This window comes from Ranitomeya variabilis, chromosome 1 (genome assembly GCF_051348905.1).
Source record: "Ranitomeya variabilis isolate aRanVar5 chromosome 1, aRanVar5.hap1, whole genome shotgun sequence".
NCBI classification, from domain to species: domain Eukaryota; kingdom Metazoa; phylum Chordata; class Amphibia; order Anura; family Dendrobatidae; genus Ranitomeya; species Ranitomeya variabilis.
In genome coordinates, this window is record NC_135232.1 from 873,631,402 (window position 1) to 873,701,793 (window position 70,392).

Sequence of the window (70,392 nt, forward strand, 5' to 3'; positions counted from 1 at the left end):
CCTCAGCGCAAGGGAGCGGTCCCCATTGACGAGGCATCCGAAGCACCTGCAGATGACTTGTCTGCGCAAGAGGATGGGGAAGACAGTGATTCTGAGCTCGAAGATGACACCACTCAGGCAGAGTCCAAAGATATTGGAGATGAGAATGACAGCTGACATCTTATGAATTTGTACTTTTCTGCAATATTGTATATATTTATTATTTCAAGAAAAAAAATCAAAAACTGTTTAAAATACTTTTACAAAAAATTTTTTTAAATCTTTTTTCCAGGTTCTTTTGGAAAATGTTCTGAAAAGTTGCTTTTTTTTATTTAAGACTTAGATCGTTAATAAAAAGCATTCAGTTAACAGTGTTTAATTATTAGACACAATACTACAGTTACTTCAGTCATTTTATTAGAATCCTAATGGGAGAGGGAATATATTCAATAAGAATTTATGCAAAATGCTAAAACTTTGATTTTTGTATTTTTTTTTTTTCAAATATTTTTTGTTCCTATTGTTCCAACATATTGCACAGCACTTTACAATTTGAATAAAATTTTACTGATGACACACAAACTATGGGTAACCATGGAAGAGGAGAAACTAGGAAGACATTTTCTCTCTCTGGTTATCTGTTAACCCTTTTACGAGAGTGTTAATTTCTATTTTTGTGTATTTTTTTTTTCTCCTTCCCAGAGCCATAATTTTTATATTTTTCTGGCCATAGACTTGAGGACTTGTGTTTTGTGGAATAAGTTGTACTTCCAAATGACACCATTCATTTTTCCATGTAGTGTACAAGAAAATGGGAGAAAAATTCCAAGTGGGGAGAAATTGTGAAAAAACAAAACAAAAAAAAAACCCCTGCAATTCTGACATTCAAGGAAAAGAAAAGTTGTTGTTGGTAAAATAGTTCTTTCTGAAAAAACCTATAGATGTATGCCTCCCTAGATGCGGAGGTTGGCACCCTGAAAGAAAAAACGAGAATGGCGCCCCCGCTCGTGCGATGGCTGTCCCTAATCTCCTATCTCCTCTCTATAAGAAATATAGTCAGAAATAAGAAGGCCAGGTGGCTTGTAATATCATATGATCATATGTGATGTTATATGAACAAAGTATAAGGCCCCCCCTTATTTTTCAATGTGATGTGAGAAAAGGGGATAGAAATAATAAATCATAACCTTATGCATCAATAAGAACATATAGCAAATGTCCACGCTCACTGCAGCATAATGGTACCCTCAACAAGTACAGTACCAGGACGCAAATAATAGTCATTCTGTACTGGCTGATACCACTAAATCCAAATATGTTTGACCATGACATCTACAAAAATAAGCGCCACAAAGCATCTCTGAATGTGTCACTATACACATCCACTGAACGCAGCCAACCAATAAGTGCAAATAATGCAATCAAAGAGAAGATATAATCATACTCATCTGCTGTATTCATGATATACGAGTGGTTATGGGTCCAGATAGAGTGACTCCTTAGATAGCTGAAGACCAAAACTCTCGACGCGTTTCCCCCAAAATGGGTTCATCAGGAGAGACTAAATGATAGCGTGGCAGTGTGGAGTTGTCCAAAAATAAGGCTGCAACTAATTACCTGCGGGTCCTTCTTAAATACCTAAGCAAACTGTTTAACGGACGCATATGCAAATGATAAACTACCGATGACCAAATACTACCGCGTCATTAAAAGTTCTGACCGGCGCCAAAAGCCTCCAGCTGTCTACGCGCATAGTCTCATGCAGTAGGGGACGCTAGGTAGGTATTTAATAATTTTTTGGGGTATATTTTCTTTTGTTTGTTCACTAGGAGGCTGACACTAAGTGATAAGAAAGTGATCTCCTCCCCTGCAGTATACACCCTCCTGCCGACTCTCAGCTAACCAGTTCTTGCTTAGTGTCTGCAGGAGGCACTTGGGTCTGGTTCAGACCCCAACGTTTTTATTTTATTTTTTACTTTTCTGTAAATTTTTATTTTTTAATTAACGGAGTGAAGGGGGCGACGGATCCTTTCAAGGTTCCGATCTCCTCCGAATCATCAACAGGCGAGCACGGAGAGTATACCTCCCCGTACCCTCTCCTGCAATGTGGGAAACCATGCCTGAACTCACTTCAGGGGCGACGGTTCCTTCAGGTCCCGATCTCCCCACACCAGCAGCGGGCGACCACATGGAGTGTCGCCTCTATGTATCCTCTCCTGGAGCCAGGCCTAATGCCGGACAACTAGCCCTGTCCACCCAGGGGCTGAACTCCGTGGATGTACAGAGGCCCCTCTCTATGGCGTCCGAGCAGCCCCCTAAGGCATAAGGAGGCGGACGGTTCCTCTCCACCTCCCTAACAAAGGGATGATGGATTGAGGTTTATCTGTTGAGGAGAGCCATAAGATCAAATACTTAATTAACCTCAAGACATAAGAGATTGAGAGAAGCAACCCATAACATGTATTGTTTAACCTTACATAAGTTTTCCTCAGATCAAAGTGAGACACTAAAGATGGCTACCATCTCCTGTATCAGATCCATGTGCTCTGGTATCCAAGATGAACAATGAAGACACTAAAGATGGCCGCCATTTCCTGTATCATCAGACCATGTGTTGGTGTCCAAGATGACGCCCACCCTGATGACCTCATGGATCCACCCACAGTGACGCCCACCCTGATGACCTCATGGACCAACCCACCCTGATGACCTCACGGATCCGCCCATGGACTTGCTCATTGCCCAAACCACTAACCAATGGAATACATCCGATCACTCCCATTTTAGAGCTAACCGAGCCCCCTTACAGAAAATATATAAGATGTGTTTTAAGCCAAATAAAGCCCTTCTTGGAGCTGAGCCACACATTGATCAAGGAGAGTTACAGCTGACTGTGTCTGGTGTATTTCTTTAGTGCACATGATCAATATCCATTAGGCCAGGAGTAGGCAGCTAGAGAATTGAACATTTTATTAATTGTTCAACCCTAATATATCCCTGCACCGTCCACGCTGCAATGCCTGACCTGCAGCAGAACAATAGAGTGCGCGCGCTTCCTCGGCGCTGAAGCCCAGTCATCACGGCGGCTCCATGCCGGGACGCGCACCAATGGTGAGTGGATCAGCGATGGGCCTCTGCAGTGGGATATTCATACGCTGACAGGCAGCCTCAGCTTCCCTGTGGCCCACCTATCTGAGGTAACGCTTCGGCCGGCTACAAAAATTTAGCCCCTGCCTTCGGCCGATGTGTAGGCCGCATCCCGGAAGCCGCGCCCGCACTAAGGCGACTCCGCCCACCTTTTCTGGCACTTCTTCCCTGGAACGGGAGCGATCGCTTCCCTCAGCAACGCTGGTATTGCTCACGCCGGCTGCAGAAATGTAGGCCCCGGCTTGGGCCTATTCATTGAAGTCACGAGGCTCAGCCCACATCACGTCTGTGGCCCCGCCCCCCAAATTGGCGCCTCTCGCTCTCTGCGAGACTTTACCACCTCTGCAACTTCGGTGGCCATCTTGGTCCACTCTGCCAGCACACACACACACACACACACACAGGGGCTATGGTTTTCTATTAAAGGGGCACATGACCAGAATTACCTGGTCTTAAAGGAACATGACCAGTATTCCCTGGTCTTATAGGTACATGACCAGTATTCCCTGGTCTTAAAGGCACATGACCAGCATTCCCTGGTCTTAAAGGCACATGACCAGCATTCCCTGGTCTTAAAAGCACATGACCAGCATTCTCTGGTCTTAAAGGCGCATGACCAGTTTTACCCGGTCTTAAAGGCGCATGACCAGTATTCCTGGTCTTAAAAGCACATGACCAGTATTCCCTGGTCTTAATGGCACATGACCAGCATTCCCTGGTCTTAAAGGCACATGACCAGTATTACCCGGTCTTAAAGGCGCATGACCAGTGTTCCTGGTCTTAAAGCCATCGGCTAGCAGGGGCTGCAAGTATTCTAGAAATATACAGGCGTCTAGAAACGTACACGCGCCTAGAAGACGGAAGTTTCATTTCCTGATCCCTCACCAATGATTTGCTGAGAACAAGTCTCTGAATATGGCTCGGATATTGCCTTGTTTCTGGACTCACCAGAACTTCAGAAAAGGATGGATTCGCCTATTGATATCATCAACCAATCTCTGTAGATTGACGAGAACTTCGGTTCCACTCTAGATTACGCAGTGTCCCTCATGAGGAAACTAAACTCCCTCGCAGAGCATCTGCCATTCACCCAGACAGGGAGCATCCGGATAAGCGATCCACTGGACAGAAACACCTGCAAGCTCGGTATCCTTTTTCAGCCAATATGCAAACACGCGGGGTGCTCCCTCCCTAAGACATGAGATGCCATGCCTGGTCTGATTCTTTAGGGCGACGGGTCCTTTTAAAGGACACCGATCTCCCCATACCAGCAATAGACGAGCAGATGGAGTGTCGCCTCCATGTATCCTCTTCTACAGCCAGCCCTGTCCACCCAGGGACCTTAACTATGTGGATGTATAGAGGCTCCTTTTTTTTTTTTTTTTTTTTCCTTTGGCGTCCGAACACCCCCTCTGCATCTCCACTATTTAGCAGATGATGCAAGAAGGCGGACGATCCTTTTCCACTTCCCTGTTAAGTTGATGGTGGATCGAGGGGTCATCATTTTAACTCCGCACAGTCAAAAGAGAGTGGCGATAGTAAGAGATGGTTTTTCCTGACCACCTGCATGCAGCCGCGCATCCTACCACTTGGCATATATCCGGGTAGAATCTCCTGTGGCATACCTACCAGTATCCCTACCCGATGGATCATCAATTAAAAATACAACCGACTGTCACATAGCAAATCTAGTTTGTTCCGTCTTGCGGCCTCCAGTTCAGCGCTCTACCCTCCCTTAGCCGCCGCATGTGTTGCTAGAGCAATGGTCTCTTGGTCAGAGACCTTAACTATTTTGATTTCCTATAGACCCAACCAGCAGTGGATCAGTTGTCCAGGACGGTCTAGATATAAGGGATCTTGGTTCCAAAATGGGGACCGAAAAGTAAGACCGATCCTGAACCTCAAACTTCTACCAAGCTTGACAAGGTCCCCTTTCTCCGGATGGAGTTCCCCCGCTCAGCCATTACTTCAACAGAAAAAGGGGGAGTTTCTGGCTTCCACCGACATTCGGGAAGCTTACCCTCACATTCCTGTTTTTCCCTCTTTAAAATTCCTTCAATTTCCCTTTCGCGAACAGCATTTTCAAATCACGACCTTGTCCTTCAGCCTTGCTACCGCACCCAGAGTGTTCGCAAGGGTTATAGGGCTGTCATGTTCCTCTTGCCTAGAGGCATGGTCATCCTGCCCTACCTGGTCGACTTTCTATATGCTCCTTCAGCCCGGCGCTTAGTCGTCTATATCTCTTGTCCTGGGGATCCAAACGGTACAGCTAGATCTACAGCAGGTCCACTGCCTTCTGGCGGGTCACCCCATCCGATTCAATCGGACAATCCCACGTCTGTGCCATAAGTCAATCATCTAGCAGGTACCCACGGTCAGGCGTCATGGCCGAGGTACCTCATATTCTCTGTTGGACCACGATCTATCATCTGGTGATCTCGGCACTACACATCTCAGGTGTAGAACTCTGGGCAGCAGACGCCTTCAGGGTCCCGCTTCATGTGAGTGGGAACTTCACCCGGAAGTCTTCCATCAGATCCGTCTTCTCTGGAGCACTCCAGATGTAGGTCATATGGCATCCAGACTGAATGCCAATGTATTCTAAGTTCATGGTTCGGCCTACAGGTCCAAAAGCCATCGCAGTGCATGCTCTGGTTCTTCCGTGGTACCATTTTCCTTCACCCCTCTTCCACTACTTCCGTGATCTTTTCGGAAGCAGGAAGGGCCCCAGTGATCCTAGGAGATCCGCACTGACCATGTCAGGTTTTTTCTCGTTTGCTGAACTAGTATTTTTCCGTCTTAGTGCAACAAAACTGCAAATATGGACTTCCTCGCAGGGAGTCTTCACATGTGGTTCTTCCCTATCGCATACCATTAGGTCTTTGGGACCTTAATGATCCTGGGAGTCTTACAGTAGACTCCTTTTGATCCAGACAGACTTTACTATCAGGGAACATCGCCCTTTTTTCTCTGCGATCTCCTCATCCTGACGTGTCTTTGGAGCTAGCCGCTCTGTTCTTTCAGACCTTTTCCCTTATTACCATCAAGGCAAGGTTGTCTACAGGCAATCCCCATCCCTTGTTACCAAGGTGGTATTGTATTCCCACAGTTATAAGGGCATCGTTCTTCCCTCATCTCTTTCGGCACCAGTCCACATAACGGAATGGGTTCCCCATATTCTGGATGTGGTGAGTGCTCTGATTAGGTACGTCTTGAGGACGGCGTCCTTCCGAAGGTTGGACACTTTATTTGGGCTACCTCACTGTAAGAGGACTGCTTCCTGATGGTTACAGGAAGGGTTTAGCCTTTTCATCTGCCATGTTAGCTTGGTTGATTTTTACACCATCCAGGAGTCCTTCCGTGTTAAATGTCAGCCTATCTCCCTGTCTATCGAGGTTTTTTGGATTCTAGGCACCAGGCGTCGGCACAGCACGGCTGCATGCTTGCGGGTTCATCTAGTTTTCATGCATTCTTGAAGCACTATATTTCCCAGACTTTCACAGATGTGAGTCTGGACAGACGGACTCTGCAGGTCGCGGTATTGCACTTGTAAGTAGCTGTTACACAGGGCCTGATCTGATGTTGTCCCCACCCAGGGACTGCTTTGGGACATCCCACAGTCTGTGTCCCCCAGTGAGGCGTAGGAGAAATAGGGATTTTTGTGTACTCACCGTAAAATCCTTTTCTCCGAGCCAATCATTGGGGGACACAGCTCCCACCCTATTATTAGCTTGCGCTTGTTTTATAATTTGACATGCTATACTCTCATATATATATATATATATAATGTGACATGCTATACGCTCATATGTTGTTATTGATCTCCTGCTTTTGCACCGAACTGGTTAGCTGAGAGCCAGCAGGAGGGTGTATACTGCAGAGGAGGAGCTAACTTTCTTTGTATCATTTAGTGTCAGCCTCCTAGTGGCAGCAGCATACACCACGGTCTGAGTCCCACCATTGATTGGCTCGGAGAAAAGGCTTTTACGGTGAGTACACAAAAATCCCTATATTGTTACGCTCCAGGAAAACATCCAGGCCTCTCTTGAACCCCTCGACTGAGTTCGCCATCACCACTTCCTCAGGCAAAGAATTCCAGATTCTCACTGCCCTAACAGCAAAGAAACCTCTTTTATGTTGGTAGAAAAACCTTCTTTTCTCCAGATGCAGAGAATGCCCCCTTGTGACCGTCACCTTCCTTGGTATATTAACAGATTCTCGGAGAGATATTTGTATTGTTCCCTTATGTACTTATCCATGGTTTTAATATACGCATACATATTAGTCCTCAAAACAACCTACAAAAACTTAGGTCACAACTAGTGTTGAGCGATACCGTCCGATACTTGAAAGTATCGGTATCGGAAAGTATCGGCCGATACCGGCAAAATATCGGATCCAATCCGATACCGATACCCGATACCAATACAAGTCAATGGGACTCAGGTATCGGACGGTATTCCTGATGGTTCCCAGGGTCTGAAGGAGAGGAAACTCTCCTTCAGGCCCTGGGAACCATATAAATGTGTAAAATAAAGAATTAAAATAAAAAATATCGCTATACTCACCTGTCCGACGCAGCCGGGACCTCGGCGATTGTAAGCGGCAGCGTTGTTTCTTTAAAATTCGCGCTTTTACTTGCTTACGTGAATTCCCGGCTTCTGATTGGTCAGGGCGGCCATGTTGCCGGGACTCGGACCAATCACAGCAAGCCGTGACGAAATTACGTCACGGCTTGCTGTGATTGGTCCGCGTCCCGGCAATATGGCGCCGTGACCAATCACAAGCCGTGACGTCACGGGAGGCTGGACACGCGCGCTTTTCAAAATAAGCGCGTGTCCAGCCTCCCGTGACGTCACGGCTTGTGATTGGTTAATGGCGGCCATGTTCCTGGGACGCGGACCAATCACAGCAAGCCGTGACGTAATTTCGTCACGGCTTGCTGTGATTGGTCCGCATCCCGGCAATATGGCGCCGTGACCAATCACAAGCCGTGACGTCACGGGAGGCTGGACACGCGCGCTTTTCAAAATAAGCGCGTGTCCAGCCTCCCGTGACGTCACGGCTTGTGATTGGTTAATGGCGGCCATGTTGCCGGGACGCGGACCAATCACAGCAAGCCGTGACGTAATTTCGTCACGGCTTGCTGTGATTGGTCCGAGTCCCGGCAACATGGCCGCCCTGACCAATCAGAAGCCGGGAATTCACGTAAGCAAGTAAAAGCGCGAATTTTAAAGAAACAACGCTGCCGCTTACAATCGCCGAGGTCCCGGCTGCGTCGGACAGGTGAGTATAGCGATTTTTTTTATTTTAATTCTTTCTTTTACACCTTTTTACATTAATGTTGTTTCGATACCGATATCCGATATTACAAAAATATCGGATCTCGGTATCGGAAATTCCGATACAGCAAGTATCGGCCGATACCCGATACTTGCAGCATCGGAATGCTCAACACTAGTCACAACCCATTTATAACTAATTTACTCAGAAACAATTAAGGCATATGGAGTGCATAGCAAAAAAATCAATGAAGTTTATTCGCATAAATATGCATAAAATCTTGTCAAAGTATATAATGGATGCCTCAAAGTCACACTAGAAGACGAACAGCAGCATGGTACACCAAATCACATAGAATATATTAATTTAACACTAAATGGTAAAGCCATAAAATTACTGCAATAAACAACCATGAATCAAGGATATACCTACACTCACTAGCCTAAGCCATAGTGCCATTTATCAAAGAAAAACAGTTGCAATGCTGTAAATTCTATTTCCCTTAATCACATATAAGGGCACAATCGAGTAAAGTGTCTATGTGCATAGTGCTATTATTTACCATAAAGTAAAGTGCATAAAAATCTCATTGTACCTACAGTTGTGGCCAAATGTATTGACACCCCTGCAATTATGTCAGATAATGCTCAGTTTCTTCCTGAAAATGATTGCAAACACAAATTCTTTGTTATTATTATCTTCATTTAATTTGTCTTAAATGAAAAAACACAAAAAGAATTGTCCTAACGCCAAATTGGATATAATTCCACACCAAACATAAAAAAGGGGGTGGACAAAAGTATTGGCACTGTTCGAAAAATCATGTGATGCTTCTCTAATTTGTGTAATTAACAGCACCTGTAACTTACCTGTGGCACCTAACAGGTGTTGGCAATAACTAAATCACACTTGCAGCCAGTTGACATGGATTAAAGTTGACTCAACCTCTGTCCTGTGTCCTTGTGTGTACCACATTGAGCATAGAGAAAAGAAAGAAGACCAAAGAACTGTCTGAGGACTTGAGACACCAAATTGTGAGGAAGCATGAGCAATCTCAAGGCTACAAGTCCATCTCCAAAGACCTGAATGTTCCTGTGTCTACTGTGCGCAGTGTCATCAAGAAGTTTAAAGCCCATGGCACTGTGGCTAACCTCCCTAGATGTGGACGGAAAAGAAAAATTGACAAAGAGATTTCAACGCAAGATTGTGCGGATGTTGGATAAAGAACCTCGACTAACATCCAAACAAGTTCAAGCTGCCCTGCAGTCTGAGGGTACAACAGTGTCAACCCGTACTATCCGTCGGCATCTGAATGAAAAGGGACTGTATGATACGAGACCCAGGAAGACCCCACTTCTTACCCTGAGACATAAAAAAGCCAGGCTGGAGTTTGCCAAAACTTACCTGAAAAAGCCTAAAACGTTTTGGAAGAATGTTCTCTGGTCAGATGAGACAAAAGTAGAGCTTTTTGGGCAAAGGCATCAACATAGAGTTTACAGGAGAAAAAAAGAGGCATTCAAAGAAAAGAACACGGTCCCTACAGTTAAACATGGCGGAGGTTCCCTGATGTTTTGGGGTTGCTTTGCTGCCTCTGGCACTGGACTGCTTGACTGTGTGCATGGCATTATGAAGTCTGAAGACTACCAACAAATTTTGCAGCATAATGTAGGGCCCAGTGTGAGAAAGCTGGGTCTCCCTCAGAGGTCATGGGTCTTCCAGCAGGACAATGACCCAAAACACACTTCAAAAAGCACTAGAAAATGGTTTGAGAGAAAGCACTGGAGACTTCTAAGGTGGCCAGCAATGAGTCCAGACCTGAACCCAGACACGCATTTCGCCTATTCTTCCGGGGGCCATAGACATGGTGACGTCACAGGGGAACAGATGGAATCGACTGAGGATGAGAGGATGCAGCACTTAGTGCTGGAAGTAAGGAAGATGAGTAACAGGAAGATATTCTTGAAAACATGATATGCGAGCACTATCTATGTATTTGTTTTTGTTTTTTTTTCAGGGACATCACTGCTGTTAATCTACAGTGGAGCAAGTGATTTTTTTAATTTTTTTTTACTAAAGTGGAGTCTACTTACACTAGGCTCCTCTTCAAGGTTGTCTGTCAGAAAGAACCAGGAAAGTGCATCAGCTTTGATCTTCTTCTCTGCAGGACGGAAATGGAGAAATAAATTGAATAGAGCAAAGAATAAGGACCAACGAGCCTGGCGAGGGTTGAATCTTTGAGCAGACTAAAGATAAGACAGATTCTTATTATCAGTGTAAATGATGACCGGATGAACTGCGCCTTTAAGCACATATCGCCATTCCTCTAAGGCTAGCTTAATTGCCAGTAACTCTGTATCCCCAACTGAGTAGTTTCGTTTGCAGGATGTGAATGCCTTGGAGAAGAAACCACAGGTCACCATTTTAGCAGTTGACAGTTTTTGTGTGAGGACTGCTCCGGCTCCGGATGATGAAGCGTCCACTTCAAGGAAAAACTTCTTGTTGGTCTGTGAAGAGCCACAGTGGTTGAGAAGGCTTATTTGAGGGAGGCGAAGACTGACTCGGACTCAGAAGTCCAATCCTTTGGTTTGGAACCTTTACAAGTCAGAGCGGTGAGTGGTCTTACCAGAGAGGAAAAATGGGGAATGAATTGCCGATAGTAGTTGGCGAATCCCAGGAACCGCTGAATGGCCTTAATTCCCTCAGGTCTGGGCCATTTAAGTACGGTGGAGACCTGCTACGGGCATCACACCTATCGAACAGCCAGGGAGACGTTGACGTAGAAATAAAGTTGGCACCTGCACATTTCATAACTTTGCTATGAGTGTATAAAGGGGTTGTAGAAACCCAGTTTACATGCTTTAAGAAGTGATGAGCATGGTTTATAAGGTATGAAACTAGTGACAGGTTGCCAATTACCAGTCTTTTTTTTTCCCAGATACTCAATGAGACACTCAGTAGTTAGCTATATAGGCTGGCAATTTATTTGGATAAGAAATTAGAATTGTTCCTTTGCTCTGTGTAGGTTCCACTCCTGCTTTCGGTTTACAGATACTGATGCAAAATGCTGATCAAATATGTATTTTGACTGACTGTACACTCACCTGGCTGATTTTTTTTGGTGGAAAACTCCAATATAGTGCTATCCTTGCAGTGAAATAAATGGCAGGAATTTCGTTGCTGAACCTTGGGTCTAAGGGGTAATATCTCTACTTGTGGAGAGTGACATGCATATCATGCCAGTGTAAGGAGACTTATAGGCCATGCAATGCTCCTCTGTGAAACTAAATATGAAAAATTGCCTATTTAGAGAGGAAGAGGACTTCAACTCTAGTGCTACCTATTGGAAGTAGTAATTCTGAAATAAAATATTGACCATTTAACGAGCCTTGCATATGACAGGATAAAATCCAGAATCACAATTTGAGGAGTTTTGGGGTGTTGCACCTTCTCAGTGCAAAAGATGAGACCTGATTTGGCTGTATAAGAGGTCTAAGGGGTAACATTTCTCCTTGTGGAGAGGACATGGTTGACATGTCAGTGAAAAGATGCTGAACCTTTATGCTGCCATGGATTTGCAGTTAACACTGTAGCGGGTCAGTATTCAAAGGGGCTAATCTGCACATGGCTATATCAGCTTACACATAGAAATTGCATGACCAGAAAACTTGACTTCTCTTTTAAAGGGAACCTATCACCCCGTTTTTTAAAGATTAGATAAAAATAGTGTGAAATAGGGGCAGAGCTGGGCTTTACATTAGTGCCTTTTTGGTGCCTTTACACCCCCGTTAGGCTGCCGAAATACCTTTGTGAAGTGGCCGTTTTGTCCTGTCACTCAAGTTGGTCAGGTCGGATGGGCGTGGTCACAGCGCTGTTTCTCCCCCAGATCAGGCTCATCATTACGTTGGTGGCGTAGTGGTGTGCGCATGTCCAAGGTCCCGAATCCTGCACAGGGGTGTGAAAATAGCAGCGATGTCCGTTATTTCATTGGTGGTCGGTGGGCGCGGCCATCTTGCTTTGGCCGCGCGTGCGCAGAAGCGGCGCTCTGCTGGCCGCGGCTTCAGGAAAATGGCCGCGGGCATCCGCGCGTGCGCAGATGGCTATTGCGGCGGCCATTTTCGTGAAGCAGAGTTCGCATCTCGGCTTCACGAAAATGGCCACCGCGATAGCCATCTGCGCACGCGCGGATGCCCGCGGCCATTTTCCTGAAGCCGCGGCCAGCAGAGCGCCGCTTCTGCGCACGCGCGGCCAAAGCAAGATGGCCGCGCCCACCGACCACCAATGAAATAACGGACATCGCTGCTATTTTCACACCCCTGTGCAGGATTCGGGACCTTGGACATGCGCACACCACTACGCCACCAACGTAATGATGAGCCTGATCTGGGGGAGAAACAGCGCTGTGACCACGCCCATCCGACCTGACCAACTTGAGTGACAGGACAAAACGGCCACTTCACAAAGGTATTTCGGCAGCCTAACGGGGATGTAAAGGCACCAAAAAGGCACTAATGTAAAGCCCAGCTCTGCCCCTATTTCACACTATTTTTATCTAATCTTTAAAAAACGGGGTGATAGGTTCCCTTTAAATGGGAAGCAACTCGGTGACATCCATATTGATTTTTGCACGGAATATATGATGAGTCATAAAAAAAACTACATGTGAAATTTCAGTTTATGTTCACCCTGAGTTTTTTTTAGAGGAAAATCTGATATGGTTTTCAAAATGAACCTTTTATGTTCATTGTTTCACTCAATGGGAGTTGGCCAAAATACGTGCCCATGCTGTAGAAACAACTTATTTAGATGAAATGCATTGAATGGATTTACTTTTGCACAAACATCTGCAATAAATTTACCAAATGTGAACATATCCTTAAGATCTGATTCATTAAGACTGCCATTTCATATGCCAGTCTTATTTAGGGGCGTTCAATTGCACCAAATTTGTTAAGAAGTGCTTGCCACTTAATGAATTCAATGTATCTTATTAGTGATGAGCGCCTCGCCAGAAATATTTACTTCAGTCAGCAACTGGCCTAACACTTGTGTCATAATCTGTTACCACTTTTAATAAATTTGTTGGGCAGGTGTTACCACATCCAATCCATTCCCAGCTTCGCCCAATTTGGTGTGGTTGGCCAAAAATGGATTGAAATTGCCAATTTTTTTAATGCAATTTCAAGTTGTGGAAAAAAATAGTGAATTTTTAAAGTGATTAACGCTACAATTCTGGGGCCTTAAAACTTGGTGTACTCAAGTAGACAGTGACAGGCACCTCTGTGAGGAGTTAATGAATAATTGCGTCTATTACCCCTATGTAAGATACTTTATCTTTTACTGTGACTGTACTATACTATATTGGACCGTATCCTTGACTCTGTTCATGACTTTTGAAGGTTGAGACATTGCAATTTCTATTGATAATATTATACTATAGATAAGGTATGTTATGCTGACTTGTAACCTATGGCCATAGCATATCTTGTGCAACTTAGATACACTTTCTACGTGTATAAACAATTCCATAAAGACAACTGAACAATTGTTATATATTTTGAGCCCAGAGGGACAATCTGACAAGAATAAATTTAACCCCTTAAGGCCCGAGGGTGGTTTGCACATTAATGACCGGGCCAATTTTTATAATTCTGACCACTGTCCCTTTATGAGGTTATAACTCTGGAACGCTTCAATGGATCTTGGCGATTCTGACATTTATTTTCTTGTGACATATTGTACTTCATTATAGTGGTAAAATTTATTTGATATAACTTGCGTTTATTTGTGAAAAAAATAGAAATTTGGCAAAAATTTTGAAAATTTCGCAATTTTCCAACTTCGAATTTTTATGCCCTTAAATCACAGAGATATGTCACGCAAAATACTTAATAAGTAACATTTCCCACATGTCTACTTTACATCAGCACAATTTTGGAACCAAATTTTTTTTCTGTTAGGGAGTTATAAGGGTTAAAAGTTGACCAGCAATTTCTCATTTTTACAACACCATTTTTTTTTAGGGACCACATCTCATTTGAAGTCATTTTGAGGGGTCTATATGATAGAAAATACCCAAGTGTGACACCATTCTAAAAACTGCACCCCTCAAGGTACTCAAAACCACATTCAAGAAGTTTATTAACCCTTCAGATGTTTCACAGGAATTTTTGGAATGTTTAAATAAAAATGAACATTTAACTTTTTTTCACACAAAATTTATTTCAGCTCCAATTTGTCTTATTTTACCAAGGGTAACAGGAGAGAATGGACCCAAAAAGTTGTTGTACAATTTGTCCTGAGTACGACGATACCCCATATGTGGGGGTAAACCACTGTTTGGGCGCATAGCAGAGCTCGGAAGGGAAGGAGCGCCATTTTACTTTTCAATGCAAAATTGCCTGGAATTAAGATGGGACACCATGTTGCGTTTGGAGAGCCCCTGATGTGCCTAAACATTGAAACCCCCCACAAGTGACACCATTTTGGAAAGTAGACCCCTTAAGGAACTTATCTAGATGTGTGGTGAGCACTTTGACCCAACAAGTGCTTCACAGAAGTTTATAATGCAGAGCCGTAAAAATAAAAAATCATATTTTTTCACAAAAATGATCTTTTCGCCCCCAATTTTTTGTTTTCCCAAAGGTAAGAGAAGAAATTGGACCCCAAAAGTTGTTGTGCCATTTGTCAGAGTATGCTGATACCCCATATGTGGGGGTAAATGACTGTTTGGGCGCATGGCAGAGCTCGGAAGGGAAGGAGCGCCGTTTGACTTTTCAATGCAAAATTTACTGGAATTGAGATGGGACACCATGTCGCGTTTGGAGAGCCCCTGATGTGCCTAAACATTAAACCCCCCACAAGTAACACCATTTTGGAAAGTAGACCCCCTAAGGAACTTATCTAGATGTGTTTTGAGAGCTTTGAATCCCCAAGTGTTTCACTACAGTTTATAACGCAGAGCCGTGAAAATAAAAATTCTTTTTTTTTCACAAAAATGATTTATTAGTCCCAGTTTTGTATTTTCCCAAGGGTAACAGGAGAAATTGGACCCCAAATGTTGTTGTCCAATTTGTCCTGAGTACGCTGATACCCCGTATGTGGGGGGAACCACTGTTTGGGTGCATGGCAGAGCTCGGAAGGGAAGGAGCGCCAATTGGAATGCAGACTTAGATGGATTGGTCTGCAGGCGTCACGTTGCATTTGCAGAGCCCCTGATGTACCCAAAGAGTAGAAACCCCCAAGAAGTGACCCCATATTGGAAACTAGACCTCCCAAGGAACTTATCTAGATGTGTTGTGAGAACTTTAAACCCCCAAGTGTTTCACTACAGTTTATAACGCAGAGCCGGGAAAATAAAAAATATTTTTTTTCCCACAAAAATGATTTTTAGCCCCCCAAATTTTTATTTTCCCAAGGATAACAAGATAACTTGGACCCCAAAAGTTGTTGTCCAATTTGTCCCGAGTACGCTGATACCCCATATGTTGGGGTAAACCCCTGTTTGGGCGCATGGGAGAGCTCGGAAGGGAAGGAGCACTGTTTTACTTTTTCAACGCAGAATTGGCTGGAATTGAGATCGGACGCCATGTCGCGTTTGGAGAGCCCCTGATGTGCCTGAACAGTGGAAACTCCCCAATTCTACCTGAAACCCTAATCCAAACACACCCCTAACCCTAATCCCAATGGTAACCCTAACCACACCCCTAACCCTGACACACCCCTAATCCCAACCGTAAATGTAATCCAAACCCTAACTTTAGCCCCAACCTTAACCCTAACTTTAGCCCCAACCCTAACCCTAACCCTAGCCCTAACCCTAGCCCTAACCCTAGGCCTAATCCTAATGGGAAAATGGAAATAAATACATTTTTTTAATTTTATTATTTTTCCCTAACTAAGGGGGTGATGAAGGGGGGTTTGATTTACTTTTATAGCGTTTTTTTATATCGGATTTTTATGATTGGCAGCTGTCACACACTAAAAGACGCTTTATATAGCAAAAAAGTTTTTGCATCTCCACATTTTGAGACCTATAATTTTTCCATATTTTGGTCCACAGAGTCATGTGAGGTTTTGTTTTTTGCGGGACGAGTTGTCGTTTTTATTGGTAACATTTTCGGGCACATGACATTTTTTGATCGCTTTTTATTCCGATTTTTGTGAGGCAGAATGACCAAAAACCAGCTATTCATGAATTTCTTTTGGGGGAGGCGTTTATTCCGTTCCACGTTTGGTAAAATTGATAAAGCAGTTTTATTCTTCGGGTCAGTACGATTACAGTGATATCTCATTTATATCATTTTTTTATGTTTTGGTGCTTTTATACAATAAAAGCTATTTTATAGAAAAAAATATTATTTTGGCATCGCTTTATTCTGAGGACTATAACTTTTTTAATTTTTTGCTTATGATGCTGTTTGGTGGCTTGTTTTTTGTGGGACAAGATGACGTTTTCAGCGGTACCATGGTTATTTATATCCATCTTTTGTATGATATGGTATGATAATAAAGCATTGTTTTTTGCCTCGTTTTTTTTTTTTTTTTCTTACGGTGTTCACTGAAGGGGTTAACTAGTGGGACAGTTTTATAGGTTGGGTCGTTACGGACGCGGCGATACTAAATATGTGTACTTTTATTGTTTTTTTTTTATTATTTAGATAAAGAAATGTATTTATGGGAATAATATATATTTTTTTTTTATTTAGGAATTTTTTATTTTTTTTTTACACATGTGGAATTTTTTTTTTTTACTTTGTCCCGGGGGGGACATCACAGATCGCTGATCTGACAGTTTGCACAGCACTCTCTCAGATCAGCGATCTGACTGACAGCGCTGCAGGCTTACCAGCGCCTGCTGTGGACCCGGAAGTACTCCCTGCAGTACCCGGATGCAGCTCCGCGGCCATTTTGGATCCGGGGACTGCAGGGAGGCGACGCTCGGTACAAGGTGAGTACATCGCCTTGTACCGATCGTCTCAGGGAAGCACGCAGGGAGCCCCCTCCCTGCGCGATGCTTCCCTGTACCGCCGGTAACCTGCGATCATGTTTGATTGCAGTGTGCCAGGGGTTAATGTGCCGGGGGCGGTCCGTGACCGCTCCTGGCACATAGTGCCGGATGTCAGCTGCGATAGTCAACTGACACCCGGCCGCGTTCCCCCTGTGAGCGCGGCCGATCGCATATGACGTACTATCCCGTCACTGGGAATTAAGTCCCAGGTCACCTTGACGGGAAAGTAAGTCATATGGGATTAAGGGGTTAAATACCTACAGATATCATGTGCTTCTATTACTAAAAGAGCAATATTGCTTGCAAAAACACCAATAATGTTGAAAAGTCATAAAAATTCCAAGTAATTCATCATTATCTATTTTTATTCGCTATCACTCAGTTAGTGAGTGGAGACCAGCAGTGATAAAGTCTCCCATACACAGCACACAAAAACATGAGGGATTCCTGCTCTCGTATGTCTATGCAGCACATGTTCCTTAGCAGCACTATACTGTACAGCCGTTCGGAGCGTCTGAATCCTGCACTGGGATGAGATAAAACACTTCCTAGAAAGCAGCAGCACTGTCACTGTCTTTGTGCTTCTCTTTTTCTCTTTGCTTCATAGGCTGGGGTCACATGGCCATCGATTCTCTCATCTCAGGCCTATTATGCTAATGACATAGCTACAGTACTGATCAAAAGTTTGGACACACCTTCTCATTTAAAGATTTTTCTCTATTTTCATGACTATGAAAAAATCACACTGAAGGCATCAAAACTATGAATTAACACATGTGGAATTATATACTTAACAAAAAAGTGTGAAACAACTGAAAATATGTCTTATATTCTAGGTTCTTTAAAGTAGCCACCTTTTGCTTTGATGACTGCTTTGCACACTCTTGGCATTCTCAGGACGAGCTTCAAGAGGTAGTCACCGGAAATGCTTTTCATTTCACAGGTGTGCCCTGTCAGGTTTAATATGTGGGATTTCTTCCCTTATAAATGGGGTTGGGACCATCAGTTGTGTTGAGCAGAAGTCTGGTGGATACACAGCTGATAGTCCTACTGAATAGACTGTTAGAATTTGCATTATGGCAAGAAAATAGCAGCTAAGTAAAGAAAAATGAGTGGTCATCATTACTTTAAGAAATGAAGGTCAGTCAGTTGGAAAAATTGGGAAAACTTTGAAAGTGTCCCCAAGTGCAGTGGTAAAAACCAGCAAGCGCTACAAAGAAACTGTCTCACATGAGGACCGCCCCAGGAAAGGAAGACCAAGAGTCACCTCTGCTTCTGAGGATAAGTTTATCCAAGTCACCAGCCTCAGAAATCGCAGGTTAACAGCAGCTCAGATTAGAGACCAGGTCAATGCCACACAGAGATCTAGCAGCAGACACATCTCTACAACTGTTAAGAGGAGACAGTGACGCATGCCTTCATGGTAAAATAGCTGCTAGGAAACCACTGCTAAGGACAGGCAACAAGCAGAAGAGACTTGTTTGGGCTAAAGAACACAAGGAATGGACATTAGACCAGTGGAAATCTGTGCTTTGGTCTGATGAGTCCTAATTTGAGATCTTTGGTTCCAACCACCATGTCTTTGTGCGACGCAGAAAAGGTGAACGGATGGACTCTACATGCCTGGTTCCCACCGTGAAGCATGGAGGAGGAGGTGTGATGTGTGGTGGTGCTTTGCTGTTGACACTGTTGGGGATTTATTCAAAATTGAAGGCATACTGAACCAGCATGGCTACCAAAGCATCTTGCTGCGGCATGCTATTCTATCCGATTTGCGTTTAGTTGGACCATCATTTATTTTTCAACAGAACAATGACCACAAACACACCTCCAGGCTGTGTAAGGGCTATTTGACCATGAAGGAGAAAGATGGGGTGCTACGCCAGATGACCTGGCCTCCACAGTCACCAGACCTGAACCCAATCGAGATGGTTTGGGGTGAGCTGGACCACAGAGTGAAGGCAAAAGGGGCCAACAAGTGCTAAGCATCTCTGGGAACTCCTTCAAGATTGTTGGAAGAACATTTCCGGTGACTACCTCTTGAAGTTCATCAAGAGAATGCCAAGAGTGTACAAAGCAGTCATCAAAGCAAAAGGTGGCTACTTGTTTCACACTTTTTTGTTAAGTATATAATTCCACATGTGTAAATTCATAGTTTTGATGCCTTCAGTGTGAATTTACAATTTTCATAGTCATGAAAATACAGAAAAATCATCTTTAAATGAGAAAGTGTGTCCAAACTTTTGATCTGTACTGTATATGGCTCAATGTGCTAAACAGGAAACCTGCCTGACATTGGAGAAGGCTTAGTTAGCCCAAGTTGGCCCCTAATGTTGTGTAACCTCAGCTTCTTTGACTAAAATTTTGTTTAAACCCTGAGCCGCAACCCAACTAAACATGTAAAGTAATATTAACCAGCATTCAACATCCTACTGCTATTTGTGAAGCTATGAAGCATAGCTAAGTTTGCTTGATTAAGGGACTTTTTTGTCTTCCTTTGGTCCCCCCCAAATATTTGGCATATAAAACGTGTGTAAGCTTCCCATACAGACAATGGAAATGTCCTTTTGTGGGGCATCGTATGAGGAGTGGGTGGACACAGAATCGCTGGGTAGCACTCACCAAACCTACGAGACAACACCCAGTGGCGAAGGACTTGATCAGTTTGGTTGAGTGTGAGATGGTAAGACATGGTTTTACAAGCCAAAAACCAACCTCTCTGGCAAGATTACTAGTGATATCTTAACTATATATGGCTGTGCACCCAATGTGGAGCCTTTTGGAGTGTGATTTTATAGGTTTAAACCATTGAGGCCACTAATTACAAGAGATTTTGATTGCAAACTCTGTGAGGGGGGAGCTCTTCGCCAACTCTCCTGGATGAGAATCGGAATGAGTTTTGCATACGCTCGTGTGACTCCAGCCTAAAGGCTAACAATCAAAAGATGAAGGAACAGCCTAAAGGCTATCCTTCTAAAAATTGCTCCTTTGTCTACAAATTGATGTTACATTCATGTTATTGTCTTTTTTAGTTTTAATTTCAGAACATTCAACCTTAGGTTTTCAGTGCCAGTGAGAAGAAACCTATTCTAATGTGTCAATCTTATGGTTTATGCATACGCGGGTTTGCTTGGATATTACATGAACAAGCACAAAAACAATGAATGAACATATGCACAGCAGTGTCAAAACTACCTGCTGTGCATATGTTCTGTCTTTTTACACTTTTTCTAACTGAGGCTTCAAAATGCATGAAACGGCTAAAAGAACTGGTCTGACCATTTTTCTAAAGATGCTGTGCGCTTTGGTGGCTGTCCTAGGAGAAATCACTCTGCTGCCATACTGCAAGAGCATCCGAGATGGGACTGAGCTACTGAGCATGTGTAACCGACAGTAGTATATCCAGTATAAGCGGATATTCTGAAAGGAATTTCTATAAACACCTAGTGCTCCAAAGCAAATATGTAAGAGTAATATTTAGACTTAGGTCATAACAAGATCATACGAGCAATTGGAATAATTTAAAAAATGTTCCTAACAGCGTAATGTAATATTGAGAGACGGTATTCTTGCTGATTGGTTGGTGATCAAATACGTATTTCATGAAATAAAATGCTATTTAATTATGTAAAAATCATACAATGTTATTTTCTGGATATTATTTTCAGATTCTGTCTCTCACAGTTGAAGTGTAGCTACAATAAAAATTAGACGTCCCCATTCTTTGTAGGTGGGAAAACTTGCAAAATTGGCAGATTATCAAAAAACTATTTTCCCCACTGTAAAAACATTTAAATTTTAGTATTTTCTGGACACTTAATGAAAATACAAAAGCATAGTGTCATTTGTATAATTAACTCCATTTGGTTGCTTTGTATTTAATAATAGAATCCCATACACCATGCTACCATTCTCTAACCCTGATCTAATGCTTTTCTGAAACCTTATTCTTGGTGAAAAATAGGTAAGTATTTTTTATAACAGTTTTTATTTGATTGAATTAGAGGATATATAGTGTATTAAATGCTAAGTTATTCTTTTTTCCTTTTTTCTGATCTGAAATTCAGAGTCCACTACAGGGTTTATTCAAAGCTCCTTTAAACAATCTACTAATATGCTCATTACTATAATCCCATCTCTTTGTCCTTTCTTTTCTTTTATTGCTTTCATCACAACGTGTGTACATGTGAACATATACGTTGTTCATTGTAAGGGTACCGTCACACAGTGCAATTTTGATCGCTACGACGGCACGATCCGTGACGTCGCAGCGATCGTATGATTATTGCTCCAGCGTCGTAGACTGCGGTCACACGTTGCAATCACGGCGCTGGAGCGATGCCGAAGTCCCCGGGTAACCAGGGTAAACATCGGGTTACTAAGCGCAGGGCCGCGCTTAGTAACCCGATGTTTACCGTGGTTACCAGCGTAAAAGTAAAAAAAAAAAAACCGTACATGCTCACCATCTGATGTCCGTCCGGTCCCTTGCCGTCCGCTTCCTGCTCTGACAGATCCGGCCGTACAGTGAGAGCAGAGTGCAGCGGTGACGTCACCGCTGTGATCTGCTCTCACTTTCCGGCCGGCAGACAGTCAGAGCGGGAAGCGGACGGCAAGGGACCGGACGGACATCAGATGGTGAGCATGTACGGTTTTTTTTTTTTTTACTTTTACGCTGGTAACCACGGTAAACATCGGGTTACTAAGCGCGGCCCTGCGCTTAGTTACCCGATGTTTACCCTGGTTACCAGCGAACGCATCGCTGGATCGCTGTCACACACAACGATCCAGCGATGTCAGCGGGTGATCAAGCGACGAAAGAAAGTTCCAAACGATCTGCTACGACGTACGATTCTCAGCAGGATCCCTGATCGCTGCTGCGTGTCAGACACTGCGATATCGTAACGATATCGCTAGAACGTCACGAATCGTACCGTCGTAGCGATCAAAATTGCACTGTGTGACGGTACCCTAAGGGACGGCTTTAATTGTGTGGCCAGGATGACAACTGTTAGCCAGTAAGTGGTGTTCTTGCTGATGGACTTGTGGCATAATCTTGAATGAACACATTTTAGTATTTATAAAACACCACAAAATAAATTCTCTTGTTCACACATTGACGCTTTTCAGTCACTTAAAAACAATAAAATATTGTCATTAAAAAGTCTGACAAAACAGTATGTACACTTCTTATAGACAGTAACAAAGGTAATTTCTTTGACGTATGAAATTAATAAATCTGTTTAACAAACTTTGGCCTAGATTTATAATTTTCAGTTTTTTAAGTCACTTTTTTAAAAACTCTTCCAGTTTTGAACTGTTTTTGTGACTTCTGGCACCAAAAATCACACGTTGTTACCAATAGAATTAAAATTTGGTGCAAACCATAAAAAACATACAAAACAAATGTAATGACCAGGCCGAACGTTCCCTGCTATCCACCCCCACACGGTGTCTGCAGCCGAAGGAATTATGACACACATCGGTCTCGGGGATAACAGTTGCTTTTACTTAAGCAGAAACGGGAATTATAACTTGGAACAGTCTCTCATGGGTAGTCCACGGCAATTACAGTTCACACTTAGATGCTGAGATGTCATTGGGGTCTGGAGCTTTAAGAGCACTGGACAGTGTCTTTTGGTAGTTTACAGAAGGAGGTAGACGCAGCAATTAGAGGTTTCAGACCTGTACTCTGGGTTAACTCCACAGTGTGTCACAGCACGTGCGCAATTACTTATAGGTGAATGTAAAAACTGTGGTGAATCCAGTCAGAAAGACTTTAGAATGATGTCTGTAGAGGGTTTAGAGGGAACCCAGTCTCTTAGGCCTGCAGGAGATCATGTAGTAAAAACAGCCTCCATGTGTGTTCTGCTCTCCCTGAGGGCATCCCTCATACTAAAGAACATTCTAGACTTGCCTGGAAAACAGTTCCTCCTATTGACCATGTCACTGGGAGCTGGCCAATAGGACATCGAATTCACATCTCAGATCCTTCAAAACAATAATTATGAGTCATTGTACACTTTCAACATTAGACAGTGCCAGCACACAGCAAATAAGAAATGCATTGCATCTAAAATGGAGGTGACTAGAAATGGAAAATTACAGCTCACAAATGCAGGGGATAATGTAGAGGGGCAGTTAGAGAGTGAGCAGTAGGGTATAGAAGCCACTCACAATCCAGGATTAGTTAAAGGGAAGGACACACTCTGGACTGGGTCACTACACAAACAAAGCTAGAGACAAAAACAGGCAAAGGCAATGATGAACTGGAGCCTATGAGCAACAATTATGGTGCAAGTTAAGAAAGCAATCACAACAACCTTAGTAAATAAGGGCCAATGTTATGACAACGGGAGCTTTGTGCAGCTAGTGAATTGATTTGACTGAAAACAGTTTCTTTAGCATAGTGCCATAGAGACACTAATGAGAAAAGCTGTCACATATAGTGTAGCTTCCTATGGACATCAAATCTGAGCCAGATAGAGATCATTTGGATGCATTGTCTGTCAGCTTATTGATGACGGACTGTGGGAACGTTTGAGCACCATACTATTAAGCTCCTGACTAGACTGTACTGTTCATGAAGGTTTAATAAAGGAAGAGGTGAAATGACATCCCAACCCTGGCACTAGTGCAGTATTGATCCACTGTGATAATTATACAATAGTGTTCAAAATAATAGCAGTCCAATATGACTGACCAGATTAATCAAGGTTTTTCGTATAAATTATATTAGCACATGTCAAACAATTTTCCAGTTGGTACAGTAGATTCTCAGAAAACCAACAGACTCTGCATTCATGATCTGCAGGTTTTTGAGTCTGTGTATTAGAATAATTAATTGAAAGGGGGTGTTCAAAATAATAACAGCGTGGAGTTCAATTAGTGACGTCAATCATTCTGGGAAGAAATGGGTGTGAATCAGGGGGCCCTTATTTAAGAGGAGGCCAGGACATGTTGTACATTCCTTTCTCCTTGAAAGCCTGGTAATATGGGTAATTCGAGACATTGTTCAGAAGAACAGCGTACTTTGATTAAAAAGTTGATTGGAAAGGGTAAAACTTATAAAGAAGTGCAGATAATGATAGGATGTTCAGCTAAAATGATCTCCAATGCTTTAAAATGGAAAGCCAAACCAGAGAGATGTGGAAGCAAGTGGACTACCAATGGAATGGATAGAAGAATAGCCAGAATGCCAAAGGCTCAGCCAATGATTAGCTCCAGGATGATCAAAGACAGTCTCAAGTTACCCATACCTCCCAACTTTTGAAGATGGGGAAAGAGGTGCAGAGTTAGCGGCGCGCACCGCGCACCGCGGCAAATTTTAGGCCACGCCTCTGACCACACCCATTCATACCTAGTCACACCCATATCCACGTCCCAACCACACCCATTTAGCTGATCACACTGTTTCATAAAGAATAATTATAAACAAAAAAATATGGCCACACAGTGCTCCATACTGTATAATGGCCACACATGATGCTCAATACTGTATAATGACCACACATGATGCTCCATACTGTATAATGGCCACACATGATGCTCCATACTGTATAATGACCACACATGATGCTCCATACTGTATAATGGCCGCACATGATGCTCCATACTGTATAATAGCTGCACATGATGCTCCATACTGTATAATGGCCGCACATGATGCTCCGTACTGTATAATGGCCGTACATGATGCTCCATACTGTATAATGGCCGCACATGATGCTCCATACTGTATAATGACCGCACATGATGCTCCAAACTGTATAATGGCCGCACATGATGCTCCATACTGGATAATGTCCGCACATGATGCTCCATACTGTATAATGGCCGCACATGATGCTCCATACTGTATAATGGCCACACATGATGCTCCATACTGTATAATGGCCGCACATGATGCTCCATACTGTATAATGACCGCACATGATGCTCCATACTGTATAATGACCGCACATGATGCTCCATACTGTATAATGACTGCAAGGAAAAAAAAGAACTTGTTCCAGCTCCATATCTGTAAATTCAGGCTTGAAACTTTATTTTGCCAATTTAAAAGCATTAGAAATATGCTCTCCAGAAGCACAGTGGGACAAGAGCGACGCGTTTCGATCACTAAAAAGATCTTTAGAGATCGAAACGCATCGCTCTTGTCCTGCTGTGCTTCTGGAGAGCATATTTCCACTGCTTTTAAATTGGCAAAATAAAGTTTCAAGCCTGAATTTTACAGATATGGAGCTGCAACAAGTTCTTTTTTTTCCTTTCTCCTGTGACTACGTTGATCAGCGTGGAGTTCCTTGCACCTGCAGTGGTTACTCGGTGAGCTGGCTTTACTTACTATAGTTGTATACTGGCTGCACATGATGCACCATACTGTATAATAGCCCCACATTATGCTCCATACTGTATAATGACCGCACATGATGCTCCATACTGTATATTGGATGAGCATGATGCTCCATACTGTATATTGGCTGCACATGATGCTCCATACTGTATAATGACCGCACATGCTGCTCCATACTGTATATTGGCTGCACATGATGCTCCATACTGTATATTGGCCGCACATGATGCTCCATACTGTATATTGGCCGCACATGATACTTCGTACCGTATAATGGCCACACATAGCTACTCCTACACAAGCAGCTGCGCTCCATACACTTTGCACACACGGCTCCACTCCGTACACATGGCTCCGCTCCATATACCTCATACACACACGGCTCTGCTCCGTACACCTCGTACACACACGGCTCCGCTCCGAACACCTCGTACACACGCGGCTCCGCTCCGTACACCTCGTACACATTTAGCTCCGCTCCATACACCTCGTACACATTTAGCTCCACTCCATACACCTCGTACACATGGCTCCGCTCCATACACCTCATACACACACGGCTCAGCTCCATACACCTCATACACAGACATGGCTCTGCTACATCCACACTGTTCACCTCCTGACCCCACACAAGGCAGCTTACTTACCTCATCCAGCAGCACCATGTGGCAAGTTGGCAACCAGCACAGCTGAGTCCTGCAATCCACGGAGGTCCCGCTCATGTAACCCCTGACTCCTTCCCTCCTGTGACCTCATCACAGGTCCTGTGCGCACAGAGCAGCCAATATGTGGTGTAAGGCTCTGCGGGTGCAGGGATGACTGGCTGATAAATCGCATACGGAAGGGTAAGGGGCATGGCTTAACACAAGGGGGCATGTCGGCTTCCTGCTGTCTGTGGGAAGCAGAGCGTCCCGTGCGGGAGTTTGGGGCAAAGGCTCAAAACGGGACAGTCCCGCAGAATGAGGGACAGTTGGGAGCTATGATATATACAGGAGGAGCGGTACTGTGCAGTGTATATATACAGGAAAGGAGGAGCGGTACTGTGCAGTGTATATATACAGGAGGAGTGGTACTGTGCAGTGTATATATACAGGAAAGGAGGAGTGGTACTGTGCAGTGTATATATACAGGAGGAGTGGTACTGTGCAGTGTATATATACAGGAGGAGTGGTACTGTGCAGTGTATATATACAGGAGAGGAGGAGCGGTACTGTGCAGTGTATATACAGGAGGAGCGGTACTGTGCAGTGTATATATACAGGAGGAGTGGTACTGTGCAGTGTATATATACAGGAGGAGGTGTACTGTGCAGTGTATATATACAGGAGGAGTGGTACTGTGCAGTGTATATATACAGGAGGTGTGGTACTGTGCAGTGTATATATACAGGAGGAGGGGTACTGTGCAGCGTATATATACAGATACTTATATTTACACCACGCAGGCAATATATATATATATATATATATATATATATATATATCATAACTGAGCAGCACCAAATCTTTAAGGGGTTGTTCGCTACTAGGACAACCCCTAAATGTTCGGCCCTGATAAAATTATCAAGCCTATACTTGCCTTCTGTGCCAGCGCCGTTCCCACAGCGGCTGTGATGTGTTGTGACACGTGATGCCCGGCGCCAATCAGCGCTGGTGTCACTGTCTCTGCCTTCAGACAAACTGAACATGAAGAGGAAGTCCAGGATGAGCTGCTTGATCCTGGACTTCCTCTTCATGTTCAGTTTGTCTGAAGGCAGAGACAGTGACACCAGCGCTGATTGGCGCCGGGCATCACGTGTCACAACACATCACAGCCGCTGTGGGAACGGCGCTGGCACAGGAGGTGAGTATAGGCTTTAGTTTAAGACGAGGTTGTCCTAGTGGGAGACAATCCCTTAAAGCAGTGGACTCTTTATTAGCCCATGTGGCAACATTTCAGTTCCATATCAGAGAAATGCTCTGTTATTGATCCGAAACATTGCCATTTGGGCCAATAAAGAGTCCGCACTTTTTTCACGATTAATCAGAGTGGTGTGTGTGTGTGTATGTATGCGTATAATATACACACACACATACATAGACACACATACTCATACACTCACACATACATTATATAGGTGAGACTGCGGTATGTACGTTATACCACTGTGTGTAATATGCTGCGTCCGCTGTGTATAGCCATATAGGCCAGCCACAGAATGTGCGTGTGTGTGTGTGTGTATATATATATATACACATTTTTTCTACTGGAAAGTCTTGGAGTGCTGCCTTCTTTTTACTACTTTTATATATATATATATATATATATATATATATATATATATATATATATATATATATATATACACATACATACATATACACTGCGGCTAGCATATATGGGCTATACACAGCGGACGCAGTATATTACACACAGTGGTATAACCTATATAACGTACATACCGTAGTCGCAGTTTCACCTATATAATGTATATAGACTGCTGTACATGCATTATATGGGTGATACTGCTACTGCGGTATATAATCGCAGTATCACTTATATACTGTATATACAACAGTCAATATACATTAGACAGGTCAAACTGCAAATGCTGCATATACAATATACAGTATAGGTGATACTGTGATTGCAGTTTATAGTTCCAGTATATACAGTGGGGCAAAAAAGTATTTAGTCAGTCAGCAATAGTGCAAGTTCCACCACTTAAAAAGATGAGAGGCGTCTGTAATTTACATCATAGGTAGACCTCAACTATGGGAGACAAACTGAGAAAAAAAAATCCAGAAAATCACATTGTCTGTTTTTTTATCATTTTATTTGCATATTATGGTGGCAAATAAGTATTTGGTCAGAAACAAACAATCAAGATTTCTGGCTCTCACAGACCTGTAACTTCTTCTTTAAGAAGCTCTTTCCTCCACTCATTACCTGTAGTAATGGCACCTGATTAAACTTGTTATCAGTATAAAAAGACACCTGTGCACACCCTCAAACAGTCTGACTCCAAACTCCACTATGGTGAAGACCAAAGAGCTGTCAAAGGACACCAGAAACAAAATTGTAGCCCTGCACCAGGCTGGGAAGACTGAATCTGCAATAGCCAACCAGCTTGGAGTGAAGAAATCAACAGTGGGAGCAATAATTAGAAAATGGAAGACATTCAAGACCACTGATAATCTCCCTCGATCTGGGGCTCCACGCAAAATCCCACCCCGTGGGATCAGAATGATCACAAGAACGGTGAGCAAAAATCCCAGAACCAAGCGGGGGGACCTAGTGAATGAACTGCAGAGAGCTGGGACCAATGTAACAAGGCCTACCATAAGTAACACACTACGCCACCATGGACTCAGATCCTGCAGTGCCAGACGTGTCCCACTGCTTAAGCCAGTACATGTCCGGGCCCGTCTGAAGTTTGCTAGAGAGCATTTGGATGATCCAGAGGAGTTTTGGGAGAATGTCCTATGGTCTGATGAAACCAAACTGGAACTGTTTGGTAGAAACACAACTTGTCATGTTTGGAGGAAAAAGAATACTGAGTTGCATCCATCCAACACCATACCTACTGTAAAGCATGGTGGTGGAAACATCATGCTTTGGGGCTGTTTCTTTGCAAAGGGGCCAGGACGACTGATCCGGGTACATGAAAGAATGAATGGGGCCATGTATCGTGAGATTTTGAGTGCAAACCTCCTTCCATCAGCAAGGGCATTGAAGATGAAACGTGGCTGGGTCTTTCAACATGACAATGATCCAAAGCACACCGCCAGGGCAATGAAGGAGTGGCTTCGTAAGAAGCATTTCAAGGTCCTGGAGTGGCCTAGCCAGTCTCCAGATCTCAACCCTATAGAAAACCTTTGGAGGGAGTTGAAAGTCCGTGTTGCCAAGCGAAAAGCCCAAAACATCACTGCTCTAGAGGAGATCTGCATGGAGGAATGGGCCAACATACCAACAACAGTGTGTGGCAACCTTGTGAAGACTTACAGAAAACGTTTGACCTCTGTCATTGCCAACAAAGGATATATTACAAAGTATTGAGATGAAATTTTGTTTCTGACCAAATACTTATTTGCCACCATAATATGCAAATAAAATGATAAAAAAACAGACAATGTGATTTTCTGGATTTTTTTTTCTCAGTTTGTCTCCCATAGTTGAGGTCTACCTATGATGGAAATTACAGACGCCTCTCATCTTTTTAAGTGGTGGAACTTGCACTATTGCTGACTGACCAAATACTTTTTTGCCCCACTGTATATATATATATATATATATATATATATATATATATATATATATATATATATATATACATACAGCAGTATCACCTATATAACGTATATACACATCAGTTGCAGTATCACCTATAAAACGGACATGGAGCAGATGCCGGCCTGGGATTGGTGAGGAGAGCGCTGTTCTCTTACACTGGTCCTGGCCAGCGTCAGACACAGTGAGGCTCGGGCGTCTGTGCATGCAGTGGTGGCCTTTTCAAACTTCTGCTCAGGCCCAGGTGCGTACGCTTTCCTGTTTTCCCTCACTGACAAAGGCCGCAGCTACACGCGCAAGCACGAATGAGGGCTGCGGTCATGTGAGCCGCCATGGCCTTGGTCAGCGCGGGCACAGGGAGAGTGTGCACGAAGGCCTGTGCAGAGGATTTGAGGGGCCGGCGACCCATTTTGTTGGTCAGAGTGCTCCAGGCCCCGTCGCAGCTGCGACCACGGTACTTACGCCCTTGATAGTTGTATACTATGGGCACAGATACACAATATTATATACACTGGATGGATCAATCCTGCACCTGGCCCTGGCCATACATGCACTGTATATATACAGGGCCATGTATATAGCATGTGATGTCCAGTCACCAGGTTCAGGCTTGATCACTCCAGTGCAGGATTCTGCAGACAGTCTCTGGTCACTATCAGTATAGGGAGATTTATTGCAGAAGACTGAACTTTCCTGCAGTCTGGTGACTCTGGAGCCGATGACCTGGCACTGACAGAGTGACCGTGAAAGTTCAGACTCCTGCAATAAATCTGTGAGCATCAGCAGCGCGGCCGCTAATACTACTAGAAGGTTTACACAGTAAAATATTGATATTTGCAGATGATACAAAACTATGTAAAGCAGTTAATACAAGAGAATATAGTATTCTGCTACAGATGGATCTGGATAAGTTGGAAACTTGGGCTGAAAGGTGGCAGATGAGGTTTAACAATGATAAATGTAAAGTTATACACATGGGAAGAAGGAATCAATATCACCATTACACACTGAACGGGAAACCACTGGGTAAATCTGACAGGGAGAAGGACTTGGGGATCCTAGTTAATGATAAACTTACCTGGAGCAGTCAGTGCCAGGCAGCAGCTGCCAAGGCAAACAGGATCATGGGGTGCATTAAAAGAGGTCTGGATACACATGATGAGAGCATTATAATGCTTCTGTACAAATCCCTAGTTAGACTGCACATGGAGTACTGTGTCCAGTTTTGGGCACCGGTGCTCAGGAAGGATATAATGGAACTAGAGAAATTACAAAGGAGGGCAACAAAATTAATAAAGGGGATGGGAGAACTACAATACCCAGATAGATTAGCGAAATTAGGATTATTTAGTCTAGAAAAAAGACGACTGAGGGGTGATCTAATAACCATGTATAAGTATATAAGGGGACAATACAAATATCTCGCTGAGGATCTGTTTATACCAAGGAAGGTGATGGGCACAAGGGGGCATTCTTTGCGTCTGGAGGAGAGAAGGTTTTTCCACCAACATAGAAGAGGATTCTTTACTGTTAGGGCAGTGAGAATCTGGAATTGCTTGCCTGAGGAGGTGGTGATGGCAAACTCAGTCGAGGGGTTCAAGAGAGGCCTGGATGTCTTCATGGAGCAGAACAATATTGTATCATACAATTATTAGGTTCTGTAGAAGGACGTAGATGTAGGGATTTATTATGATGGAATATAGGTTGAACTGGATGGACAAATGTCTTTTTTCGGCCTTACTAACTATGTTACTATGTTACTATAGAGGGACACGGCCCTGGACTTATCGGGAGGTGAGCAGCAGCGTCCATTTGCTCACCGCACAGAGAGCTGAAGCTCCCACTGATGTCTGAGTCATCCACCAGCTCCTCTCCTGCAGTTAGATGCAACCATGTTCCCTTCCCTCTTCAGGAGGCCGCACACAGGGAGCAGGGGGCGTGTCTGCTCCACTGTGATGATGCAGCTGGCCGGGACATAGAGAACAGCGCCGGCCACCAGCAGCCCGAATTGCTGCTAAGTGACCGGCCCGGGGGGCACTGGAAGACTGCTCAGTCAGGAACATGGGGAAGGGGCGTGGCCTAACACAAGGGGGCGTGTGACGGCTGCTTCTGTTGTCTGCAGGGAAGTAGTGTCCCGTGCGGGACAGCGGGGAAAACCATCAAAACCGGGACAGTCCCGCACAATGAGGGACGGTTGGGAGCTATGAGTTACCTATGACACCTGTGTGAAGCTAATCTCTTAGCAAGAAGTCCCTGCAAAGTCCCACTGTAAAAGAAAAAGTCATGTACTGAAGCGGATACAATTTGCCAAAGAACACATCAACTGGCCTAAAGAGAAATGGAGAAACATTTTGTGGACTGATGAAAGTAAAATTGCTCTTTTGGGATCCAAGGGTCACAGATAGTTTGCCAGACGTCCCCCAAACTCTGCTTTCAAGCCACAGTACGCTCTGAAGACACTGAAGACAGTGAATCATGATATGGGCATGTTTCTCTTACTATGGTGCCGGACCTATTTACCGCATACCAGGGATCATGGACCAGTTTGCATATATTAAAATACTTGCAGAGGTCATGTTGCTTTACACTGAAGAGGATATTCCCTAGAAATGGGTGTTTCAACAAGACAACAACACTAACACACCAGTAAATGAGCAGAACCTTGGTTCCAGTCCAACAAAATTGGGGTTATGGAGTGGCCAGCCCAATCGTTGGACCTTAATCCAATAAAACACTTGTGGTCAGACATTAAAAATACTGTTTCTGAGGCAAAACCAACAAATGACAAAAATTGTGGGATGTAGTCCAAGCATCCTGGGTTGGAATAACAGTTGACAGATGCCAAGAAGTTGGTTAACTGTTGGTTGAGAGATGTGAAGCAGTTGTAAAAAACTGTGGGTGTACAATTATATTTTAGGTTAGTGATTCAAAGGAATGCTAAATCCTCAAAAAGTACATATTGTGAGTTTGTAAAGGCAAATGCAGACACTGCAATTTTTTTTTTAGAACGGCCCAATGTTCATTTTTAGTTATTTTCTGTAAAGTAGTTAAAAATTATCTACATTTCTTTTCATGTTTTGAATTGGAAAACAGTGTGCAATGTTCCCAATGCATGGAAATAATAACTAGTATAAAGATTTTGTGATTAACTCATGTTTTTTATTACACTGCCATTACTTTGAACACAGTGGCGTAACTACCACAGTCGCAGTGGTCGCTGCTGCGACCGGGCCTGGCGGGTCAGGGGCCCGGCAGGTCAGAGGCACCCAACACCATGTTGCAGTGCAGGAGACTCCTCCTGCACGGCAACAGTCCGAGGCGTATCTAGGGGGAGGGGGCAGCAGGGGTATGTGAGAGATAGGAAGCAGCTCCAGTCAGCACGGTGAGGCAGCTTCTCCTGCTCTGCAGCCCTAGGACAGAATGCGAGAGCGGGGGAGGTACAGGACAGGACAGAGCTGCTGTAAGCAGGAGAAGCTGAGGAGCTGCACGTTTATATCAGCCTCCCCAGTACCAGACAGGAGAGTGTGAGATGTGTATATGAGCTGGTATCTGGTGTGTGTGTGTGATATCTGTAGTGTGTGTGTGTGATATCTGTAGTATGTGTGTGTGATATCTGTAGTGTGTGTGTGATATCTGTAGTGTGTGTGTGATATCTGTAGTGTGTGTGTGTGTGATATCTGTAGTATGTGTGTGTGATACCTGTAGTGTGTGTGTGTGTGGCAGGGGCGTAACTACCACGGTCGTCGCTGCAAACCGGGTCTGGTGGCAGGTCAGGGGCCCCACAGGTCAGAGGCACACAACTCCCCCTGTCGCAGCCGCCGCAGTGAACTATATCAGCGTCTATGATGACGGTACAGTTCAAAGCAATGATGGAGGAGAGAGCGTCAGCTGATGCTCCCTCTTCCATCATTCCCCTCTGCGTCTGACACTGCGGGTGTGTGATGACATCACTTCATTGCGCACCCACTGTGTGTGGGGCCCAGGCAGTGCAGCATCTGCACAGGTGATGGTGGCCGCCATATTGGCAAAGCCTGTGGCGGCTGCTGGGACCAGAAATAGGCGGCTCTGGAGCTGGTGGGGGGCACATAGCCCGAGCTGCCCAGGAGGGGGATGCCGCAGTGGCTCAGCCATGTGGAGGATCCGAGGATGAACATGGAGGTGTACGGGACCGGTAGAAGTGAGGTGTGTCTGCTGCCCGTGTGTCGCCATCCTTGGCCCCCAGCGTCCCCGGCCCCCTGTGACACTAGCCCCATTTCCTCCCTGCTCTCCCGTGCCCCATGTCCTAGTATGTCCCCAGTTTCAGGTCATTGTGTTCCTACGGGCCCCCCATACACGCCTTGTTCCTCCTCCCCTGGTCCCCCAATGCTCCCCGTCTCCCATGCCCTGAGTCCTCTTGCACCCCCCATGCATTCCCTGCCCCTTGTCTTCCATGTGACTTGTCTGCCCTGCTCTCAAGTCTCCCCTGTCCCCTTTCTCACCGTGTGTTCCCCATCTACCCTGTCCTCGTAATCCCTGTGCCCCTTCTTCCCTCCTCCCAAGTCTCCCCCCGTCTTCCCCTGTCCCCTTGCAGCCCTGTCTCCCCATGCATCCCTATCTACTCTTCCCTCGGAGTCCCCTTGTGTCCTCTTGTGCCCTTCTCCCCTTCCTCCTAGTCCCCATGAGTCCCCTTGTGCTTGTGTCCCTTGATCCGTGTGTAGCCTTGTGTCAGTCTCCCTTGCCCACTAGTCCCTGTGTGTCCCCTTGTGCCTGTCTCCCTTGTCCCTTAAGCTTGTGTCCCTTGTCCCCGTGTGCCAGTCTCCCTTGCCCATTAGTCCCTGTGTGTCCCCTTGTGCCTGTCTCCTTTGTCCCCTTGTGCTTGTGTCAGTCTCTCTTGCCCACTAGTCCTGTGTGTCAGTCTCCCTTTCCCACTAGTCCCTGTGTGTCCCCTTGTGCTTGTATCCCTTGTCCCCATGTGTCCCCTTGTGTCAGTCTCTCTTGCCCACTAGTCCATGTGTGTCCCCTTGTGCCTGTCTCCCTTGTCTCCTTGTGCTTGTCCCTTGTCCCCGTGTGTCCCCTTGTGTCAGTCTCCATTGCCCACTAGTTCCCTTGTATCAGTCTCTCTTGCCTACTAGTCCCCTTGTGTCAGTCTCCGTTGCCCACTAGTCCCCGTGTGTCCCCTTGTGTCAGTCTCCCTTGACCACTAGTCCCCGTGTCCTCTTGTGCCAGTCTCCCTTGTCCACTAGTCCCCGTGTGCCCCTTGTGTCAGTCTCCCTTGCCCACTAGTCCCCGTGTGTCCTCTTGTCAGTCTGCCTGGCCAACTAGTCCCTGTGTGTCCCCTTGTGTCAGTCTCCCTTGCCCACTAGTCCCCTTGTAACATTCTCCCCTGCCTCCTAGCCCCCATGTGTCCCCTTGTGCCTGTCTTCCTTGCTCCCTAGCCCCCCTATGTTACCCTTGTGCTTGTCTCCCCTAGCCCCTTGTGTCCTTCTCCCCACCCCCTCGTCACCATTTGCTCGTGTCTTTCTTACTGCCCCTGTATGGAGGGGCTCCATTATACTATGAGGGGGCTGCATTATATTCTATGGGGGTTACATTGAATTGTATGGCAGGGCTGCAGTATACTCTGTGGGGTGGCTGCATTATACTCTGTGGGGTGGCTGCATTATACTCTGGGGTGGCTGCATTATACTATATGTGGGCTGCATTATACTGAATCGAGGACTATGGGGAATATATTATACTATATGAAGAACCATGGGGTGCATTATACTATGGGAAGTGAATTGTGCGACATGGATGACAGTGCATTATACTATATGGAGCACTATGAGCAGTGTATTATACTATATGGAGGACTGAGCAGTGTATTTTAATATATGGAGGACTATGAGGGGTGCATTATACTATATGGAGCACTATGAGCAGTGTATTATACTATTAGGAGGACTGAGGAGTGTATTATACTATATGGAGGACTGAGCAGTGTATTATAATATATGGAGAACTGAGCAGTGTATTATACTATATGGAGCACTATGAGGAGTGTATTATGCTATATGGAGCACTATGGGGAGTGTATTTTAATATATGGAGGACTATGAGGAGTGTATTTTAATATATGGAGGACTATGAGGAGTGTATTATACTATATGGAGGACTATGGGGAGTGTACAATAATATATGGAGGACTATGGGGAGTGTATTATACTATAAGGAGGACTATGGGGAGTGTATTATACTATAAGGAGGACTATGGGGGTGCATTATACTTCTTATATGGATCCCCATGACTTCTATGTTAGCCCCTGACGAGTATAATGGTTTATTTTCTTTTATACATTACATAACAATGCCAGTACAGGGGACAAATATATGCCAGGATGGGGCACCGGATAGTTATGCAACTGAGGTCACACTATACAACTTTGCAAAAAAGCTATAGTGTGTGAAATTAATAGGGAAAATGTGAATTTGGGTGGAAAGTATTTTGGCATGGTCGGGGGGGGGGGGGGGGGGCAATTTCAAAGTTCGCACCGGGGCCCATAACTTTGTAGTTACGCCACTGTTTGAACACTACTGTACATGTGGAAGTATTGCTATGGCACAGAGCTCAAAATGCCTTTAACCATTGATGTTGGAGCAAGTAATAGAGCTTTATAAAAAAAAAAAAAAAAGGGTCTGTTGGTCTGTTGAACTTAGTCAACCTTATGAGCAATTCAGACATGGAAACCTTTGATCAACTTTTGCCTAATGAAATATGAGAATGTTGTAAGAATGTGACCGAAGGTTTCTCCTTCTAAAAAATTATAGATATATGTGTGGGGAATTATTAACTTTTGGAGCATATACAGTATATATATACAACCTCATGTAAGCCAGAATAGTTTGGCACAAAGTTTGTAACTGAGTGGTCAGACCCATTAACTTAGTTCATTGACAGCCCAGAAAAGAGATGGAGACAGCAGGCAAGGTAAGTGCTCAGCTTCTTCGTACACCTACAGTGCTGTGCAAATTAATTGTGACAAAGCAAAACAATAAAATGTTATAATGCGCTGTTACATTCTAATTATGAAAATTACCTTTTTCCACTGGCTAGTTGACCAAGATTTATTTATTATATATTAAAACTGGTTTAAATTAGTGACTTGTAATCAACGTACGATTTTACTTAAAAAATGCTTTGTCCCAATTAATTTGCACAGCACTGCACATTTGCTTTTGCTTCATATTACATAACTGAATTTCTCAGAAATAGAAAGGTCTCAGTCTGTCTTTATTTTTAAAATTTACCTTCTATTGGAATTTTTTATTTATCAACTAGACCCCAAGCTCTTCCAATTAGAAGTCCAAAAAAGATGTTACTTAAATTCACACGTGACATTACCACTCCAAAGGTCAGAGAATGCACAGAATGGCCAGCGTATAGACAATAGGCTAGCCATGAAATAAAATGAGGAAAACGCCTCTTGCTTATCATTTACTGTTGAGGTTTATTATCTTTAACTAATCTTTAATACCTTAGGGTATGTGCACACGTCAGGATTTCTTGCAGAAATTTTCCTGACAAAAAAACTGAAATTTCTGCCAGAAATGCGTTTTTTTCACTTTTTTTGACGCGTTTTTGATGCGTTTTTTTTTTTTTCCCAGATGCATAGAATTGCGGGAAAAACGCAGAAAATCCGCAAAATTTATGAACATGCTCATTTTTTTACCGCGATGCGTTTTTTTTGCGGAAAAAAACGCATCCATATGCACAAAACATGCAGAATGCATTCTAAATGATAGAATGCATAATGCATGCGTTTTAAATGAGTGTTTATAGCGTTTTTAGCGCGAAAAAACCTGAACGTGTGCACATAGCCTTAGTGATATGGTCTGCACTAAACCATGATTTATAATGCAAATAAAAATTATTGTGTAAAAGTGTTTAGGTGGATTAGGTGGAGCGGCCTTCAGAATAATTTCCCCTGGTGGAATCAACATTCAGTACACTGACAGTTCACTTTTTTTCTTTAATAACTGTAATTTTGATTGATTTTTATATATCTTAACAAACAAAATAAACAAAAATATTCACATTTTGATAAGGATAGAAAGTCAATTAAGATGGAATACATTAAGGAATAACTTTTGGGAAACATTTACCTCTAATTATATCAAAACATATTGCATATGGAAATAATGAAAGACAAACTCCAATAAGTCTTTATCAATTAGTTATGGTGGATGCCATATTAACAAACCTCATCCACAAATTAACTTCAGAAAACCTAAATAATAGTTAAACAATAGACGAGACACACACATAAAAGGGTGGGAAAAAAGGTACAGCCGTCCAAAAAAAGGATTTCTAAGTATTATTTTGAGCCCAGAAATAATCCCAGGGGGTCTACATAACCTCAAATCTGTCCACCTTTGCATTTATTAAAGCTATCATGTATTCCATTCTTTGAATATCAACTATTCTGTTGACTGGGTTTTGGTTAGCGGGAGTAGTGGTCTGTTTCCATTGGAGAGCAATCAAACACCGAGCTCCAGTTAATAAATGCAATAATAATTTGGATGAGTTGTTCCCCATCCCTCTAGGAGAAACATTTAGTACATAGATAGCAGGATCCAGCACAACTTCCACAAAAAGAACCTTTTGTATTAAGGTTTTCACCAATTCCCAGAATCCCGCCACTCCAGGGTAAGACCAAAAGATGAGAGCCGGATGCTGAACCACAAAGCCAACATACAGGGTGAGCCATGTATATGGATACACCTAAATAAAATGGGAATGGGTGGTGATATCAACTTCCTGTTTGTGGCACATTAATATATGGGAGAAGGAAAACTTTTCAAGATGGGTGGTGACCATGGCGGCCATTTTGAAGTTGGCCATTTTGCATCCAACTTTATAAATAGCCCACCCAGGTGTATCCATATAAATGGCCCACCCTGTATATTTGGAAACTGAGGGTTCAGTTAATGAAGGAGCTCTGGAGTGTGGTACCAAAACATCAAAATCTTATACTGGTTCTCTTTGTATAACGTGCAAATAAAGGATTTGGCCGCTTTATCCCAAGGAGAGATTTCAATTTAGTCATATAGGAATGTTTCAACGAAGGATCCACCTGAGGAGAATTTATGATCCTGTAAATATCTGATATGAACCCTTTAGTTGATGGCCCCTTCTGCATATCTTCTCAAACTCGGTTGGCTGAGAAGCACTGATTGAGCCATATAGTGAACATGCTAGATGTTTGATCTGCATATATTGGAAAAACTCTAATAGTTGTAGAGAAATTAGATTTAATAAAATCGAACGAGAGAATTTCCAATGTGTCAACCAAATCTGCATATCTGAATAGACCCCCTGAAATCCACTGATGAAACATTGTTAAATCTAAGCTGTAAAGGATATCATTGGAGAACTAAGAGAGGCCAGACCAAGACGCTTTACACATGAGAGCTAAACTTCTCTTGTAAACTGCATAGGGCCAATAGAGTAAATTATATCTTAATAGGTTTGGCTGTCCAGAGCAGAGAGATCGGGTGAATAGGAGCCAACCACAATTTTTCTATTTCAGTCCATTTATTGTAAGCCCATAACAAAGCTCACGATGGGGTCCTTCTTAAGTGAGCTGCCCAATAATATTTTATAATATCTGGGACTGATAAACCTCCCTGTGATGATGTATGGGAAGTGAGAACTTGTTTGGAAATCCTATGTCGCCTATCATTCCAAATAAATCTCATAATGGCGGCTTGAAGGGACCTAAGTTCCCCCAGAGGGACTTTGACAAGGAGAGACTCAAAATAGTAAATTAATTTGGGAAGAAGAAACATTTTAACTGAGGCTATATGGCCCATCAGTGAAAGTGAAAGTAGCATCCATTCATTCAGTAATCTCTTCAGTTCTTCAAAGAGCTGGTAGTTCATTTTCACAGAATAGTTAGGCTATGTGCACCTGACATCTTTTATATGTGGAACAACATCAGAAGACTTTTTTTTTGCCTTTTTGTTCATTACTGAGCCCTTGCTTTGTTGTTTTTGAGTGTTTTTCCATCTTTATTTTTTTTAATCTGCCACTAAAAGGGGAAACACTGAGAAAATGATCAAAAAGATGCTCAGGTGTGTTTTGAACCTTCCCATTGACTTGTATTTTAAGTATTCAGCGTCTTCAGAGTAGCCTTCTGAAGAATAATCTGCTCACTTCTTTTAGCTACTTTTGTCACAGGAAATTTTTCACCAGGATTCTGCCACCTTATCTGAGAGCAGAATAATGTAGAGACAGAGACCGAGACGCTGATTCCAGCAATGTGTCACTTACTGGGATATATACTGTAGTTTTGATACAATCATTGTTTTATCAGCAGGAGATTATCACCACAGGACTAGTAAACCTGCAGCCATGTAGTCCTCCATATTAATGAGCTTTGTGTAACCCCATCCCCACCACTGATTGGCAGCTTTCTGCATATGCACAGTGTACACAGAAAGCTGCCAATCAGTGATGTGGGCAGATGGGGAGATCAGCATTCAGAGAACTACAGGAAATTAAACTTATTTTATCAAAACTGCAGCAACCAACCCAGTAAGAGATATATCGCTAGATTCGGGGTCTCTGCCCCTACATCCTTCTACTTCCAGATGATGTTACAAAAACTTGGTTACAGATTCCCTTTAAAATACGCTCAAAAGCCTGAAAATAAGCACAGCAAAAATGCAGATATTCATTCCTTTGATCATATTTTGAGTGTTTTTCCGTGTATGTTTCAGTTGATCTATCCAGAAAACACATACTCCTAAAAGGTTTACTTAGGTTTAAAAAAAGCTATGCGTCAATCTATTTCCACCTTTTATAGACCTGGCTGTTTCTAACAAAGGGAAAGGCCAAATAAACAGCTAAAATTCCTTTCCAGTCTCATAAATGCAGCTAGATCATTTACCTTACATAATATAACATCATCCCGCACAATAATAAGAATTTTACATACTAACGTTAAGAAACATAAAATTTCCATGGCTGCAGAATTTATCTGCTATATATCAGACCAGACTAGTTGCATGCTGAGATTTTTTCTTTTCACACAGGAAAGTACTGTGAAGCTTAGACCATATCCACTAGCGTATACTGCAGGCTATCATTGGCCGAAAAGATGTCCATGTGAGGTCCTTCTTGTGCACGGACTGCACTCGGACTGAAATTAAGTTCATAAAATCATATCCTAAATGTGTGTTCTGTTCCATTTTACATATGATACTACTCACTGTGATACATCACTTGTAACATAAGTAGTAGCAACACTTTGAGTGTTGAGGTTACTCCAGTCTATGACTTGACTAACATATCTGGTGTACAAAAAGCCAGCAAATTTGATGAATTTGGCAGGTTACGCTCCGACCCATTCCGGCTCCTCCCCAGCTCTGCCCATTTTGTCGGAGCTGCTTCAAACTGAGGTAAAAACACCAACATTCACAAAATTTGTGCGCAACTCCAAATTGCACAAAAATTTTCAACTTTCTGTTATTTTCTGTACAAAGAGTTGCCACAGAAGCTGGCATTTCTAAGTGTAGTCTCATATTATCTATTATAATTACAGATAATTAAATGCAAGGCAGCTGTGAGTTGGGAAGCAAATCAACCATTTTCTTTGGAAGAAATCGAAGTTGCTCCACCTAAAAATCAAGAAATAAGAATCAAAGTAAGTACTGTATTTCTTTCTCTTCAGAGTCATAATAACTTAATAAGGGACCTTTATTATGGATCCGTATTATGCATGTAAATAGTGATGAGCGAATATACTCGTTACGCTCGGGTGTCCTCCGAGTATTTTTTAGTGCTCGGAGATTTAGTTTTCCTCACCTCAGCTGAATGATTTACATCTGTTAGCCAGCATAAGTACATGTGGGGGTGGCCTGGTTGCTAGGGAATCCCCACATGTACTTAAGCTGGCTAACAGATGTAAATCATTCAGCTGAGGTGAGGAAAACTAAATCTCCGAGCACTAAAAAATACTCAGAGGACCCCCGAGCATGCTCGAGAAATCTCGAGTAACGAGTATATTCGCTCATCACTACATGTAAATAATACTTGCATTACGTCTAAAATATCAGCCCATAATGTACATTCATATGCTTCCAATGACACTGTTTCTAGAGACACACTAAAGGTTTTTTTTCCCTCATAAAGAATGTGTTATTAAGATTGTCACCATTTCTGCAGGCATTTTTCTAGTTATATTGGAAACACTTTGGAGAAATATTTTTAATTACCGCACTATTTTTAAATTCTAAAGCCTAATTTGTACACATGGACAATGATGATTGCTCTCTGTGATATTCTGATATCAGTTCTGTATAGACCAGGCCTTGAAAAACTGCGGCCCATGAGCCACATCCAGCCCTTTGAAATTTCCTGTTCAGTCTGCAGACTGGGATAGCCAAATGGCTAGAAACAGTGCACCCCAGCATCTCAATTCAATGGTATCAGCATCTTCAGGTTCAAAATACAATTCAATACAATGGTGGAATGGAAGGCTGTTAGTTCCCTATTGCACCCTTCAGCCTGTGCGTGAGTCTCAGAGCAGCAAGCCACCATGACATTTAGATTGTGCCTGCTGTGGGGAGAAACAGTCCACACTTTCCACAGAACATAGCAGCATATCATGGGAATGGGACATAGTTTTTAATTTATTGTCCATCAGTAATTGTGAGGGGCAACTGTGGGAGCTATAATAATGTGTGGAGGACTGTGGAGCTATCACATTGTGTGTGGAGCTGTGGAGAAATCATACTTGTGGGATATCATACTGTATGTGGGGAGCTGTGGGTGCATTATACTGTGTGGGTGATTATGGACATCATATTGCGAGAAGAGGTCTGTGGGGCATCATATTGTGTAAATGTTACTGGGTACTTTATATTTTGTGGGGACATCATACTACATGCAGCTTATCAAGGTACATCTATATTTATTATACATACTTAAGGCTGAATAACAAGAGCAATATGACTTACAAACTATGTAAAAACAGTATATGGTTTTGAATAGTTGTTACTGGTAAGAATACATGTTACAATAAGCCTTATTACAATAAGTTGTTAATAAAGTTGTTACAATAACAATTGTTACAATAGCAGCTGGTCAACAGACTTAATTCTGCTCAATATTAAGTGATAACAAAACAATAATAATATTGAACAAAATTAAACTTTGGCATGTTGGTTTGGGTGTTTCATGTGGCTCCTTGGGATAAATAATTGTCCACTCCCAATTGTCACCCCTATTACTCATTGATCCAACCTGTTTCCTATGAAATGAAAAGAGGAATTTAAAAGTTTGATTTTTTTGTACTTTGAACATTTTTGTCAGATTATAAAATCAGGAATCTGTGGCTCAGATGGACATGCAGTCACTGGCAATCTCAAAGATATGAAGTTTCCTGTCATTCTTGGTCATGAAGGTGTTGGCATTGTGGAAAGTGTAGGTGAAGATGTTAAAGAATTTAAACCAGGTACGATATGATTCTCATCCTCTTTGTTATTTGTTTCCATATGATTTATTTTTTGTTTAGTGTTGGTACAGTTCTGGTTTGGACCGAATATTAAAAGGATTTGGTTGGGACTATAATATTAATGGCAAATCTTTAGGAGGTTACAGTTCTGGAACCCCTGCTGGCCAGCTGCATAAAGGGGGCCTGGAGGTCCAGCTTCTACGGTCACATTTTAATTGTTTACCATGCATATTGCCGTATGTCTCATGTACATTTCTGTATGTCTTCTTCTGATACTGACTAAGATATTGATGTCATATCAGGGGATAAGCCATCAATACACTACTAGACAGGAAGTACACCTTGGCAGATAGAAGACATTGCCAATGTGACATCCTCAACCCTGGCTTCAAGACTGGCTCCCGGGCATTTAGCTTCCACCGGTTCCCTGTCTCGCCACGGTTTGAGAAAGTTGATACACTTGGTATGGCTTTCTTCCCTGGTTGGTAGAATTTGTAGTTGACGTTACTTTTTGACCACCTCATATGACCCTTACCAGTTGGCCAGGAACTTACTTTCCACCATGGGGATCAACACCAACACCTGGTCTCCAGGGCTAAACCGTCTCAGTCCTGCTGATCGATTGTAGACCATTGCCTAGGCCTCTTGCGCTTGAAGGAGGCTCTGCTTGACAATCGGCATCACTCTTGTGATCCTGTCCTACATTTGGGCCACATGTTCGATGACGTTTCGGTGAGGTGTAACCTCCGCTTCCCAGGTCTCCTTTGCAATGTCCAGAAGTCCTCAAGGGTGCCGTCCGTATAATGGCTTGAACAGTAAGAACCCTGTAGAGGCCTGTAGAGATATGGTAGCAAGCAATCCCAGTCTCAGCAAACCTTCTCCATGACCTTCATGCTTATAGATATCAAGGTCTTGTTGAACCTCTCCACCAGGTCGTCTGTCTGCGGATGGTACATTGGTGTCCTGAGTTGGGTAATCTGGAGGGCCTTACACAACTCCCTCATTACCTTGGACATGAACGATGTCCCTTGATCCATCAGGATCTCCTTTGGAAGGCCCGTCCGTCCAGCAGAAAATATGAACTAGTTCTCGTGCTATACTCCTAGCAGAGGAGTTTCTCAGTGGTACCACCTCTGGGTACCGTGTTTACCACCAGGATGCATTGATGACCCCTGGCAGACTTAGCAAAGGGCCTGACTACGTACTGGCAATCCGGTCAAATGGGACTTCTACTATGGCAAAAGCACTAGGGGACTGCGGGAATGGGATACGGGATCAGTTAGCTGACGGTTAAGGCAGGATTGGCAGAAATTAACAATGTCTTTGTGACACCCAGACCAGTAGAACCACTCTTGAGTTTTGTCTACTCCAAGATTCCACCCAAGACATGAGAATGAGCCAGACCTATTACCCTATGCCTACAGGGACCTGGCACCAACAATTGCTCTATCACTCTTCCCTTTAGTGACCCAATAAAACAGTTCTACATTTAAAGTGAAATACGGAAACCCGGTGTCAGCACCTGGCTCTTGAGTAACCCCATTTATCACAGTCACATTGTCAAACACATTTTTTAAAGTAGGATTCTGCATTTGTGCAGTCCCAGAACCCCCAACTCAGGAATCTCGGTTTCACTAGTCACTGTCTCGTCCTCGTCACCAGCAAGGACATACAGGGGGAACTCATCTGCCTCCAACTGCGATGATGAATCTTCATGGGTGAACTGACACCTGTCTGCATTACTCGGCACCCTCACCTTTTCCCACAAATCACCAGAACAGGCTAAAGTCCCGCCCGATGATCACCGGGTGTAGAAAGTCTTTGACTACCCCAACCTCATGGGACTCAGTATCACGGTTCATTTTTTTTTGTTATTCTGGCATCACTGTAGATACAAAGAATGAAAAGGTCTGTCATTTGTATCATAGGTACACTTCAACTGTGACAGACAAAATATAAAAATAATAATCGAAATACCAGAAATTCACATTGCGTGACTTTTAGATACATTAATTACATATTATTGCATGAAATAAGTATTTGATCACCTACCAACCAGCAAGAATTCTGGCTCTTACAGACCTGTTCTTTAAAAAGTCCTCCTACTGTGCACTCATTAACTGTATTAATTGCACCTGTTTGAACTTGTTATCGCTATAAAAGACACCTGTCCACACACTCAATGAATTACACTCCAACCTCTCCACCATGGCTAAGACCAAAGAGCTGTCTAAGGACACCAGGGACAAAATTGTAGACCTGCACAAGGCTGGAATTGGCTACAGGTCAATAGGCAAACAGCTTGGTGAGAAGGCAACAACTGTTGTCAAAATGTTTAGAAAAAGGAAGAAGCACAAGATGACTCTCAATCTTCCTTGGTCTAGGTTTCCATGCAAGATCTCACCTCGTGGGGTAAGGATGATTCTGAGAAAGGTCAGGAATCAGCCCAGAACTACACAGAGGGCTTTGGTCAATGACTTGAAGAGCGCTGGGACCACAGTCTCAAGCAAAACTGTTAGTAACACATTTCACTGTCATGGAATAAAATTCTGCAGGGCACGCAAGGTCCCCCTGCTCACACCAGCACATGCCCAGGCTTGTTTGAAGTTTCCATACTTTATGAAGTATTAGAGGTGCTTTTCTGCAAAGGGACAGGAGAACTGCAGGAGGGAGGAAGGATGGGCTCATGTATCTAAACAACAACCTCCTTCCTTCAGTAAGAGCATTGAAGGTGGGTCATGGATAGGTCTGCCAGCATGACAATGACTTGAAACACACAGCCAGGGCAACTAAGGATTTGCTTTGTAAGAAGCATTTCAAGGTTCTGTAGTGACCTAGCCAGTCTCCAGACCCGAACCCAATAGAAAATCCTTGGAGAGAGCTGACTAATGTTGCCCGGTGACAGCCCTGAAACCTGAGAGATCTGGAGAATACCTTTTCCGAGCAACTTCGCACATCACTAATGCTGGGAAAAAACTGGGTAAGCTTATTGACTCGAGTATAAGCCGGGTATGCATTGTCCCCTCATACCTGTCCTGGAATGCGTTCCATCCCCCATCACTGTCCTGCTATGCGTGGCTTCCCCCCTCCCATCCTGGTAAGCATAGCTCACCCCCTTCCATACTGGTATGCATGGCTCACCCTCTCCCGTCCTGGTATGCATGGCTCACCCCCTCCCATCCTGGTATGCATGGCTCACCCCCCGTCTGATATGCATGGCTCACCGTCTCCCATCCTGGTATGCATGGCTAACCCCCTCCCGTCCTGGTATGCGTGGCTTACCCTCTCCCATCCTGGTATGCATGGCTCACCCTCTCCCATCCTGGTATGCATGGCACATCCTCTCATGTCCTAGTATGCATGGCTCACTCTCTCCTATCCTGGTATGCATGGCTCACCCCCTCCCATCCTGGTATGCATGCTTCCTATTACAAGAGGACCCCATCTTACTCACCCTCCTTCAGCGTACCCTTGCAGCATCTCGTTGGTTCCAGCGTACCCTCACAGCATCTCCGTTGGTTCCGGTGCCAGCAGCTCTTCCTGTGCTGAGCGATCGCGTGGCCCTGCTCATTAAGGTAATGAATATAAGCTCCATGCCTATGGGAGTGGAGACGCGTACATATTCATTACCTTACTGAGCGGTGCCATGTGAATGCTCACCACAGGAAGAGCTGTCTGCACCGGAACCAACGGAGATGCAGTGACTGCGCAGAGGAGGGCAAGTATGATGTCTTCTGGAAGCCGGAGGCTGCAGCTGTCACTGCTGTAAGAGCAATGAATATTCATTTATCATTAGCAGTGGCACAGTTACAACCACAGCTGCCGGCTCCTGCCGCTGCTCCACCGCCGGCTTTCTGGACAATGACTCGTGTATAGACCGAGGGGGGCATTTTCAGCACTAAAAAATGTGCAGAAAAACTCGGCTTATACACGAGTATATACGGTAAATAATTCTCATTAGGTTCACCTGCCAAATTAATTATCACAGGTGATTGAGATCAATTTCAGTGATCCAAAGAGCCCTGAGACACAATACTATCCATGATTTTATGTGAAAACAAATATTTACATCTTAATGACACATACCCAATTTGCATAATAATTTGGAAATTGTTGTAGATATATACAGTATATATACAGTACAGACCAAAAGTTTGGACACACCTTCTCATTTAAAGATTTTTCTGTATTTTCATGACTATGAAAATTGTAAATTCACACTGAAGACATCAAAACTATGAATTAACAGATGTGGAATTATATACTTAACAAAAAAGTGTGAAGCAACTGAAATTATGTCTTATATTCTAGGTTCTTCAAAGTAGCCCCCTTTTGCTTTGATGACTGCTTTGCACACTCTTAGCATTCTCTTGATGAGCTTCAAGAGGTAGTCACCGGAAATGGTTTTCACTTCACAGGTGTGCCCTGTCAGGTTTAATAAGTGGGATTTCTTGCCTTATAAATGAGGTTGGGACCATCAGTTGTGTTGGAAGTCTGGTGGATACATAGCTAATAGTCCTACTGAATAGACTTAAAATTTGTATTATGGCAAGAAAAAAGCAGCTAAGTAAAGAAAAATGAGTGGCCATCATTACTTTAAGAAATGAAAGTCAGTCAGTCCGAACAATTGGGAAAACTTTGAAAGTGTCCCCAAGTGCAGTGGCAAAAACCATCAAGCGCTACAAAGAAACTGGCTCACATGAGGACTGCCCCAGGAAAGGAAGACCAAGAGTCACCTCTGCTTCTGAGGATACGTTTATCCGAGTCACCAGCCTCAGAAATCGCAGGTTAACAGCAACTCAGATTAGAGACTAGGTCAATGCCACACAGAGTTCTAGCAGCAGACACCTCTCTACAACAACTGTTAAGAGGAGACTTTGTGCAGCAGGCCTTTATGGTAAAATAGCAGCTAGGAAACCACTGCTAAGGACAGGCAACAAGCAGAAGAGACTTGTTTGGGCTAAAGAACACAAGGAATGGACATTAGACCAGTGGAAATCTGTGTTTTGGTCTGATGAGTCCAAATTTGAGATCTTTGGTTCCAAGCACCGTGTCTTTGTGCGATGCAGAAAAGGTGAACAGATGGACTCTACATGTCTGGTTCCCATCGTGAAGCACGGAGGAGGAGGTGTGATGGTGTGGCAGTGCTTTGCTGGTGACACTGATGGGGATTTATTCAAAATTGAAGGCATACTGAACCAGCATGGCTACCACAGCATCTTGCAGCGGCATGCTATTCCATCCGATTTGCGTTTAGTTGGACCATCATTTATTTTTCAACAGAACAATGACCACAAACACACCTCCAGGCTGTGTAAGGGCTATTTGACCAAGAAGGAGAAAGATGGGGTGCTACGCCAGATGACCTGGCCTCCACAGTCACCAGACCTCAACCCAATCGAGATGGAATGTACAATTTTCATAGTCATGAAAATACAGAAAAATCTTTAAATGAGAAGGTGTGTCCAAACTTTTGGTCTGTACTGTATATACATATATATACACAAATGTGTGCTGTTTGCCTCAAGGAGCCATTTTCAGGGCTCAATGATAATGAATGTGAACAAACCTGCCAACTCCTTCATATTTCCTTGGGTATGTGCACATGATCAGTAATTGCTGACCAATATCATTCAATAGGTTTGTTCAGATGACAGGTTTTCTGAAGAATACAGATTTTTTGCTCCATCACGCCATTTTCAATGGCTAGGTGTTCCCTCCAGACTGGGGTTTTCAGCCTCAAGCAGGCCAAAGAGTTCATTGCCCATGCTGCGGGGGCTACATGCGGTTGGAAGTCATGGCCTAGACTGAACACCAAGCTAGCAATGAAACGAGATGGAGGCTTAAAGGACTAGACAGCGGGCAGGGAGCTGCCAGACAGGTGAGTATGAGTTGTTTTTTTTTTTTTATACATCTTACTTTTATTATGCTCCAGGAACTTGGGAGACCCCAGAGCATAATTGGTAACATCCAACTAACAAAGAATAACTTTGCCTTGAATTGTATTTCCTGGTGAAATTAGATTTTTTCAGATCCACTCATATTTCACCTTTATTGTATTTCCTATCCGTGTCAACCAATATGTAGTATCATTTTATTTTAAACTTGCCTTCAAAATTTGCTACTGTGTAGTCAGGAGAGCCCATGTTTACAAAGGTTGGTTGTAATTGTGAGTAGTAATGCATAAGATCCATTTCTGTATACCACAGCTGCTTGTAGCTGGACATATTGAAGGACTTTACCTGCTATTCTGGCATCCAACATCATATTTTATTCTGCAGGTGATAAAGTTATTCCAGTTTTTGCCGGTCAATGTGACCAATGTCCCTCTTGCAAGGACCCAAGAAGCAATTTCTGCTTTTCAAGGTAAGTTCATGTAGGTCCTAATTAACTAGATATATACATTGCTATAATTGTTATTTCTTACTGAATTTAATTCATATAAAGGGGTTGCATTAAGTTTGGAATTTAGAATGGATAACGTCTCAGTCATTGGTGGTCCGGCCATTGGGCAGAAGAACCCATCTGAACTATGTGGAGGTGTAGCATGCGCACCTCTGCTTCATTCATCCTTAATAGGAGTGTCGAAGAGCAGCAAAGAGCAGCACTCGGCAATCTTTGGCAGTCCCTCTCAGAATGAATAGAGCGAAAGTTAAGCATATTCACCTCTACTCTTCAAAGTCCTGTTCTTGGGATTGCTAGGGGTTTCATGGATAGGGGATAACTTGCAAACTTAGTATGACCTCTTTAAAAAATATGTTCACACGTAACCCAATCTAGTTCAGTTAAAGTGTTTGGAACTCAGTGTGGAATATGCATGGTAAAAAGTTTTTAACTATTGTATCTATGTGAAAACTTTTCACTGTCCGTTTTTACCATCGGTGTGTCTGTTTTTACCATCAGTGTGTCATCCATGTGTCCGTTTTAACCATCAGTGTGTCCATTTTTACCATCAGTGTGTCCGTTTTTACCATCAGTATGTCCGCTTTTACCATCAGTGTGTCATTCATGTGTCTATTTTTACCATTAGTGTGTCATCCATGTGTCCATTTTTACCATCGGTATGTCTGTTTTTACCATCAGTGTGTCTGTTTTTACCATCAGTATGTCCGTTTTTACCATCAGTGTGTCATCCGTGTGTCTATTTTTACCATTAGTGTGTCATCTATGTGTCCGTTTTTACCATCAGTGTGTCATCCTTGTATCCGTGTGCTCGGTAACGTGGAGCTCAATAAAGTTTATAGTTTCAAACAATAGAATAGTTTCCTTGACCCTTGGCAGCGCTCCTGGAAGCCCAATTTTTGTTTCCCTTATCTGAATACGTTCATGTGAGCGAGCCAGGGAGGGTAAATAAAGTTCAGTATGTTTTTTTTTTTTACAAGAGGCTAAAGGTACCTTCACACGAAACGACTTTGTAACGATATCGCTAGCGATCCGTGACGTTGCAGCGTCCTGGCTAGCGATATCGTTTAGTTTGACACGCAGCAGCGATCAGGATCCTGCTGTGATGTCGCTGGTCGCTGAATAAAGTCCAGAACTTTATTTGGTCGTCCGATCGCCGTGTATCGTTGTGTTTGAAAGCAAAAGCAACGATACCAGCGATGTTTTACACTGGTAACCAGGGTAAACATCGGGTTACCAAGCGCAGGGCCGCGCTTAGTAACCCGATGTTTACCCTGGTTACCAGCGTAAAAGTAAAAATAACAAACAGTACATGCTCACCTGCGCGTCCCCCAGCGTCTGCTTCCTGACACTTACTGAGATCCGGCCCTAAAGTGAAAGTGAAAGCACAGCGGTGACGTCACCGCTGTGCTGTTAGGGCCGGAGCTCAGTCAGTGTCAGGAAGCGGACGCTGGGGGACGCGCAGGTGAGCATGTACTGTTTGTTATTTTTACTTTTACGCTGGTAACCAGGGTAAACATCGGGTTACTAAGCGCGGCCCTGCGCTTAGCAACCCGATGTTTACCCTGGTTACCCGGGGACCTCGGCATCGTTGGTCGCTGGAGAGCGGTCTGTGTGACAGCTCCCCAGCGATCAAACAGCGACGCTGCAGCGATCGCCATCTTTGTCGCTATCGCTGCAGCGTCGCTTCGTGTGAAGGTACCTTAAGCGTATGGCCAACAGTTTCTTGATAAAGGACAATCCCTTTAAGTAACTGCTCGGTCTACAGTAATGAGTGGAATAAATGTTTGATCATTGGTGAACAGCTATTCTATTCGTTTTGTTGTCTAATTTTTTAGATTCTTTACACCCACCCTTACAATTTTCTTTCTTACCAGCATGGCCAAAGCTGTAGGGTTGATGTCTGACGAAACAACAAGATTTACTTGCAAAGGAAAGCAAATTCACCATTTCATGAACACCAGCACATTTACTGAATATACAGTTGTAAATGTAACCAATTGTGTAAAAATTGACGATGAGACCCCACTGGATAATATCTGCCTTATAGGATGCAGCTTCACTACGGGATATGGATCGGTTGTAAAGACTGCTGAGGTACAAAAATTATAATGTACAATAAACTGGATGGAATTTATCATCCTCTCTAAGTCACTGTGGCATCAAAATGTGAAAACTTTTTATAAAAAGTGGGCAAAACTTAATAAAAGTGGGTTTGACTTTCCAAAGTACAAAAAATGTACTATAATATGCACCAGGAAATAGGTTTCATTTTTTTGTGCACTGACAGCCCAAAAGATGGACTGAATTTTTTAATAGTCGTGCATCTCTTAATAAATTAGGCCCACCTTTCTCCTATGGGCTAAAGATTCAAGTCTAATGTATGAAATTCCCTTTGTGATAAATTCCGCCCTATGCCTCTCTGATTAATTTGCTATATCTGTTAATAATAGATCAAAGTTTAGAGCCATTAACAATATAATCAGATAGAAAAATGCTTATTGAAGCTTTGCATGTTAATTTCAATGACGAGATTGAAATAACCTGCTACCAAAAGACACCTTCAGGCATTGGCTCATTTTTTCCACGAACAAAGGATCAGGTATACTGAAACTCAGACCTAATTCACACAGCCCTGCTTAAAACTGACAGCACAAGTATGCATATTGGTTAGCATCCATTTGCCGTCTGTTCATATCATGGATCCAATTACTGAAATGAATGACTTTGGACAGCAAATTCAACCAAAGTAGGGCATGCATATGGGAAAACGACTACAGACTATAATCTGCCCATGTGCTATCCTTCCCCAGATCATCTTTGAGTGGGAGAACTGGGATGTCCCAGTTAGATCATCTGCCATGGTTACTGAAATCAGCGTGGTACAGCTGTCTCATTTATTTATGTCCATGACTCATGACCCGATTCATCAAATCCGGCAATTTAGGAGGGAATATCAAGGACTCACAAAGATCATAAAGAGGCGTGCACCTCCTAATGAATCAGGAGTTTCTGACAAGTGGCCTGCATCCTTGTGCGCTCTGCCACAAACTTACTACAGTGCTTGACTTGAGTAAGATTTCTGGTGTAAGGAATGCCACAGCTCGTCATGAATTGCGAGCTTTGGCATCTGCCCCTGTCATGACCCACCACATCTCCCCACATTTTGGCAGAGATGGGAGAAACTGGTGTAAAAACGCCTAGTGTCACTAAATGTTTGCACAAATCTGAGTAATCATAGACATTTTTGCAATAAATCAAACGTCTCTGAACATACCCTCAATATTTGCATTTTGAGCTTCAGCTATTTGCAATGAGCTTTATTTTGATATTGTTCAGGTAAAACCAGGATCTACGTGTGCTGTGTTTGGATTGGGTGGAGTTGGACTTGCCGTTATCATGGCCTGTAAGCTAGCAGGAGCTTCTCGTATCATTGGAATAGATATCAATAAAGCTAAATTTGAAAAAGCTAAAGATCTTGGTGCAACTGAATGCATTGACCCACAAGACTTTGACAAACCCATTGCACAGCTGCTGATGGAACAATCTTATGGTGGAATAGATTATGTCTTTGAATGCATTGGCAACATTGAAACTATGGTAAGTAATGTGTGAAAGGTGGCTTAGCGAGAGTCCATCAGTGAATATGTATGTCCAAAAGAGGAACAAAACGTTGCAGGGGGTGAGCTGATGGCTACATGCACCCTCTTGAGTCTCAGGATTGACGTCTTATAAGGGGACCACATTCTGAAAAGTACTCTTTTTAGCTGCAGTCATTGACTGACTTCCAGGGGGGAGCTTGTTCTAGCTCTTTGGAAAAACTTCTGCATACCAAGCAGTGCTGAGTTATGTAAAAAAGCCCTGGAGACCGAATGTTAACCCTTTGAGTGCTTCCTGTCAGCAAGTCTCACAATATGTTACAACATACAGTTTACACAGAAATCACTGTATTTGCGTGGAATACACTACACATCTCGTATCCCTTGTTGATAGCCACTTTGTGATATACAAAAACAAACGTATGGACCCCTAAAATATAACTTTTGTTTAGGAAGTTAAAAAAAGACCTCTCAAGTCTATGTTAGTCAGATGTAAATATAAAACAAAAAAATGAAAAAATGAAAAAAAAAGGGTCTTTTAAAAGGGAGTAATAGATCACAATGTGTACGGACTAATAACCCCTAGAATTCCCTAGTGGATTCCTTGCCTGCCAGCAGAGGCTGGCACCCTAACTTTCTAAGGTATGGTGCCCCCACGCGTTGTCGGCTTTCCCTTAAGACCCTAATGCACCCCTAACATAAAGTGCAGCGCAAGTATCATCTCATATACTGCCCAGGTTATGCATGAGTGATAAAACCTAGAATTCCACAAAGAGAAGCAGTTACCTTAATACCTTAACTGATATCATCATATACCACACTAATCATGTGCGGAAGATAAATACCAGTGCCATTCATTCGTAGTGATCAAAGACAGAGGAAAATGAGTATTTTATCATTAATATCACCCCTTCCTCCCTTCAAAACAAGATTTGTTATTTATGATATAATAACTAGCAATCTATTCTTGTGGCCCAAAAAGAAGGTATATACATTATGTTTGAGAAAATCAAGCCTGGAGGAGATCGATCAAAAAAACCATCAGCATTACAAACTGATGCTAAGTGTAAGATCCCAAGTCACTGATTCCTAATATAACTTCAATTCATGGAAACTGACACGAGGTCACCAAGCTAGAAGGGGAATGAGGCATAGAGGAGAACTGCCAAACACAAAGCACACTAAATAGCAGAGAATGATCTCTGAATGGAGACACCAGGGCTAGTAATAATACACTTATCCGTGATGTTCAGCCAGACCCAATGTACAGGTCATGCATATCACAAGTCCCATGCAGTCAGACCAGACCCATGGTATAGGTCGCACATGTCCAAATCCTGACTCATTTCCCCCCAGAAGTACTAGGCTTCATCAGGGGATCATTGGTTAGATCCTGTGGCCACATGCAATTGGTTAATCAGTTTGTGATATACCACACTGTCATGGCAACTACTAACGGCAGAGTGAGCAGAGCCTAATGCTGAATTTGTGGTGTTCATTTATTAAAGCAGATCGACAAATTTCACACTACAAACCACATACAATATTACATAGGTATCTTAGACCTGGTGTACGTAGTTTGAAAATCCATTTAAGTATGTCTGTACAATGCAGATATTAAAATGAGCATATTATAAGAGCTCATGACTCCACTCCTCTCACCCGGCCTGAATGTCAGCTGCATCTTGTACTGGGCAGCAAAGGAGGAAGGTCACTGAGGAGAAGAGAATCATGCTTGGCCATTTAATGTGGATTTACAAAGTAAGTACACCAGCTCCGTCAGGTCTAAGAGGTCTATTTAATAATATAAGCAGTTTGCAATATGAAATCTGCTGACAGACTTGACTTATTGTATATACCTGAATGTAAGGTTTAAGGATCATTATTTCATATATATCGTTGTTAAATTTTTCACAGCATTTCAGTACTATACTTGTGTCCTACAGACTTCTGCCATACATTCAAGTAACTTTGCTTATGGGACAACAGTGTTTATTGGAATTTCGGGTCTATCAAAAACCATTACGTTTGATCCATTGGTATTGATGACTGGGCGCACCCTAAAAAGCTCAATATTTGGAGGTACAATAATATGTATCTACAAGATGTTTCCCATATCACTGTTATATGACAGACTTTCAAAAGTATAATTTAAATAGGACCTGTTGCTTGGTCAAAAAAATTGAATGAAATACCTTGTAAAAATCCGTGAGCTCCTCTGATTCTGCAATATTTTCCCATTTTGCTCAGAGTCATTCTAATTGCAATGAGATTCACATTTGTATACTCTGGGGGGCACTATGTGAAATCTCTGCTTTGCAATCCGACTGGTCGTTTCTTCCTAATCTTCCCTGTGGATGTGTGCTTGCATCCTCAAAGGGAACCGGTCACCAGGTTTGGCAGATAAGAGATACGGCCATCACCTTTCAGGGTTGATATACAGCATTCTATAATGCTGTAATATCAGCCCCCAGCCCGACCTGCAGGAGATGAAAAATAACTTTTATTATACTCATCTGTGAGGCAGTCCGGTCAGATGGGCATCGTTGGTCTTGATCTGGCTCCTCCCTTCTTCTTGCGATGCCTTTCTGCTTGCTTCGTGTGGATGAATTGTCTCCTCGGCACCGCACTTCTCTGCCATGTTGAGGGTAGAGCAAAGTACTGCAGTGCACAGGTGGTGGGAAAGGTCAAAGAGCCCCGGCGCATGCTCACTGCGGTACTTTGCTCTGCACATGACAGGGCAGAGAAGTGCGCCTGCATAGGAGCGCTGTGCCGAGCAGACTGTGTGGATGATGAAGGAACACGTCATCCACACGAAGCAAGCAGGAGGACGGGGATCGTAAGAAGAAGACGGGAGGTGCCAGACCAAGATCAACAACGCCCATTGGACCGGACCGGACTGCCCCGCAGGTGAGTATAATAAAAGTTATTTTTCCTCTCTTGCAGGACGGGTTGGGGCTTATATATAGCATTATAGAAAGCTGTATATCAGCCCTGAAAGGTGATGACCGTATCCGTTTTTTGCAAGGATACCACACATACCCATTACAACCTATAATGCTTTTGCACATGTCCGTGTTTTACTCGGACCACGTGTCTATGCAAAACACACGGAGACATATCTGTTTTTTTTCTGGTAGCATGAATGACAAGGGCCAATGCAAGTCTATGGGTCTGTAAAAAACACGTATAGCACACTAATGGCATCCATGTGTCACCAGTGTACTGTCCTTGTTTAACCCCCGGAGCTTTTTTCGGTTTCGCGGTTTCATTTTTTGCTCCCCTTCTTCCCAGAGCCATAAATTTTTTATTTTTCCGTCAATTTGGCCATGTGAGGGCTTGTTTTTTGCGGGACAAGTTGTACTTTTGAATGACATAATTGGTTATACCATGTCATGTACTAGAAAGTACAGGAAAAAAAATACAAGTGCGGTGAAATTGCAAACACTTGTTTTCTGTTTGACTTTTTTGCTAGGTTCACTAAATGCTAAAGCTGACCTGCCATTATGATTCTCCAGGTCATTACGAGTTCATAGACACCAAACATGTCTAGGTTCTTTTTTATCTAAGTGGTGAAAAAAAATTACAAACTTTGTTAAAAAAAAAAAAATGGGGCCATTACCGATACCCGTAGTATCTCCATATTTCGTGATCTCGGGTCAGGTAAAAGCTCATTTTTTGCGTGCTTAGCTGATGTTTTTATTAATATCATTTTGGTGCAGATACGATCTTTTGATCTCCCGTTATTGCATTTTAATGCAATGTTGCGGCGACCAAAAAAACGTAATTCAGGCCTTTTGGCTTTTTTCCTCGCTACGTCGTTTAGCATTCAGGTTAATCCTTTAATTTGATTGATAGATCGGGCGATTCTGAATTGGGCAATACCAAATATGTGTATGCTTGATTTTTTTTATTGTTTTATTTTGAATGAACAAAAGGGGGGTGATTTGAACTTTTATATTTTTTATTTTTTTATATTTTTAAAAACATATTTTTTACTTTTGGCATGCTTCAATAGCCTCCATGGGAGACTAGAAGCTGCCACAACCCAATCGGCTCTGCTACATAGAGGCGATGATCAGATCGTCTCTATATAGCAGAATTACAGAATTACTCTGCTTGCTATGAGCGCCAACCACTGGGCGGTGCTCACAGCAAGCCGCCACAGACAACCATCGAGGTCTCAAGGAAACCTCAGGTTGTCATGCCAACACATCGGTGACTTGCGATCAAGTGACGGGGGTCACCGGTGTGTGTATTTCCAGAGTGTTTGCCGGGAGCGCGATTCAAATGCCGCTGTCAGCGTTTGACAGCGGCATTTAACAGGTTAATAGCCACGGGAGGATCGCAATTCCACCCACCGCTATTGTGGGCGCATGACATATCTGCTGTTCAAAACAGCTGACATGTCCTGGGAAAGATGTGGGCTCATCAAAGGGAGGGAGTGCAACATTGGCGTACTATTACGCCCGATGTCGGAAAGGGGTTAACATTGCATAGTATAGGAGAATCTTTGTACTTTATTTCTTTCTTTAGCAATTCTGGAAAAACACTGGTGATGATACACTGATGGTAAAAACGGATATATGGATGACACACTGATGGTAAGAACAGACACACAGATGACACACTGATGGTGAAACATGGACACATAGATGACACACTGATGCTAAAAATAGACACACGGATGACACACTAATGGTAAAAACGGACACACTGATGGTAAAAACGGACACACAGATGACACATTGATGGTAAATAGGAACACACGGATGACACACTAATGGTAAAAACGGACACACTGATGGTAAAAAGGAACACACAGATGACACACTGATGGTAAAAATAGACACATGGTGACACACTGATGGTAAAAATAGACACACGGTGACACACTGATGGTAAAAATAGACACACGGATGACACACTGATGGTAAAAATAGACACACGGATGACACACTGATGGTAAAAATAGACACATGGTGACACACTGATGGTAAAAACGGACACACAGATGCAAAACACTGATGACACCCGTATCGTTTTTTGATGTACGTGTTTTATACTGATGTGTGAAGAAGGCCTAAAACATATTTTGTTTCTATTAGGTGTGAAAAGTAGAGAAGTTATTCCACAGTTGGTTTCAGATTACAACGCAAAAAAGTTTGATTTGGACAAACTAGTATCACATAATCTACCACTGGAAAAGATCAATGAAGGATTTGATCTCATGCGGACTGGTGAAAGGTATGTATAGTTTCTGCAATATGTGTATGAATAATTGTCTGAGTCTACTACTCATCTATGAACTACTAAATTTATTTATGATTAACACAACTCACATATGCCAAACTGATGCACTCTTCACAAATCATATGCAATCCTGACGCATTCTACACAACTCTCATATGCAATCACATTATAAAATTTACATACCAGGAAAACAGTAGATCACTTCCAATATAGGGTCACTTGTGGGGGGGATTCCACTGTTTAGGTGCATCAGGTGCTCTCCAAACGCAACATGACACCTGCAGACCATTCCATCAAAGTCTGGGTTCCAAACATCATTCATTACTTTCCAAGCCCTGCTATACACCCAAATAGTAGTTTTCCCCCACATATGGGGTATTGGCGTACTCAGGAGAAATTGCATAACACATTTTGGGGTCAATTTTCCCCTTTAACTCTTGTGAAAATAAAAAACTTGGGGCTAAAGGAACATTTTTGTGGAAAAAAAAATGTTTTTTTTTATTTTCATGGCTTAACGTTATAAATTTCTGTGAAACATCTGAAGGTGCTCACCACACATCTACATAAATTCCTTGGGAGGTCTGGTTTCCACAATGGGGTAAATTGTCGGGGTTCTACTGTTTATGCACATCAGGGGCTCGCCAAACGCGACATGGCATCCACTCTCGATTCCAGCCAATTTTGGGTTAAAAAAGTCAAATGGAGTCACTTTTTGGTATTTTATGTTATATAGGTCCCCCAAAGTGATTTTTCACAAATAAATGAATGTCATGGGTGAAAACAGGTTCGGGTTGAAGGGGTTATTATTCCATATATCTCACTGAAATAGGACCAGCCCTTTGACACACCTAACTCCCACTTTTGCTAATTAACTGAGCAGAGCCACATAACTTACATACCAGTGCTGTGAAAGTAACTGAGCGGTGATCATCTCTTGTGTTGCATGCTCAAATAGGGGGCAGAACTTTGTTGCAGAAACCCCAAATGGGATTTTGGTATAAGGATACTTTTCTCTTCACAGGAGCACTTGCCAACTTTTTTTGTCCACTTGAGAAGAGTCTTTCTTGGTTACAGATTCTAGCTGGGGTTCTCTAATAGAAAAAAAAAATGTATTTTAACTTTGGATCCTACCCACCATCACACACAGAGTGGCACAAGTTGTAATTCATTGGCCCCAATGCAAAATCAATAACAGGGCTGCCAACTATTACAACTGTCTTTAGTATTATTGATCTTCTCATATGGGACAACTAAACATTTTGGACCTCCCTTGGCTCCAGGGCAGGGGTTTGACTAAAACCCTGCACCCACTGTGGTTTTGTCCCCGCTCACACACATATTAAAATGCAATATAACATAGAACATATTATTTATTTTAGGCATCATATCACAGTTGTAACTATCAGACATGTATTTAGAAATGCTTTATTATGATTCACCACTATCATCATTGGGGCATCTGATGACTAGTATCATTATTAATTATATAGTATACAAGGAATATAAGCTTTAATCTTAAACACTTGCATGTGAATTTTGAGATGACTTTTCCTTGTTTATTTTGCAGCATTAGAACAATCTTGACAATATGACTCTGCTTTTCGAGCTTTCACAAGTAATGTTTTTAGCACCTTGTTATTGGACATGCTCTGAGATTTCAAACACAATATTTCACAATTCAGTCCTTCATTACAGCTGAAATTAATGGACATGCGGATTTAACTATGGAGTATTGGTTTATCTGGAACCCTTGTGTGGGTTTCTATGTCATTATCTGTACATCTGACATGAAATAAATAAAACCTGTACTACCTCCTGTTGGTTTCTTTGTCTTCCTCACGGTAATTACAGCTCTTTTACAAATTTGTCTTTACATGGCAGAAGATTGCTTTGATTCATCAAATATTTTTTGCCAGAAATTGGGGGGCAAATACTACGATAAGTGGCAACATTTTTGCCCAACTCGAGGTTTCTCAAAAACTTTGCAACTTTTGGTGTTTTCACTACAGTTTCACCCAGTTCTGCCTAAATGAGTGGAGGTGGAGCAGGACAGGGGTGTGACCCCACAGTTCTTAAAGTTCATGATAAGCTGTGGCGCACCTTACACTAGAACTCTTTCCAGACCGACTAGCGGAATATGCACAGAAGCGCTTCTCTTCAGATGCTCCTGATTCATTAAGGAATGTGGCCACACTGAGTTTGCACCCGACTTAAAGGGAACCTGTCACCTCAAATTGGATATTTAAATGAGTTTTTACCGGTCCGATGGGCTGCGTTTCCTCTTCATTTCTCCACCCTGTCCATCCCTGTTGTCCGCAATATGTTAGTGAATTAGAGCATGTGAGCGCTATAGTTGGCGCATGCGCAATGCAATCTTCGGTGGCGCACACGCAGTATGCTTTGCCCAACTGCAGGCAAAGCTGAAAAGCATTACTGCGCATGAGCCCATGCACTATGTCACGCAACACAGCGAAATACTTCCGGGAGCACTGTCCTTTATGCCGCTGTGTGTACTCTGCACCTGTACCTGTGGGAGTACTGTCCTTAAACCGCTGTGTGAACTCTGCACCCCCCACCTGTCTGAATACTGTTTTTTAACCTCTTTACGACCTTAGATGTATCCATACGTCCAGGTTGCCTGGTACTTACCGAACTTGGACGTATGGATACGTCAAGGCAATTTTGGGAGCACAGAGGCTGTCAGAATCAGGTGGCACCTTGCTCTCCATGCCAGGAGCCCTGCCTGCAAAGCTCCCATCACTTTAACCCCCTAAATGCTATGATTGCAGCATTTAGCGAACAGGCAGAGGGAAGAAAGCCCCTCTTCCCTTGGATCAGAGAGCCCGCAACATCATCGCGGGGACCCGATCATTGCCATGGTGACAAAATGTTGTGAGGATGACATCTATGTCACCAGGCACTAAGAAGTTAGGTAGATCATGTGCAGTGCATGATCTAAGTAACTTGTGTCTGCAGGGCTGACAGGTTATAAGGTATAGCAATGCTCCTGCATCCAGAATGACCCGACCTATAAAACTGTCCCACTAGTTAACCCCTTTAGTGAACACCGTAAAAAAAGAAAAAACAGGGCAAAAAACAATGATTTATCATCTACCTCTGAACAAAAAGTGAATAAAACACAATCAAAAAGGCAAATGTAAACAAAAATGGTATAACTGAAAATGTCATTTTGTCCTGCAAAAAAACAAGTCATCATACAGCTCCATCAGCAGAAAAATAAAAAAGTTATACCTTTCTGAATAAAGAGATGCAAAAATAATTATTTATTCTATAAAATATTTTTTATTGTGTGAAAGCGCCAAAACATTAAAAAAATATATAAATGGGGTATCACTGTAATCGTACTGACTCATAGAATAAAGCTGCCTTATCAATTTTACCATATGCAGAATGGCATAAAAAAAAAAAAACAATCAAAAAACAATTCCTGAATTGTTGGTTTTTGTTTATTCTGCCTCCCAAAAATCAGAATAGAAAGCGATCTATTAATGCGATGAGCTCGAAAATAGCACAAATAAAAACATCAACTCGTCCCGCAAAAAGTAAGTCCTCACTCACATGTGCATGAAAGTGCCGTTGGCCACAGTTTTGTGCACCTCTGAAAAAGGGCACCACTGAACAAAGTCCAGAGGGAGTCCAGAGTAACTCTTCTGCCTCATTAAAGTGAATGGATCCTTCTGAGGTTTTATCTGTCACGTCACTCAGAGATTTAGATGGAAACTCAGCGTAGAGCGACAAATAAATGTGATCCCAAATGTTATGTAAAATGTTCTCAATAAATGCTTCAACTAAATCCAAAAAAAAGAAAGTCCCCACTCAGGTCCGTCATCTGCCAATGGAAATATAGGGGGCTTCCACGTTACTGGTAGTACAAAGACTCTGAAAAAGCAAAATGGCCCCTGTACCCCAAAAGAAATTCAGCAAATTCTGTGCTCCTAAATCCAAATTCCCCCTCCCTTCTGAGTCCCACAGTGTGCATAAACCACAGTTAATGTCCAGATGTTTTACTAATATACTGATACATGAGTTGGGCACAATGTACAAGCACTACAAGGTACTAGTCACTGCAACAGCAGTTTGCAATTTTCACTCAGCAACATCCACTTGTTTCTGGAAAACATCCATGGAGTTAAAATACTCATTACAATTATAGCAGAAAGGCTATGTGCACACAATGCAGATTTGTAGCATTTCTGCAGCGTTTTTTCTGCTTGGAAATGCTCCAAAAACACAAAGGACTGCTTAAGCAATGTTAATCAATGACATTCCTGAAGTGCAATTCTGAGAAAAGATGCAATAGCACTCACCAATGAGGTGCAATAACGGTCCTTTTTATTGAAGAAACAGGTGCATGAACAAATCTTCACGGCATCGGGGGTGAGAAAAGGAAGTGAGCAGGGGAAGGCAAGACGACGGCAACCGTTTCGCGCTAATCCAGCGCTTCTACGGGTCGGATGAGACCCGTAGAAGCGCTGGATTAGCGCGAAACGGTTGCCGTCGTCTTGCCTTCCCCTGCTCACTTCCTTTTCTCACCCCCGATGCCGTGAAGATTTGTTCATGCACCTGTTTCTTCAATAAAAAGGACCGTTATTGCACCTCATTGGTGAGTGCTATTGCATCTTTTCTCAGAATTGCACTTTTATGGACTGTTTTTCATTGCAAGCACCTCCAATGCAACGAGGAATACTATATATGTAGTCATCGATGTTTTACATCAGCGGCAGTGCGGCTGCGTTTTCTTTTGGTATTTGGACATTCCTGAAGTATTGTGCACATGATGCAGAAATTTCTGTCCTTATTTGCAGCATTTTATTTTCCGCAGCGTGTCAATTCTTTTTGCTGATCTGCAACGTTTCTGCACCCATTGACTTCCATTGAGTCAGTCAAATCCGCAGCAAAACACAGGTGTAAAAAGGTTTGCGGATTTTCTGCAGATTTGCTGCCAAAAACGCTGTGATTTGTCAAAGGGAAATGATGTCAGAAGGAGGAAGAGTGTGTGGGCGGAGAATATGTGTGTGTCTGTGTGTGTGGGCGGAGAATATGTGCGTGTGTCTGTCTGTGTGTGTCTGTCTGTGTGTCTGTGTGTACCCATGCGACGTGTGTACCCAGGCGTCGTCTGATGGGACTACTACTCCCATCCAGCTACATGCGGTCACATATAGCAGAGACAGCATGAGCCGATGATGGGAGAATAGTCTCATCATCCGGCGCCTGTGTTCAATTGTAAAAAGAAATCAAAACAGTTACATATTCACATAGGCAATATTGCCTTGCGCTGGCAATATTGCCTTGCGCTGGCGTGTACTCCGGAGGACAGAGAATGAACTTCAATGCAATATTGCGGCCAGCATGCAGCCAGCGGGTAAGGAAAGGGTGAATCAAACACCCGAAAACCCCGCCCATATGACCCAAAACTGGTCCCGCCAAATTCAGGTGACAGGTTCCCTTTAATGAGGGTATCTGGCTGAAGAGGTTGAATAAGGAAATGACATCACAATTCTTTTTTTTTTTATAATATATCTTTATTTAGCTCTATGGATTTACAAAAATGCATGAAAAAACGCATGAAAATCTGCATGAAAAAACACATAAAAATGCATAAAATCTGCATAAAAGATGCGCGGAATTTCCATTGCGTTTTCTGTCAAGAGATGCAGAAACCGTCCAGAATTTTCTGCAAGCAAATCTGCAACGTGCACACATAGCCTTAGGGGCTCTGTATATGGAGTCCGCAAACTATTCTAGAAAATTCTGTGCTCCAGGAAGCCTCCTGTATAACCGTACTGCTTAGCCATATGGCAAGACCCTGGAGGGATGGATTGCTATTTGCAAATATCGCTCTATCCCTCCCGAGTCTCTCCATATTGCTAAGCAGCACTGCACAGCCACATATGAGATATTTCTATATTCAGCAGAAATTGCGGGGCAAATTATGGTGGGAACATGTCAGATGATGATGAAACTCAGTGTCCAACTGCAGCATCTTTCTGCAGTATGCAGACTTTCAAGAAGGGCAGGGATAAGAAGTTGGTGAAAGCACAGCAGGCGGCCCTATCCAGTACATCAGCCACCACTACCGACCGTGCCACTGAAATCAGCACACCAAAGACAGCTCACAAGAGCTCTCTGGCATGATATTTCTTCAGGGAATGGGTTGCTGAAAAGTGTCAGATGGTTTGCACTCTGTGCCTTCAGACCGTGAAGCGAGGCATAAATGTTTTGAATCTGAGCACCACATGTATGATGAGACATCTGAATTCCAAGGATGAGGAACAGTGGAGTATACACCTTAAAAAGCATGACAGATCTGAGCCTAGTTCTAGTCCCTCTTCTGCTGCAGTCTCGTCCTCTTCCTCCTGCTCATGGTCAACAGGGCCACCGGCCTCCCCGCAATTAGAGGATGTGACAGCGCCACCACCACCACAAGTGTCACTGAGCATCTCTACACCAGCTCATGTAAATGTTCAGCTTTCCATCCTTCAAATCCTCAATAGATGAGATACCCCCTAGCTACCCATGAGCCATCATCTTGAATTACTGCATTTACAAATTACTCACCTTTAAAATACTGCCATTCTGGCTGGTGGAGATGGACAGTTTTAGAAAACTGATGGCGGTGGCTGTCCTCCAGTATGTACCGGGTGGGCCATGTATGTGGATACACCTAAACAAAATGGGAATGGTTGGTGATATCAACTTCCTGTTTGTGGCACATTAGTATATGGGAGGGGGGAAACTTTTCAAGATGGGTGGTGACCATGGCGGCCATTTTAAAGTCAGCCATTTTGGATCGACTTTATTTTTTCCAATGGGAAGAGGGTCAGGTGACACATCATTGCTTTGATTGTGAAATTCTGAATAAGTTTGGTGTGCTTGGTTTTAACGTAACTTTATTCTTTCATGAGTTATTTACAAGTATCTCTTTGTTGACAGTCATTAACATGTCGCAGAGGTTAACACGTGAGGATCGGATAGAAATTGTGTTTCTGGTGAATGCAGTACCCGGGTCATTGCAGCAGATTTCAATGCAAGACACCCTACGCAAGAAAACTGTCACCATTCCCATTTGATTTAGGTGTATCCATATAAATGGCCCACCCAAAAAAGTTTGCCTCATCACTGAAAATAATGTTCTGCGTAAACTGAGGGTCCTGTTCCAATTTATGTTTTGCCCATTCTTCAAATTCAACGCTCATGTAATAGGGTCTATGCACACAGAAGGACTTACAACATTGTAGTCCAAAAAGAAGCGAACCATAATTATAAAAGCAAATTACTTTATTGAAAATAAAATATAATAAAGAACTAAGAAATACAAACAGGAGAGTCCAGTAGGAGGGGCCCTAAGTACAGCATAAGATGACTCAATACAGTGTAATTGTAATACTATTGTAGGAACTCAAGGATTCTGATGGCATGGGGCAATGAACAGACAGAGACGGGTTTCTTTAGTGCAAATAGTGTATTTGTACAACAGCAATAACACCCAAAACAATATACTGATAACCCACAGTGTCCTAGAAAGAAACGAATCCTTGAAATATATACAGTAAATCGGCGGAGTTCTTAAGGCAGAGTTCTCAGCAAGGTGAGTGTGACGGGTGACATGGTACAGATCCAAACACTGTCAGCACAGAAAGAGTCAAATCCAGGTATGAAGCAAACACAGGGAAGTCCAGAACAAGTCCACAAGTTCATCCCAGGTGTGGCATGAACACGGGTAAGTCCAGAAACTAGTTCTCAAGTTGATCCCAAATGTGGCATAAACACGGGTAAGTTCAAAAACAGGTTCACATTAAAGTATTATACTGGTGTTGTTTCCTACAGCTCCCACTGGGGGGAGTAAATGAAGGATTAAGTAGCAACACTCAGTCCCGAAACAAGTCCTAAAACAAAGTTCCAAAAATACAGTTCTTACCAGAAGGAGTGAACCGAGGGTTAAGTTCCAAGTCAGCAGACTAATGATAACCTAGAGAGTGTAGCTTACAAATGCATGAATGTCCAGAGCCAGAAGTAGAGACACACTCAGAACCAGCAGCTGAGCTGAAAAAGAACAGAATTGGAATACTCCAGCAAAGAGGCTGACACCTGACCCGGGTTTTAAACACACGAACAGGAAGTAGGGCAGACAAAAACAGCAAACTCCATCTTAACAAAGGGCAAAATCATTCACAAGGTGACTTAGAAAACCCGGAATACTGACAGTAATAAAAATCCAAATTAGCTGTTGATAAATAATGAATATCTATAACACTATAAGTATTATATGATGTAATATACTACACAACCAAGAGCTAAAAAAGCATGGACAAAATGGTGTTGTGTATGTAATAACTAGACAAATATCTAATCTCTAAATAAAAGTGACGCATCCAGAAAATACATATACCAAAAACCACAATAAGGGTGGATATATCAACTATGGAGTCAAATAAATCAGCAGCCGATGCCTGTACCTGATATAAGAGTCGATGCTGACCAAGGGACCCTCCTCACTCCAACGCGCTTTTTGCCCTGGCTTCTTCCGGGGGCGTGTCTAGGGGAGGAGAGGTGACCCTTTTAAAGTTCCAGGAGCCAATGGAGATGGACTGCACCAGACGGAGGTAACACGATGACGAAGAACGTCTACTAGCTGGAATCTACGGCGCATGCGGTGCATGTCCGGTCCTAAAATGGTGACACTTCCGGTGCAGCGTTCGTTGGAACGCACGCTGGACCGCATGTGCATCCAATATCGAGCGCCCCCAGAAGTCCAAGGAACCAAGAACGCAAGCGCATGCGCACCTTCCAACTGCAGACATATGAAGAGGATAACCATGCAAATGCCAATCAAACCATGAATAAACATTACATGATCCGAACCATCCTCTCCAGTGTCTCAATGTGACCATGGACATATACTGATAATATTTGCACTGATTATATTCACTTTCACTAATAATACCTGCTTCCTTTAATAGTGTTTAGTAACAAAAAGTGAAGCTATGTAAATGTGAAATAAAAAAGAAGAAAAGAAAGAAAAGGGGAAAGTGGACTATGGAAGTGAATAATAATGATAGAGATGGAAGCAGTAGTGTGAAAATAAGGGCGACACATATTAGAATACTACAAAGTGCTTTTATTACAAGTGCATATTTGAAGTGAAGGAATATAAATGAACTATATCTCAAGTGCTGAAACATAAAGGCATATCAATAAAACATAATATTCAGCCCTAATATCATATTAATAACATTATAATGTGTTGTTATCACTAGATGGCAGCCCGATTCTAAAGAATCGGGAGTCTAGAATCCATATATACTTTATTTATTCAAATGTAAGAATAATACAATTAATAAATAATAGTAAGAAAGAACAAAAAATGGCTGCACTCACCAGCTCTTGACAATTCTTGTTATTTAAGGTACAGTTACACAGGATCCATGAACATGCTTATGAGGGGAGTGATGAAAGACATCAGACAACAACTTTGCGTGTTGTGGCAAATGCCACAACAACGGTTCTTTGCTTAAGAACAATAATGTAAATAATAAATAATATGTATCAATAACTATGTATATTGGTATGTTCTATGACATTTTAAAATATTTCATTATTATGTGGAAAAGCTCTTAGTACCCATACTGGCGCATACTTGTGTGCCCATCAGGTATTTTCACAGTAAAATTTTCATAGGTGGGGCCCCTCGTCCTCCGATTTGGTGGGCGGGGACCCTCGGCCTCCGATTTGGTTGGCGGGGCCCCTCGGCCTCCGATTTGGTTGGCGGGGCCCCTCGGCCTCCGATTTGGTGGGCGGGGACTCTCGGCCTCCGATTTGGTGGGCGGGGACCCTCGGCCTCCGATTTGGTGGGCGGGGACCCTCGGCCTCCGATTTGGTGGGCAGGGACCCTCGGCCTCCGATTTGGTGGTCGGGGCCCCTCGGCCTCCGCTTTGGTGGGCGGGGCCCCTCGGCCTCCGATTTGGTGGGCGGGGTCCCTCTGCCTCCGATTTGGTGTGCGGGGACCCTCGGCCTCCGCTTTGGTGGGTGGGGCCCCTCGGCCTTCGATTTGGTGGGCGGGGCCCCTCGGCCTCCGATTTGGTTGGTGTGGACCCTCGGCCTCCGATTTTGTGGGCGGGGACCCTCGGCCTCCGATTTGGTGGGCGGGGACCCTCGGCCTCCGATTTGGTGGGCGGGGACCCTCGGCCTCCGATTTGGTGGGCGGGGCCCATCGGCCTCCGATTTGGTGGGCGGGGCCCATCGGCCTCCGATTTGGTGGGCGGGGACCCTCGGCCTCCGATTTGGTGGGCGGGGACCCTCGGCCTCCGATTTGGTAGGCGGGGACCTTCGGCCTCCGATTTGGTGGGCGGGGACCCTCGGCCTCCAATTTGGTGGGCGGGGACCCTCGGCCTCCGATTTTGTGGGCGGGGACCCTCGGCCTCCAATTTGGTGGGCGGGGACCCTCGGCCTCCGATTTGGTGGGCGGGGACCCTCGGCCTCCGATTTGGTGGGCGGGGTCCCTCGGCCTCCGATTTGGTGGGCGGGGCCCCTCGGCCTCCGATGTGGTGGTCGGGGCCCATCGGCCTCCGCTTTGGTGGGCGGGGTCGGGCCCCTCGGCCTCCGCTTTGGTGGGCGGGGCCGCTCGGCATTCGATTTGTTGGGCGGGGCTCCTCGGCCTCCGATTTGGTTAGCGGGGCCCCTCAGCCTCCGATTTGGTGGGCGGGGTCCCTCTGCCTCTGATTTGGTGGGCGGGGACCCTCGGCCTCCGCTTTGGTTGGCGGGGCCCCTCGGCCTCCGATTTGGTTGGCGGGGCCCCTCGGCCTCCGATTTGGTGGGCGGGGCCGCTCGGCCTTCGATTTGTTGGGCGGGGCTCCTCGGCCTCCGATTTGGTTGGCGGGGCCCCTCGGCCTCCGATTTGGTTGGCGGGGCCCCTTATCCTCCGATTTGGTGGGCGGGGACTCTCGGCCTCCGATTTGGTGGGCGGGGACCCTCGGCCTCCGATTTGGTGGGCGGGGTCCCTCGGCCTCCGATTTGGTTGGCGGGGCCCCTCGGCCTCCGATTTGGTTGGCGGGGCCCCTCGGCCTCCGATTTGGTGGGCGGGGACCCTCGGCCTCCGATGTGGTGGGCGGGGACCCTCGGCCTCCGATTTGGTGGGCGGGGCCCCTCGGCCTCTGATTTGGTTGGTGGGGCCCCTCGGCCTCCGATTTGGTGGGCGGGGACCCTCGGCCTCCGATTTGGTGGGCGGGGACCCTCGGCCTCCGATTTGGTGGGCGGGGACCCTCGGCCTCCGATTTGGTGGGCGGGGACCCTCGGCCTCCGATTTGGTGGGCGGGGCCCCTCGGCCTCCGATGTGGTGGGCGGGGCCCCTCGGCCTCCGCTTTGGTGGGCGGGGCCAGGCCCCTCCGCCTCCGCTTTGGTGGGCGGGGCCACTCGGCCTTCGATTTGGTGGGCGGGGCTCCTCGGCCTCCGATTTGGTTGGCGAAGCCCCTCGGCCTCCGATTTGGTTGGCGGGGCCCCTCGGCCTCCGATTTGGTGGGCGGGGACTCTCGGCCTCCCATTTGGTGGGCGGGGACCCTCGGCCTCCGATTTGGTGGGCGGGGACCCTCGGCCTCCGATTTGGTGGGC

At 43.7% G+C, this 70,392-nt stretch overlaps 2 protein-coding genes across 4 annotated transcripts in view; both read left to right on the forward strand.

Annotated features, from left to right (window-relative positions):
• TRMT10A (tRNA methyltransferase 10A) overlaps nt 1–598 on the forward strand; it is a 16,500-nt gene extending 15,902 nt beyond the window's left edge. The window contains exon 8 of one of the 3 annotated variants that reach the window (XM_077277612.1): nt 1–598. This exon is cut by the window's left edge and continues 65 nt beyond it. In XM_077277612.1, the coding sequence (XP_077133727.1) occupies nt 1–156 (156 nt within the window). In that variant the 3' untranslated portion in view covers nt 157–598. The other 2 variants (XM_077277619.1, XM_077277628.1) reach the window with 2 other exon arrangements.
• Nucleotides 599–36,853: 36,255 nt separating this feature from the next.
• On the forward strand, nt 36,854–60,583 carry LOC143788196 (alcohol dehydrogenase 1-like). The gene is made up of 9 exons (XM_077277641.1): nt 36,854–36,981; nt 41,600–41,701; nt 43,372–43,513; nt 49,795–49,879; nt 51,793–52,012; nt 53,255–53,515; nt 55,461–55,596; nt 58,623–58,761; nt 60,335–60,583. Exons 1-9 carry the CDS (start codon nt 36,964–36,966, stop codon nt 60,357–60,359), a joined length of 1,128 nt encoding a protein of 375 aa, XP_077133756.1. The 5' UTR covers nt 36,854–36,963; the 3' UTR covers nt 60,360–60,583.
• Nucleotides 60,584–70,392: the final 9,809 nt, after the last annotated feature.

Excerpts from the sequence above, each read along its gene's own strand:
- LOC143788196 (XM_077277641.1), top strand. Across the intron at positions 41,702-43,371 it reads ATCAAGAAATAAGAATCAAA|ATTATAAAATCAGGAATCTG; the intron begins GTAAGTACTGTA and ends CATTTTTGTCAG. Across the intron at positions 58,762-60,334 it reads CTCATGCGGACTGGTGAAAG|CATTAGAACAATCTTGACAA; the intron begins GTATGTATAGTT and ends TTTATTTTGCAG.